Raw genomic sequence first — 70,480 nt, 5'->3', positions numbered from 1 at the left:
AAATATGACTCGTCAAGCATATCGGTATCTTTTTTTAAGTTTAGACCGTTTTTTTGTTCCTTTATATGAATCATTTCAGAAACATTTCTCTTCTGAAAATTAGATTCGGAATCTAAAATTTTTATGTCTTCCCAATTAAATGAGTGTTGGTAATTAAGAATATGTTCCGAGATGACCGAGTGCTTTGACGAATCTAACTTTATATTATTTACATGTTCTTTAACTCTCGTTTTAAGTTGTCTTTTGGTTTGGCTAACATATGTCGCATCGCAATCGTGACATGAGATCTTATAAATAACATTGGAATTAGTTGAAAATTGATTTTTATCTTTATGAACCTTGATAAAACGATTGAGTTTATTAAGACAACGATAACCTATGGTCATTTCTGTTTTTTTGATAGATGATGCGATTTTGTCAGAAATGCTATTCACATAAGGAATAACAAAGAAATTCTTTTTTTCATTATCTCCAGCTATTTCAGGAACCTTAGTAATATTATTGTCATTAGTCAAGATATTTAGTTTGGAAGTAATAAGATACTTAATTCTTTGATTAATAGTGGAGAAAATAAATTCTAAAGGGTAACCGTTGTTACGTAAAATAGTTATGATTGAATTTATATTCTTCTTATGAAATTCTGGATGTGAAAGAAGAAGAGCTCTATCTACTAAGTTATAAACGATGCCTTTTTTGGCAGAAAGGATGGTTAGAGTAATAGGAAAGAGTTCTTCCTGAAAATGTTTTTTTCTGAAACCAATCAACAAAAATGGTATTGTTAATTAATTTCAATGATACATCTAAGAAATTTAAACAACGGTTATCCTCATATTCCAATGTGAATTTGAGTCTGTCATGGTATTTGTTAAAAGAATCCACAATTAAATCAACCTTCTCCTCAGGAACTGTCATAATGATATCATCAACGTATCTATAATAAAATATTATCATTGTATTTACTAAGAAATAAATTAATTATGTGTTGACATTACATCTCTCACTAATTTAATATGCTCGTTATAGTTGGCCCTGTTCTTTCTAAATCTTAATTTTATAATATTACACGAGCCTTGTCTTTAAATATCTAATTGTATTCTTTATTAAATACTATTTTATTATTCTTATTTTATTAATTTATTTTACTTATATTTATTTTAATTTACTTTTTATATTTTAATTAATTTAGTAAACTATAAACATACAGTTTTATAACTAGAATGTAAATATAAAATCATTTTATAAAAAAAAGTTCTATGATAAAATGTATAATGTAAATATATAGTTTAGTCCATTAAATTTACTATTGTATATTCTTAGTGTAAAATTCATAAAATAATATATTATATTATATTTTGTCTTAAAATAAAAAATTGATATTTTGGAAATTTTAGGCATATTTTAAAGAGTTTATTAAAAATGCATTATTTTTAAAATAGCATTGTTTAATATAATTTTCAAAAGCTTATTACAAAATTTGTTGGTTCAATTTTAGATGGCCTTCTGCGAAAAAACTTTATGACAAGCAGTCTAAAGAATATGAGCAAAAGGAATCTGGAGAAAGCAAACAGAAAAAAAAGAAAATCTTTAATTTTGTGAAAACAGGCATGAATTGTGCGAGACAATTACGGAAAATTTTATCTTAATCATCGTTATAGTAATTTGATAGACAATTTTACAGATTTGCCAAGGATATATAATTTAAAACAATTTTTGTCTGTTCATGAGATACATAAACCTAAAAATTTAATAATCAACTTTTTATTACTTTTCTCCGATCAAACTGACATGAATTTTGATTATAAGTTGCATAATGATTCGACCATCGGTTCTAAAAATTTTATATTATGTTTTTTTTTTTTTTCAATGACGAGCTTAAATACTTGCTTAATGAACAATCTTCACGGTAAGATTTTCATTATAAATTATAAATTAAAGTGGTAATAAATTTTATAGATTAATAAACTTATTGCATAGTTAATATGTCAATTTTTCAAAGGAATTAGTTGCGATCTAAACGAAAAATATTGCAAAACAAAATTATTTCACTATATGAGGCAATCTTTGGTGAGGAGGAAATGGAGGATCTATAAAGGACGATCTCCTGAAGAACAGCTTTTTGAAAGGATTGCTACTATCATGGCACAATGGGCTCAACCTGAAAAGTATGTTTTTTACTCGGATGTACAAGCGTCATTAGATAGTATTGCACAAGATGTATTAAAGTGTCTCAGACAAAAATATCCCGATTATTCGATATTCTTGACGTCCACTGAAACTGTTTCCTTTTGGAAAAACAACAATATCGACGATAATTATTGGAACGAAACAGAAGGAACTCAGATTATAGATACACTCCAGGAATATATATGTAACAACTTAAACTTTCGATCATGTCCGTTAAATAAATATGACAATAAGTTGGAATACATGTGCATAGACTATGTGAGTTATTATATTATAATTATATTATTTTATTATTATATTATAATTATTTGATGTGAGTTAGAATTTATGATTTTATAATTAAGTTTTGTTTGCATTCCTTTAATCCAATTTAACAATGTTTTTTTAGTTTACTTGAAAAGGATCACAAGCAGTGATCGAAATGTTGTAACTTTTTCACGTAATAAAATAAGCCAGTTTTTGGTCAATAAATTAACTATTCATATAATTATTATCTCTATAAATCATATGAATAATCATATCACGTTTTTCTTGTTATTATCTCTATGTTTGTTATATCCTAAAAATGTACTCGCATCAAATAATTTCTGTATTATAATTTCCGACACAGGTCTTAAAAAATAAATATGGTCATGGATTAATTTTATTAATAATATATTACAGCGTTGCTAGGAGGCTTGGTCTACGTTGCAATATATTAAAAGTTATTAAGCCGTCTGGTATCTACGGTAAAACTATATGCTTATTTTGGAAATGGAACTAGTAAGTGCAACGTAACATGGTATTTTTGGTATTCTTATGATATACACACATAGATAATTTTTTATTGTTCACAGTGTCACGATTAGTTTAGAAAATGTAAAATGTTTTAACGAAATTCTTGAAAATTGGACAGAGCATCCTATAGAAGAACTGTTAATTAATGGGAACACTTTTAAAATAACAGCTAGTGAGGTTGACAATTATTCATATATTAATTTCTATTAATTTTTACATTAATTAATGTTTGTAAATATATGAGTCAATAAAACAGACTTTATATATAATTTTAAAGATTATACAATCTATTATTTTTTTATATTTTATTCTTTCTTTTTCAGATATGGAAAATGTTGATAAACATGTTTGACAATACGATATACCACATGATAAAGTTTCTAAATTTATTCCACGACACATTAATTGTGTATGGCCTAGGGAACAGGTATACCAGGAGTATATATATATATATATATATATATATGTATATACATATATGTGTTGCATATTAATATATAATGTTGTGCCTCTGGTGAGACACGAGGGATTTTTCGGGTCTCAACCGTTGAAAGGATGGGGACTCTAAGGATCGGCGGGCGTCTCCACTTTTGACGAACTCCAATTGTTTAGTTGAATAAATCTTTTGTTTCTCTTATTTCTCTTGAGTTGATTTAATCCTGAATTCAGCGAGTTGTACTTTCGGTTAGGTTCGAATTAGCGACTTGTCTCTCTGGATTTTTGTTAGCGACTGCTTTCATCGCCTCGCTCTCGTCGTATATCGTTGTGAGCGTACGAGTACTTTTAAGTCGCTTCGTAACCCTAATTGAAAATCCAATAACGCTTGTTTTTGGATCGTTTGTAAAATAGTGCGTTTCTCTGAGCTCGCATGGTTCTCTCCCTCTATCATTGAATCGTATAAATTTATCGCGAGCTGGTCGACGCGTTGCCCGAAACTTTGTGCTGTCTCATTATATTTCTGCTTTAGTGAATTAAATTCTAGTTGTAAGTGGGCAGTACTTTGCTTGCTTTGATATGCAGTTTCTAGTTGTTGTTTCAATTCTTCAAACGTTTGTATGTCTCGCGTTTCGAAATCTTGCATGGCTTTACCCTTTAATTTAGTAAATAGTATGCCTTGTATCAGAGACTCTTCGTCTCCGGGGTGTATGTTTTGCATGATATATGTGCATGCGTTCAGAAATTCTTGTAGACGGTGTCGCGATGTACCGTCGAATTCGGGTATCATCATTCGCGCTTCTTTTAGAGACATATATTGTCGTGCAGTACTCCGTCGATTTCGTACGTCGCGCTCAGTGCGTCCGTAAGTCATACGAGGCTCGTAATCGGACTCCCGTCGTTCGTCTGTATGTGTGTATGCCCGTGCGGCTTCTATCCTATCCGTACGTGTGTTTACTGTATGTAGCTCTGCATGTATAACTTGTATTATATTAAGCATTTGGGAAGTTTCCCTGGGCACTATGACGGAGGGTTGTTGTGACGCGGCGTCTAAATTCTGTCCCATTTGGGTAAGGGTTTGTCGGAGTATGCTTATTTCGGCATTTATCGCGGCTGACGGAATAATCACGTTCGCGTTTGTATTTTCTGCCATATTCATTTTGCTATAAATTTCTTCGGGGTCAAATATTTTGCTGTCGTATGACGTTAATGAAAATTCTCTCCGCGATGATACTCTACTCGGAGTTCGGCTGATATACGGTCGCAATCGACGCGGTTCGTCTTGATCGAGTTACTTGAACGGAGTCGCTCCAATTATGTGGGAATATACTCGCGTCAAAACTAGTAAACGGAAATTCTCGTTTGTTTATTACGTTCGGAGGTAACTCGGTATTATTTTCGTTTGACAAGTCGTTGTCTAAATTTCTACGAATGTTAACCTTATTGTTAACCGTACTATATTTATAACTATTGTTAACCGTACGGGTGTACTATGCAACCACTATTGGTTTTTAATCGCTTGTCGGGGTGTTTCGTCACCTTCCGACATTCACGCAATCAAATAAATTCGGACTTACAGTATTAGGGCTCGCATCGTTACGCTTTACACGGCTCGGCTGCGGCTGCTGTAACTCGATCACTCGTGGGCTGATAACAGCTGCTCCTTGTTGGTGCGCTGTCCGTGAGGTTGTCGTAGGTCAGCGTTGTCCTTGGGCGTTGGCGATTCCTTTCGGGCCTCAGTTGCTCATCGCTCGTAGTACTGCTTGTGTTGTCCGTTCTCTCTTTCTTGTCGTGGCTTCTGCTTGTTTCCGTCAGTGTTACTGACGTGCCCGTCTAACACTTTTTATAATTTTATGTGTTTTTACAGGTCTTCGCCGCTGTGGGGATTTTGGAGACGACGTCTATCCTTCGGTTGAGATCCCACCGCTGCCATCAATTGTTGTGCCTCTGGTGAGACACGAGAAAATTTTCGGGTCTCAGCCGTTGAAAGGATGGGGACTCTAAGGATCGGCGGGCGTCTCCACTTTTGACGAACTCCAATTGTTTAGTTGAATAAATCTTTTATTTCTCTTATTTCTCTTAAGTTGATTTAATCCTGGATTCAGCGAGTTGTACTTTTGATTAGGTTCGAATTAGCGACTTGTCTCTCTGGATTTTTGTTAGCGACTGCCTTCATCGCCTCGCTCTCCATTCGCGGAGGTCTCCTGTCTTTTCCACATCTTTTGGGGGAAGATGTAGAAAAGCTCTCTCATTGGCTAATTTATTCACGCGTTTTTTATCTAGGTGCAAGCGAAGCAGGTTAACTCTTTGCTTGCGATTCGCGGTTTCCGGCGTGTCGTTTATTTTCTGTCGCGTTTGCGTCTTCTCGCGATAAGCGCTTCGCGAGAGCGTGAGAACGTTTCTCAAACGATTATATAATGCCGACTTACTAATTTATTATTAATATGATATTTAATATAATATAGTTATAGTCATTCGGACTATAACAATAATATCTCTGAGATTTCTCTATGATAACGCACGTACAATTACTATTACATAAATTACATATTATAGTTAATTATTATTTTACAATTACGTATTGTAATTTAATGTATTAACGCTACTAAAAGAATCTATTAAGGAATCAATTTACAAGAATAATTATTTAATGTCTAAGTTTGCACTTTCCAGGTCCACATTTACCTTAAAAAACTAGAGCAGTTAAATATAAGTTGGGAGAATATAAAATTTGCGGTCGGAATGATCGTAGAACATAGTAATGATGAATTTCAAATTAATTATACCAGTGTGATAATTCAAAGTAGAACCTAATCCTGACACCAATTTTACACAATTTAACAATATAATGCCATTCATTTCCTGTCGTAATTATAAGTTCGCAAAGCAACAAATAAATTACATAATTCTTACTGAAAATAATGAAATATGTCTTGTGGAAGAAGGTATGAATTTCATCATTAAGACGCGTTTTTATTTAAAATGATATTTGTTTATTTTACGTGTCCATCTTTTTGTACACAATATAAATTAATATTTTATTAAGAGTTTAACTAGGCTCTGTAATATAAATATAAATTTAACATATATAAGATAGGCAATAAGAGCCAAATCGCGGATGACAGTGCGTTATTCTAAACGAAACTAAATTTTTTCGTTAGAATTAAATACCTGTGCACAAGGCACCAAATTTTTACTTGGACACTGCCAAGATATACAATTGGAATAATCTCTACAAGAGATTTTTAATTCCATGTATCCCCTATTCCCCCTAAAGAAATAAAGTGCGAGAGAAAAATATAGATCCGAAAGTCGCAGAATCGGGAATCGAACCCGAGACCTTTCGCTTGCCGGGCGACTGCTCTTCCAACTGAGCTATTCAGATCCTTTCGATTCTATACTTTTCTCTGTTATATATATTAATGTTGGTAAATAAACGCCTTTAAGCCAGCGTGTATAAATTAAGAGTTTAACTAGGCTCTGTAATATAAATATAAATTTAACATATATAAGATAGGCAATAAGAGCCAAATCGCGGATGACAGTGCGTTATTCTAAACGAAACTAAATTTTTTCGTTAGAATTAAATACCTGTGCACAAGGCACCAAATTTTTACTTGGACACTGCCAAGATATACAATTGGAATAATCTCTACAAGAGATTTTTAATTCCATGTATCCCCTATTCCCCCTAAAGAAATAAAGTGCGAGAGAAAAATATAGATCCGAAAGTCGCAGAATCGGGAATCGAACCCGAGACCTTTCGCTTGCCGGGCGACTGCTCTTCCAACTGAGCTATTCAGATCCTTTCGATTCTATACTTTTCTCTGTTATATATATTAATGTTGGTAAATAAACGCCTTTAAGCCAGCGTGTATAAATTAAGAGTTTAACTAGGCTCTGTAATATAAATATAAATTTAACATATATAAGATAGGCAATAAGAGCCAAATCGCGGATGACAGTGCGTTATTCTAAACGAAACTAAATTTTTTCGTTAGAATTAAATACCTGTGCACAAGGCACCAAATTTTTACTTGGACACTGCCAAGATATACAATTGGAATAATCTCTACAAGAGATTTTTAATTCCATGTATCCCCTATTCCCCCTAAAGAAATAAAGTGCGAGAGAAAAATATAGATCCGAAAGTCGCAGAATCGGGAATCGAACCCGAGACCTTTCGCTTGTCGGGCGACTGCTCTTCCAACTGAGCTATTCAGATCCTTTCGATTCTATACTTTTCTCTGTTATATATATTAATGTTGGTAAATAAACGCCTTTAAGCCAGCGTGTATAAATTAAAAGTTTAACTAGGCTCTTAATTTATACACGCTGGCTTAAAGGCGTTTATTTACCAACATTAATATATATAACAGAGAAAAGTATAGAATCGAAAGGATCTGAATAGCTCAGTTGGAAGAGCAGTCGCCCGGCAAGCGAAAGGTCTCGGGTTGGATTCCCGATTCTGCGACTTTCGGATCTATATTTTTCTCTCGCACTTTATTTCTTTAGGGGGAATAGGGGATACATGGAATTAAAAATCTCTTGTAGAGATTATTCCAATTGTATATCTTGGCAGTGTCCAAGTAAAAATTTGGTGCCTTGTGCACAGGTATTTAATTCTAACGAAAAAATTTAGTTTCGTTTAGAATAACGCACTGTCATCCGCGATTTGGCTCTTATTGCCTATCTTATATATGTAAAATTTATATTAATATTTTATTTTATTCTATATATTTGTTTATTTTATTATACATTGGTTATAATTTCATTATTATTTTATTTCGTTTCTTTTTTTTTTAATTTAGTTATTTTATTTGTTATATTTCTTATTTTATTATTTTTATTTTATATATTATTTTGTTTATCTTAGATATTATAGATTAATTTTTTATTTATATTTTTATTTTAGACACTATAAGTTTAACAACGCCGAAAAGGATCGATAATAGCGAAATCGGTCGTTACTTTTGTAAATTTGAAGGCACACATTACGTACCAACTGAAATGCTGGCAAAAGTTTACCCTCAGGATGCTGCTATAACTAAGTGTGTGTGTATGTATTTGTAAGGACTTTTCTCAAAAAATGCAACGCAAAATAAATAAATTTTCTTTTAAATTACATCTTGCAAATATATGTACGATTATTATTAATTTTATAATTACATTTTACTAGCACATAATCAGTGGGAAATAACTATAAAACATGAATTATATATATATTGATTCTTTTTATAACAATATTAATATAATTAGTTGTATAAATTAAAATTAATGTAATATCAATTTTTATAAAAACGTACAGTCGATAAAGAATAACACACTATAATGGAGATCGAGGCAAAAAATAAAAATATGTAAGTGTTTGCAATTTAACTAATATTAATTATATCTAATAAAATCCGTATAAAAATTTAACTGTACGCTATTGTTAACATAGATTGAACATTAATTATTTCCGAGCACCGAAATTAATACAAAGGACATGGACATATTAGTATATTTTACATTGCTAACAAGACAACTATAGCTTTAAGATTAAATATATAGACTGTTATTATATGTAATTATATTAAATTTAGCGATTGAGAAGTCACAAGTAAGTGACGAAACGTCTTGCACGAATTTATTGTAAATTTTATATTTAAATACAGTAATTTTACATAGTTATCCATAATTGCTCGTGTAAAAGTCTTTTCCTATTGTATTAATTTTTATTTGATACGAGCTTGATTATCATATTGTTTTAATTTATAAAAACATTTCTGTATACCATCAAGACACAGAGTGTTAAAAAAAAAGATAAAATATTTTAAAGGGATTCAATATGCCTAAAAACAAGTCGAAAAGTCTTAATAAACAACATGAGTCCGCAACTTAACCGCTTTTGAGTTATTTTTAATTTAATTATTTTTATATTTTTTTATCATTTTTATTTTTTGTTTAAAATGTTTATTTTTATTATAATTAGTATTTTACCTTATCTTAAAGAAGATGTTCAAAATGACTTCCTTCCATGTCTATGCAGACCCTGTATCAAAAAATTAAATTAAAAATATCTCAAAAACGGTTTATTTGTGGACTTATGTTTATCAAGACTTCGACTTGTTTTTAGGCATATTGACAGACTCTTGTAAAGACTTGTCGTTACCGGTGAATATACGTAATTAACGCCTCTCTTTATTTTAATTCCTGACTCGTACGTCTAATAATTCCTCGCGGCAGTTAAACTGCATTAATTTGCAAAATGTAATTAAAAGCATAAGTTAAATAAGGTTTATATAGCTATTTGTTGATAGTTATAAATTATCGAAATATGGCTTCCGGTTCCGGTGAGAGTGTGAGTGACAGGTGTGTGAAAGCGTGGCAGGTATTTGTGAGGAAAGAGTGAGAAAAGGGGTGAGGAGAATAGGAGATAGGAGGTGAGAGGGCGTAGGAAAAAGAGGAGGATAGATTGAAAGGATATGATATTATAAGGATTGTAAGGAGTTAGAAAATAGAAAGCAGGAAAAGGTGAGACACGTGGACACGTAGGGTGGAATTCATAGATGTTGCTTAAAATCTGTCTTAAGATAGTCTTCGCCAAGATGAACTTAGCGTCCAAAATTATCTTGAGAATGTCCTATATGCACAAACGAGTCTTGAAGAATCAGGTTAAAGCTTAAGACTGTCTTAGTAAAGTTCATTCTTAAGCATCCAACTTCGGAAATATTCGGAATTCCCTAAAATTTGACCAATGACATTTCAATATCTAAAAGTATACATAGAGAAACGTGTGTCTTCGCTGTCATCAGAAATACATTGTCGAGATTCTAATAATATTTTATAATATGTGACAAAGAAATGGAATTGGCAGATATAAAAATTAATCATGAAATCGAAATATGTAAACTTAAAAAAGAACGAGAACAGTTTATTAATAAAATGACGATTAAAAAGTTGTTCTTAGAAAAAAAAGAGTTACAAGAAAGAGCTAAATTAGCGAAATTTCGTGCTCAAAGAGAAATGTAAGTAATGACTTTTTCCCTTCAGTTATAAATAAAATTTTAATTTAAAAAGGTTTTTTAAATTCTAGGGGAGAACATTATATCTCAGATGATGAGTAGAAAAAAATTTCTAAAATATTCGCTGTGAATACTAAGTTATAAATAATGTTATTACATTAATTTTTATTATTACTAAATTATTGTTTATAATTACACTTATTTTATTTTATTACATTATATTTTTAATTTAAAAAGTTAAATAAGACTGAGAATACTAGTCAAAAGAAGTGAAATCTAGTTTTAAAAAATTATTATTTTTTTATATTATGTTATCAGCATTATATTGTGTTATGTTGTATTTTATTTTGAATTATGTTAAGAGTATTATATCATATGATTATCTTAGTATTATATATTATACATATTATTAACAAATATGTAATACAAAATAAAGTGTAATAAAATGACAAAATAAAATTAATGATTTACTCTTTGATTTCTAAAGAATTTTTTAAATACATTGAGGCTGCCAGAATTTACTTAAAAATTATAGATAACGGACCTCTAACTTTTCATTGACGCTATGATGATCATGACTAACATTATCAAAACATTTTGGAAAGTTTAATATAATAGAAAATGCAATCCAATATAAGATTTGAAATATATAGTTGGATTATAACGTAAAAAATGTATGAATGGAACATAAAATTAAAAATTAATATCATTACATTAAGGTTAACGAAATAAATCTCGAACTATGTTTTGCCTGACAATAAAACCATCTCCAGGTTGCTGAAGTTCATTGTAATAAAGCTCTTCATTATCTTCAATTATTACATCAACTTCTGGTTCTTCTGGAAGCACATCTTTAAAATATAGTGCTAAATTATGTAAAACTGCACACGCTGATACGACTCCAGTACATGTTACAAGTTTTAAAGACAATCCTCTTGATAAGCAAGGAAATCGTCTCTTCCATACTCCAAAAGTTCTTTCAACAACCATTCGTGTTCTTGATTGAATTTCATTATATCTTCGATAAAATTTTTATTATTAATATATGTATGTATATTAAAAAACCAGAAACTTCAAAATTTATTAAATTTCAATTTTTAATATCTAACTTTTGTTCCTCTTCATTTTGAGGATTTCTGAATGGTGTTAACAGAAATGTAAGAGCAGGATATCCAGAATCTCCAACTATCATTCCTGTTAATTCACGTTGTTGATACCGCATAAAAATTCTAGAATTTTGGAAAATTCTGCTATCGTGTTCCCTTCCTGGCCATTCTGGGACGAGATCTAAAAATTCCATGCGTGGTCCCACGATAGCCTTATACAATAAATAAAGAATAAGACAATAAAAAACAAATAAATATTAGTAAAATAGAAACATAATTTTTATTACTTTACCTGGACATTTAAAGAGAAATATCCTTTTCTATTTCTATACATTTCAGCCAGTCCCCCGAAATTATTACTTAATAATCTAATGTGTGTGCAGTCTATTGCCCCATCAATGTAAGGAAGTCCAATAGCTCCAAATCTCCCATATCCTAATTTTTTAAATAATCTGCGGTTTTCTTGTATAGCTCCTTCATGTGTCACAAATTTAACATGACTATTCAAATAAGATGCTAATATCATAGTTACTCTAAATATAATTCTACTAATTGTTGGTTGTGGTAATTTCATAAGATCTCCGTTTACTTTCTAAAACATAAAATATATAATACAATTATTTATGTCTCTTTTTAAAATTAATGATATGTAATATAGAGAATTTACTTGAAAACTGCTGGTAGCATAATATCTTAAACAAATAAGCAATTGAATAACTGGTTCAATAGGAAGACCTCGATTATCAGGCTTTGTTAAACCATTTATAACCAAAGGCAATAATCCATGCATAACAGAATTTTTTGAGAATCTATATCTTATATGAAATTCGTGTTCACGATAAGCTGTAAATGGATTAATTGCATCTCGCACATATCGTTTTTCACGTATTATGCCAATTTCTTCATTTTCGTCATTTTCTTCATCAGAAGAGGAATCAGAACTTTCAAACAAGTTAATGTCAAACTGGCCCAATATATTAAATTCCATAATACCTTTAATGTAAATATAAAACCTCAAAATAATAAATATTATGTAAATTTGTAATAAATGTATTATAAATAATTAATTAATATCGTATATAGGATTAAATGTTTATTTTTAAAATAATTTTAATATAATTGATACATAACTATTTTATTTTATATAACCTATACAGCACTTTATTTCACAACCGTCTTAAGTCTACAATTTACTGGACTTCATTAAGACCTGCTCAAGATATGGTTTGAGTCATGATTGTGCATCTAATAATTTTAAGTCGTACTTAAGATTTGACTATGAAACAGAATTTGCTTCATTAAGCATGATCTCAAGTTTCAGTTTGAAAATCGGTCTTTAGAAATGTTCATGAAACTATCACGATCTTAAGCACTAGCTTAAGGTTGTCTTGAAACTCAAGAAACATCTATGAATTCCGCCCGTAGACACGTGGAAGAAAGAGAGTAGGTGTAGAGAGCAGGTGCAGATAGAAAGATAGGGAATTCAATAGGGAATTCACTAGGGAATTCACTAGCGAGTTGGAGCGAATTAGAACATAGAGTAAGTGAATCAAAGAAAGAAAGCGATAAGAGAAAAATGAATAAGGAGAAAAAGAATGGTAGTGAAGAGAATAGTAGAGATAGGAGGATAGAGACTACTAGAGATAGGATGGTTGAGGAAGGGGGAAAGAAGGGAGATGAGGAGGAAGTAAAAAAGAAGGCAGGGAGGCCGAGAAGAGTAGATGAGTTCCCAGGGAGAAATGGCATGTTGAATAGACGTCGAATCGATGTCTTTTATATGCGTCTAAGTAAGATCTAATTTGACGTCTATATAGACGGACAAATCTTTGAATTTCGACACCATCTAGACGTTAATATAAACGTCTATAAAATGTCTAATAGACATCTAAATAATTGATGTAACGGCTGTATTCAGCAGAAAAAGTAGCGTTGCAAATGTTGTAAAATTGATGAATCTAATAATGGCGTATGCTTTTAGTTTTGACTAAACCTAAGCTCATACAATACTCAAATTCAATAATTTTACAACAGACACTTCTACTTTCTCTGCTGCGAACGCAGGCAATAAGTGCAGTATTACGTACACCATTCAGTGAACATTTTATTTTAATTCTAAGTATATTTTTATTGTAAAATATAGAATAATGTAATATTCTAATCAAAACAAATTGCTCAGTAAACATTCATTGAATTGTAATATTGGATGCATGCAAATATATTTTCTTTAGAAAATTTACATTACCTTTTTAATTTACGAATGAAAAAAATAGAACCAACACTAAAATTATTTGGATCTTGGTATTTAGATTGTTATACATATATTTATATAATTGAAACTGAAAGGATGGAAAAGACACTTTAGAAAATAATTTTATATGTATTATTAACCTTATATCTATTTTTTATTAATATGTATTGGACAATTTCAGTACAGGATAATCTTTGTTGACATACTGAAAACTCCAGTATATGCCATCTTATCGTGTCTTGATATATATATATATTATAAATATATATATTTTATATATGTATATATATATATATACATTCTTTATTAGTGTACATATATATTCTACATATACATACTTCAACTAAAAACTTTTATATGTAATAATTCAAATCAAATTTAAACCTGACAATGTCTTATCAGTTACATAAATAAAAAATAAGACAAATAATATTCAAAATAAAGCAGCAATATCAAAAATACAATAACAAAATAAAAATGACATAAGACTTCGCAAATTGCACATGAATAGAGATCATATTTCACATTCAAGAAAAAAAAATAATTAATTGCATTTTATGACGAATATTAAATGACCTCTTCCCTTTTAATGGGAAACCTCCCCCGTGCTAATTTGTATCGAGAAAAAGACCTTGTAAAGAGTCGTCTAAGAATAATAAGATATTACAACGCAATATTCTCGTATGCGAGCACTTTTTACCTCTGCTTTTCTTATACATTAGATTCTGTTAAAAATAAAAAAAATGAAATTGCACATTTCATTGCTTACGCCCAGCAGCGTTTCGTAGCCAATTTCTGACTGCATTTAAGGCATCTTCCAAATCACTGGTAGGAAATTTTAATAGCATAACTCCTAGAAAAAAAAGAAATATTTATGAATTTTTTCTACAATAAACTTAAGATGAAACAAAATATTGAAAAGAAGATAAAATACCTTGAAATAATTCCCATAGTTTCAGTTTCTTAAATGGCCTTTTATTAACTTTAGCCTTTTGAGGATTATGACCATCAAAGTTGAATTGTTTCGCTAAGGAATTAGTCATCAATTTGGTCATAAGTCTTGATGCTACAATTTTTTCATTATCACCTAACGGCAAACTCTTCAAATAGTAACACTGTAAAAAATATAAACACCGGGAAAAATCATTAGCACCTCTCTTTGTCAACGTTACACACACACACACACACATTTATTTATTTATCACTCATGTTAATAAATAAAAATATACTTGTATGATATATTTAAAAATATAAGAAGCATAGCACAAATAATGTTAAAGAATTATTATAATAACTATAATAAAAATTGTAATAAAAATATATTAGGTTATATAAGCATATAAAATATTACTTACCGCTGCCGACAGATTTACATCTTTAGATAAAAATTTGTCAAACTCTTCGAGATTTTTCATATCATTTAAAGGTAAAGGAGGTAGATTTGAAGGTCTAGTAATGATAGCCTGTTCCGGAATCAAACATTTATTTAAGTTCGCTTGGTTCATAATAATGACGTCAAGCTTGCTGCTCATGTCGTCTAAGTTCTTTTTCAATGTTATAAAATGTTGATCAAAATCTGAAAATATATATGTAAACATAAAATGACAAATTATTAAAATATACATATACACATTACATATATATATATATATATACCCAGACAACACAAAATGTTCTTTGAACATTCTTCGACCATTTTGTGCTGTCTGGGATATATATATACATTCACATACATATACACATGTGTATGAGCAAACAATCTAATATACCTGCACTAAGAACATTTGTCAAATTACGAACAGGTCGCTCTAATTTTTCTTTGGAAGAAAGTGGGCTGCTCTTTTCTTCTTGTGCGAGTAGTGTAGTATCTTGTGAAGTATCATCATTTACTGATGGTGATTGAGACAAAGAATTTATCGGATTATGTTCTCTTTTTAATTCCAAATTCAACAAAGAAGGAGATTTCTGTGGGTTTCTAAGCGGATCATCTGATTTCCTTGAAATATCGGACTCTGTCGAAGGACTCATATTAGATCTTTCAGAATAGTTGTTAGAAGGACCTGGTGTAATTTTTAAGGAAACTTCAGAAGCTGTAGAGGGTTTAGATTTTTTAACCTTTTCTTTGGTTTTTGTCTTAGTGTTATCAAACAATTCTCTGAGCTTATTAACTGCAGTCTTCTCTGGAGATTTCACAATTTTTGATGTAGAGGAAGTCTTCATGTTACGTTGACAAAGAAAGGTGTTAGATGTAGATTGCTTTCCTGATGATGGTTGTAAAACTTGTGAATGTGCAGCAAATAATGTAGTATTATTTTTCTCATTTTTTTTCATAGCCTTTTTTCTTTCATTGATAATCTTTTCAAGCAATCGTTCACGAGTATTTTCTGATCCTGTAGATTCACTTGAATCTTTTGCAACTTTCAGTTTTTTTATGCTTGAGGAATCTTCAATAATATGTCTTTTGTATTTAATATGACCAGAATTCTTATCAGTTGAGATAGAAGTTCCAGGAACATGGATTGTTGGTGGTGAAGGAATGCTACACTTTTTTTCCTTCAATTGATCTTTTACACACTGATCATTATCAGATTCCTCTGAAGACGTGAATGGTTTTACTTTTTTCTTCCTCTTTCCTCTTCCCATTTCTTTTCCAGTATCAGTCTCATAGGCTGAAGCATACTCTATTATTCCTGTTAATCCTTTTCGCGCTTGAAAATATGTATCTAGTGCAACAAACCATATTATTAATAACTTTTAAACAGGCAGAAAAAAGAAGATATAAGAGAAAATTGCTCACCATAGTATCTTTTAACTTCCACTGTATAAGTGGGCCAATTTGATTCCGCATTTGCTTGAGTTCGAACTAATGTCCCTGCTATAGATTTATCTTCTGGCCAGAATATATTTCCAATCCTATTTTCATCTAAATCTTCAAGCCATTTTGAAAGAGCCACCTCGTAACATTCATCATCAGTTTCTTCATCATCAGTAGATAAGAATTTCACAACCATAAACTGCAAAACACATAAAATTACAATAAGCATAAAATATAAAAACTTTTTTCTTGTCACTTTTTCATGTCACAAATTACACTTTCCACGTAATGACAAATGGTTTCATTTGAAAAAATTTGTAAACCTATACTAAGATTACTACTTATATTGCATACTTTAACAGAAAAAATCTCAAATATTATTGGAATAATATTGTATGGAGAAGAGGAACACATAAAAAACAATCATCGGAATAGGGCATTAACCAACATTTAGCATGAACATCATGCAATGGCACAATGAACCTTTCGTCATCTATTTGAGAAACTCTCACAATACCTAATCGAGAGGATGGAAAAGGATATGTATAAAAATCGCCTATATCCTGAAACTTGTTACAAACAAGCATCACTCTTCTCTCTTGCTTTACAATGTTCCTTAAAATGTAAACATTTCCATCTGTTGTGCAGAAGCAACAGTTCTTTATATCAATCCGTAATACCATACTATCAATAGAAAGACACCGAAAGTGTGTTCCTGGTAATTGTTCTTCTGCATCCTCATGTCTGTGAGAAAGGTGAATAATCTTCTCTTTAGCTTTTAATTTAATTTTTATTGCTCTGACTCGTTCTAAATCCCGTAATACAGCTTGTTGCAGTGGTTTATATCCAGATTTTAGGCTACTTTTGATTGATTTTAAGCGATTTTCAAACATAAAAGAACTAAAATTCTCCAGAGAACCATGCTCTGCACATTCTTGAGCTAAATGAGAAAGCGAATGAACATTATATACCACAAAACGTTTCCCGTACAATTCTATACAATGCTTAATAAATGCTCTAAGAAATTCATTAGCAAAGTCATTCAATACATTAACATGTAAAGGACTAGAGAGAATATACAGGGCAGCTTGAAGTAAGAGATAGTTTTTATAAACATTTTCTTGCAAATTATTTCGAAATATTAGGAGTCCATCATAAAGACATAATCGTCTCTCTTCTGTAGCTTTGTACATTTTCCAGTCATCAATTGATCTTGGTAGTCTGCAAAAATCACTTGGACAGAAATCCCTCAAAAAATTTAGATTGTTAGAAATATTTTTTCTGGAGAACTTGTTAAGTTTCCATGGCCCATTTCATTGCATCCATACCATCAATAATCGTTTGAAAACTCCATGCCAAACTAAATGAAATGAATCCAATCTAAATTGAGACACCATTCCTGTACCTACTCTCTCTAGAATAGAACGGCCTATATGATGAAGTGGATCTTCTTGAATAATAAATGAATGATCAGTTCGCAATGGAGCATTCAGATTTGTATAAACTATACGATCCGCAACATATTCACCAACACATGTGCATTTTTCACAAGCTCCATAACCTCCATGACTAACACAGCGTTTCACCAATGAGCGAGCTGGTGCATCAAGAACATAATTTCTTATTATGAATGGATATGTACAATTATCCCGAATATATCCATTTTCCAATAAATCTTCGAGCTCATTTACGAATTTGTGCAGATAAAAATGTATGTCAACAGGATTATGATCACCAAAGTACAAACCAATAATAAAAGGCTCATTTTCTGTATTTACTAAATAACCTAAAATTGGCCAAACTTTTAATTTAGAACTTTTAGACAATGGAAGGCCATCCATATTGATATCAATAATAACAGAATTGTAAATATTTAAATATTCATCAAGAAGCATGTTGTCAAGGTTTGTTCTTATACTCTTGTACCACATTTGAGATCCATCAGGTAATCGATCAATATCTAAATCTCGAGAAGTTTGGAGTAAGGTTTTGTAGCTTTTAGGTAAGATGGGAAACAATACTCTCAATCTACGAAGTAAATCATTTAACTTCTTCATAGATAACACACCTCCTTCAAGGGCCCACTCCCTCAATGTTTTTAAAACATAGCGTCCTCTCTGTTCGTCATTTTCAAATTCAATCATTAAATCATCATTTTCTTCATCGTTACTATATCTGTTAGCATCATTAATTTCAACACTTCCTTCGCTGTCATTATTCTCATCTTCAAAATGTAATTCACTGTCATTGTCATTATTATAATTATTGTTATCATCCATATTTTCATTTTCAAGTTGATCGATAGATGCATCAGATTCTGTTGATACTTCAGAATTTGTTTCTAATAAAGAAATATCTTCAATCCCTGGAATGGGCAGCATTTCATTATTCTCTTCATCGGATGAAACCTCTTCATTGGATGAAACCTCTTCATCGGATGAAACCTCTTTATCGGATAAAGCCTCTGTCTTGTAGACAGTAGTAATTCGATTTCTTAAATCGTCCAATTTTCTTTGATTCCTACATTGCCTAACTAATTCATTAATTATTTGCTTGTTCGTATTTCTACGACGATTCCTACTTTCCTATGATAGATGTAAAAATAATACAAGAACAACATCAGTACTAAAATATATTGCTTATACTGCATTCACAATAATGTTATGTAATAAATTTTGATAATAAACTTTAAATAAATAATAGCAAAAAAGAAGCAATAGTGACAATATTATTATTAATAATTCCGTATATGTTGAGGTTAGTTAAAGAGTGAGTTAAAGAAAAGTGTATATATAAGAGCATACAATATTTTTAATTAAATAAATCAAAATAATTTATTAATATATATATAAATTATGAACTATTTATATGAAAATTGTAATTTATTTATGAAACAATTATAACCTACAGACGACTTGAGGCACAAAAGTAAAAAGTAGATTATTAAGAAATTATAAATTATGAAGCATTTACCGGTGGACTTTCACTCATTTTTGTTGGTGATGACTTCTTTATTAGAATAGCAATCGATCCAGCAGACTTATTCTGTAACTTTTAACGCATGCGTTATAACTATAATTCATTTGTTAACCATGAATTCGTCGACGATACGACGACTAACGCATGCGTTACAGTTATAACGCATTTGTTAAAAGTTACAGAATAGGCCTCTAGAAGAACAAATATTATCACAAGCACAGTTCAACATTCAACGAACTTCAACGAATGATCATCGATCACGGAACAATAACAGAATGAGTTCGTTAACTCGTTGCGTTAAGTTGGTACTATATTTAGTCGCAAGGCGGTGTCGCAACTCGCAACTTATCTTTTATACGACAGTTAAATCAAAATAAGCGTTATCGAACCAATCATTTAAATAATTAAAGTTATATTTTCATATAAAGTTTCCTCATACATAATTAGTAAATATATATATAATAATTAATTTACCTTTATTTTTATAATTAATTAATATATTACACACACAAAGAGAAATTATACAACACAAATAAAAAAAAAATATATATATATATATATGGATCACATATATATTTTATATATAAATTTTAATATATGTTCTTTTACATGAAAAGTATTTTATTATGGATTAAAATGAAATGTTTATTGATGTCTGGCCTGATTGTTTTAGCAAATAATATCGACGTCTAGTCGACGTCTAATTTGAACTGAAAAAGTTATAGACGTTATTTACGTCTAATCGACGTCGATCCGATTTCTTGTTTCTCCCTGGGTTAGCGAAAGAGAGGAGGAGCAGTATGGGATGTATAGAGGATTTCTTGAAAAGGAAAAGGGAAGAAGGGGGAGAGGAGGATAAGGATGAAGAGGAAAGAAGTCTGAGAAGGAGCAAAAAAACAGAAAGGCTGAACAGAGAAGTAGGGGGGATAGAAAAGGAGGAGTTAAAGAGGATGATGGAGGAGATAGGAAAGAAGATTAGAGAGAAGTTGGGTGAGGAAATAAGAAAATTGAAGATTGAAATATGGAAAAAGGAGGGGGAATGGAGAGAAGAAAGAAAAGAAATGGGAAAAAAGATAGAAAGACTGGAGGAAAGGGTGATAGAGTTGGAGGCAAGAATAGAAAAGAGAAGTAAAAAGAAAGAAAGAGAAAGAGAGGGGGGAGAAGGAGGAAGTAAGGGGTTAGGTGAGTCAATAATGGGGAAAATGAGAGACATAGGAAAGAAGTTAGAGTGGAAAGAGAGAGAAGAAAGAAGGAATAACATCGTGATAAGAAGAATAGAAGAAGGGAAGGAAGATATAAAAGAAAGAGTGGAGAAAATAATGAAAGAAATAGGAGCGGAAACGGAAATAGAATGGATAAGAAGGTTGAAAGGAAAGGAGGGAAAGGAAGGAGAAATGGTGGTTGTAAGACTAGGCAGCAGAGAACAAAAGAGACAGGTAATGGAAAAAAAGAGTCTGTTAAGAGGAAAGAGGGTGAGGATAGAGGACGACCTAACATGGGAGGAAAGAAAGATGAAATGGAGAATAATGGAAATTGCGGAGGAAGAAAAGAGGAAAGGGAACAAGGTGTGGACAAGCTACGGTAGGATAAAAATCAATGATGTTTGGTGGAAATGGGAAGAGGAAGAAAGAGTGCTCAAGAACTGGAAAGGAGAAATTAGAGAAGGAATGGAGAAAATGGAGGTGGAAGAGGGGGGCATGAAGACAAGAATGGAGGAAAAAAAGGGATAGAAGAGGGGAGAAGAAGAAGGAAGGAAAGGAGAAGGGAAGAAGAGTAGTAAGAAGAGAAAGGAGGAGGGAGAAAGGGAGACGGAGATAGAAAGAAGAAAGGAGCAAGAGAGAAAGGAAAAAGGAGAAGTAAGAGAGGAATGGAAGATAAGTTTTTGGAATGTGGCAGGGTTGAAAAACAAGGAAGAAAAATTCTGGAAGGAAATAGAGGATTGGGAGGTAGTGGTGATGATGGAAACATGGATAGAGGAAAAGGGGTGGGAGGCGATTAAAAAGAGGTTACCGAAAGGATATAGATGGGAGAAGCAAGCAGCAAAGAAGAGAAAGAAGAAAGGAAGACCGATGGGGGGAATGATCATGGGGGTAAAGGAGGAGAGGGGAAGGATAAAAGTATCAGGAATGGGAGAAAAGGCGGAGGGAATAATGATGGCGGATTTAGAGGTAGGAAGAGAGAAGTGGAGGGTAATAGGTATATACATTAACGGGGACATGGAAAGGAAAATGGAGGAAATGAAGGAATGGATGGAAGAGAAAGAAGAAGACAAATGGACGATTTTAGGAGGAGATTTCAACGCAAGGACAGGTAGAAGGGGGGGAGTGATAGGAGGAGAGGAGGAAGAGGAAAGAAGATCGAAGGACAAGAAGGTAAATGAGGATGGGAGGAAGTTGATAAAAGAGCTAGAAGAAGTGGGATGGGGAATTTTTAACGGAGGGATTAGAGGGGATAGGGAGGGGGAGTACACATATACAGGAGGAAGAGGGGAATCGGTGATAGACTATGTGGTGGGAGAGGATAGAGTAAAGGAAAAGATAAAGAGAATGGAGGTGGGAGATAACATAGAGTCGGACCATCACCCTTTGATTGTAACTTTAGAAAGAAGAGGAGGTGCTGAAAAGGGGAAAAGGAAGGAAGGAAAAGGAATAAGAAAAAAGGGGAGATGGACGAAGAGGGGAGGAGAAAGAATAAGAGAGGAAATAGAATGGGGAGAGGGGTGGAAAGAGGGAATAGAAGAGGAGCTAGAGGAAAAAATAGGAAGGATAGAAGAGGAATTGAGAGAAGGAGAAAAAGAGAGTGGAGAAGGAAAAAAGAAAGGGTGGTGGGATGAGGAATGTGAGGAGAAGAGGAAAGAAGTGAGGAGAAAGCTAAGGGAATGGAGGAAGAAAGGAGGAGGAGGAGAAGGATACAGAAAAGAAAGGGCAGAATATAAGCTAATGTGTACAGGAAAAAGGGAGGAGGAGAGGATAAGATGGTACAAGGAAGCGATAGAGGCAAGAACGGAAGGAGAGGTATGGAAAATTATAAACAGGGAAAGGAAGAAGAGAGAAGGAGTGAATGAGGAGATAAAAGCGGAGGAGTGGAAGGAATATTTCATGGACCTATTGGGAGGGGTAGAGGTTAAAGTTGTAAGAGGAGGAAAAGAGAAAAGGGACAGGGATGAGGAGCAGGAGATAAGCAGGGGGGAAGTAAAGAGGATATTGGGAAAATTGAAGAAAGGAAAAGCAGCGGGGGAGGATGGGATACCGAGTGAGGTATGGAAATATGAAGGAGAGAGGGTAGAAGAGTGGGTATGGGAAATGTGCAACAGAGTCTGGAGAGGGGAAGGATGGCCGGAGAGGTGGAAAGAGGGGATAATAGTACCACTGTTAAAAAAGGGAACGGGGAATAGGGTGGAAAACTACAGAGGGGTGACTTTGATGCCAACGTTATATAAGGTGTATGTGGGGATTCTAACAGAAAGGTTAAAGGAGGAAATAGAGAGGGGGAATATGTTGCCGGAGAGTCAAACAGGCTTTAGGAAGGGAATGGGGGTGATTGACAGTATATATGTGCTAAACTACCTGATCAATAAAAAAGTGAAGAAGAAGGGAGGTAAGGTAGTAGCGACCTTCATAGATCTGAAGGCGGCGTTTGACTCAGTGGATAGGGAGGTGTTAATGGAGGCGATGAGGAAGAGGGGGGTAAGAGAAGGGTTAAGTAGCAGGATAGAAGAGGTATACAAGGAAACGAGGAGTAAAGTAAGAGCGGGGAAGGAGGAAGGAGAAAACTTCTGGACGGCAAGGGGTGTGAGGCAAGGTTGTCCAATGAGCCCACACTTGTTCAATTTGTTGATAGCGGATATAGAGGAAGTGCTGAAAAAAGGAGGCTGGGGAGGAGTAAAGTTGGGAGGGGAAAAAGTGCACTGCTTGGCATATGCGGATGACATGGTGTTGTTGGCGGAGGAGGAGGAGGGGATGATACATATGTTGGGGAAAATGGAAAATTACATGGATAAAAAAAGGCTAGAGGTAAATGTGGATAAGACAAAAATAATGAGGTTTAGAAAGGGGGGAGGAAGAATGAGGAAAATGGAGTGGAGATGGAAAGGGAAAAAATTAGAGGAAGTGAAAGAGTTCAAGTATCTAGGATATAAGTTACAAAGGAATGGAGGACAGGAGGCGCAGGTGAGGGACAGAGTGAGGAAAGCAGGAGCGGTGATGAGACAAGTATGGGGTATGGGAAAGAGAAGATTTGCAGGAGACTGGATGAAAAGAGTATGGTTAATGGAAAGGTTGGTGGGAACGGTGATGAAGTATGGGGCGGAAATATGGGGGTGGAAGGAGAGGAGAGAAGTAGAGGCAATGCAGGAAAGATGGATTAGGTGGACGTTAGGAGTAGATTGGTGTACGCCGGGGTATATGGTAAGAGAAGAGATAGGAAAGGATAAATTCAGGATAAGAGCAGGAAGAAGAGCGATAGGGTATGAGAGAAAATTAGAGGAGGGAATGGGAGGAAGTTTAGCGAGGAAATGCTATGAGGAGATGAAGGAGAGGGTAAAGGAAGGAAAGGAAAAAACGGTGTGGGAGGAAGAGAGGGCAAAATTTTTTGAAGGAAGGGGGATAGAAGAGAGGGAGATGGAGGAAAAAGGAGAAAGGGGGAAGGAAGTATATGAGGGATGGGAGCAGAAGGACAGAGAAAGGCGAAAGGAGGAAAGATGGGAGAAGATAAGAGAGTCGAGATACAATAGATGGTATGGAGAATGGAAGGAGGAGGGTTTACCGGAATACTTGAGAAAGGGATGGGGGGAAAGCAGATGGAGAAGGATAGTGAGGTATAGAATGAACAATGAAATGAGGGGGGCGAGATACTGGGAAGAGGAGGGGAAAAGAAGATGCAGACTATGTGGGATGGAAGATGAAACTTGGGAACATGTAATAGGAGAATGTGGGGGAGAGGGGAATAAGGGAAACTGGTGGGAAAAAATGAGGGAAATACTGCAAGAAGGAGGAGAGGGAGAAGGGTGGATGAGGGAATTAGAGAAAAAGAGGATGGAGGGGAGGGTGGAAGGGGAAGAGGAGGAAGGAGGTATGAGGAGAATGTGTGAAAGTATGAATGAGGTGTTGGGGAATGTATGGGGAACTGGAAGCCGAGGCGAAGCGAGGAATAGGTTAGGGACAGCTCTTTCTCTCTCTTAATTAGTAAATAGGTAGATTAAGTTAGAGATAAGATAATAGATGTAAGAGTAGAATGTAAGAGTAGTCTATAAGTTAAGATTGTAAGAATTTTGTAAGGTTTGGGTACGCTCCTCAAAAGCGCCTTTAATCCCTGAGGGGGCAAATAAAGTATTGAATGAAATTATCGAAATATACAGAAAATAAAGAAACTTTTTAAAATAAATCTAGCTACATTGAAATAAATGTCAGAAAAGTAAACTTTTATATATACATATACATATATACATACATATATGTGACCTTCGAATGACCTTGGATACAAAATCTGGTATAGCCATCTTATTCCCCCCTTCGAACCGTACAACTTTTGTCTCAAACGTTTTTCAATCCCACGTGTTTTTCTCAATTTATTTTAATGCGTCAATTAAAATTAAACACCCTGTATATATGTAAATGTATATATATATATATATATATATATATATATATATACATATATATAATTTCGAAAAATAATGATTTCTGAAAAATAAAGCAGTCACTTGCTTATTTTAAATAGTTATTAGTAATAGAAATATTATAGTAGTAATAAATAGTAGTTACAATAGTACAATAGTAGTAATAATAGTTATAAAGTTACAGTAGTAACAAAAAAAGATACTTTATGCCAAAGACGATCCATTCGTCTGCTAGTTGTTTCTAAAATATCTTCTCTCAGAACGATTTGCATGTGCGTTCTGGTTATTAAAAAAAGATATTTTATACCAGAAACGATATATTCGTCTGCTAGTTGCTTTTAAAAATATCTTCTCCCAGAACAATTTGCATGTGCGTCCTGGTTATTAAAAAAAGATATTTTATACCAGAGACGATATATTCGTCTGCTAGTTGCTTTTAAAAATATCCTCTCCCAGAACGATTTGCATGTGCGTTCTGGTTATTAAAGTTAGTATCCAATTGTTAGTACCTACGCAATGCCTGGAGTCAAATTCAAATACAGGTACGTGTAGTAAAAATGTCGAACTTTGCGAAAATAACAATCATTTTGTTATCTGGAGAATAGCTCTCTGAATATAAATCGTATCCAGGAAAGCATGCGCTCAAGGGCGTCGCATTGTCGATTCTTCTCATATGTGGAATGAACTTCAGAGATCATTCAATAATCATATGCAAGAAATAGGGTGCCAATTTAAAGATTGGAAACTCATAAAAACTAAAACCGAAGGCTAAGAGGAAAATGGCTCTAGGAATAGCACATATAAGAATACTAGCAATAAATCCATCAATTTTCAAAAATCGGTGGAATTATTCTCAGATACAATGGATTCTAAAGTTAGTATTCAAAAAGTGTCGTTTTTTCCTAAATAATAAAAATTTATCAAATCAATAATTTGTTATATTCCAATACATATCGTTGCAAAAAGACGCTTCAATGCAAATGTCTCGTTTGCTATAATCGGATAGACGAAAAAAAAAACATTTTGTAGCTGCGTTCTCATGGGAATGGGCGATGGAGGGGCCCATTTTATCCTCGATATTTAAAAAAATATTATATTATATAATATTTTTTCATTATCGAGTTACATATAATTATCAATATAATTACTTATCATTTACATGTGTGTGTATGAATATATTTATTGAGCGTTCACATGTGTGTATAAATATATTTGACCAGTGCCATTAATATTGTTTGACAAAAAAATTAATAGCAGGACGGCTCTTGGTGGAAATGGTAGATAATTTTGCACTGATTACGGGGAAAAAAATGCAATTCGATCAGATGTATTTTAGGGTGTTCTGGGGTGACTTTTAGGGGTGGCAAGCGGTTTTTTGTGATTTCCGCCAAAAGTTGACCTCGGATCAAAAAATGTTCTAAGAAAAAGTTGTAGATATTAAAACGATCTAAAACTTTTGTATACATCATTTTTCACATAACCTCAAAATTTTCGAGAAAAATTTAAAAAACTGTTTTTTGTATTTATTTTTTTTCTCGGACAAAAAAAAATTTTTTTTCACCAAATTTGGTGGAAACTTACCTTTTCATGACCCAAATAAGCTGTAATTTTTTGGAATAAAAATATTTATATTTTAAAGTTTTGTTGACGTAAAACCGAAAAATTACCCCTAACTTCAATCAAAAAATCTCGTGTTAAAATTTTAGATTTTAGATTTTTTTAGGGGGGGATTTTATTCGTTGAAATGTCTATTTTCAGATGGTTCAAAAAAATTAGACCTCACTTTGCACAAAATTGCCAGAAATTTGCGAAAAAACTGAAAAAACGTGTTTTCAAAAAGTAATATTTGCAGTTATTGCTTGAAATGTGATATTATTTATTAAAATTTTTAGTTGAAATGTATAAAAATGGTATCATTTAATGTTGATTTTAAAATATTATTTTAACACAAAAAATAAATTTCAGAAAATGCCCATGGAAATTATAAATAAATTGTTTTCATTAACCGACGCTAATAATAATTATAATTAAATTTATCAGGTGTCACACAAATTTTCTCTTTTTCGCTGGCAGTTCTTCGTCGTCAGATTGTATAAAACTTGCGGATTCGGTTGGACCTTCATTGATGTTATCATCTTCTTCAATTTCGATGTTCCGTAAGAACGATGTTTCTAAGAACTGGTTCATCGTCGATAGTTTCTTCTGAGTCGCTTATTTCCTGAATATTTTGTTATTCCATATTGCAGCATTTCTCGGAAGCGTGGCAGTTTAAACACAAATTTGTGCATTTCAATCCATGTTTACGACATCCACATTTTTTGCTGTTACATCCGGTTTCACAGTTGCAGCAAATAGTTTTCAGTAATATTTCTGGAATCAATTCTTGTTCTGTGAATATCGGCATAATTCCATCCTGAAATTTTTGCCAGCCCCAATCCGTTGCGGTTAGTGTGTTACCGAGCCAAGTCTGAAGTTGATATGTCGACTCTTCTCATATGTGGAATGAACTTCAGAGATCATTCAATAATCATATGCAAGAAATAGAGTGCCAATTTAAAGATTGGAAACTCATAAAAACTAAAACCGAAGGCCAAGAGGAAAATGGCTCTAGGAATAGCACATATAAGAATACTAGCAATAAATCCATCAATTTTCAAAAATTGGTGGAATTATTCTCAGATACAATGGATTCTAAAGTTAGTATTCAAAAAGTGTCGTTTTTTCCTAAATAATAAAAATTTATCAAATCAATAATTTGTTATATTCCAATACATATCGTTGCAAAAAGACGCTTCAATGCAAATGTCTCGTTTGCTATAATCGGATAGACGAAAAAAAAAACATTTTGTAGCTGCGTTCTCATGGGAATGGGCGATGGAGGGGCCCATTTTATCCTCGATATTTAAAAAAATATTATATTATATAATATTTTTTCATTATCGAGTTACATATAATTATCAATATAATTACTTATCATTTACATGTGTGTGTATGAATATATTTATTGAGCGTTCACATGTGTGTATAAATATATTTGACCAGTGCCATTAATATTGTTTGACAAAAAAATTAATAGCAGGACGGCTCTTGGTGGAAATGGTAGATAATTTTGCACTGATTACGGGGAAAAAAATGCAATTCGATCAGATGTATTTTAGGGTGTTCTGGGGTGACTTTTAGGGGTGGCAAGCGGTTTTTTGTGATTTCCGCCAAAAGTTGACCTCGGATCAAAAAATGTTCTAAGAAAAAGTTGTAGATATTAAAACGATCTAAAACTTTTGTATACATCATTTTTCACATAACCTCAAAATTTTCGAGAAAAATTTAAAAAACTGTTTTTTGTATTTATTTTTTTTCTCGGACAAAAAAAAATTTTTTTTCACCAAATTTGGTGGAAACTTACCTTTTCATGACCCAAATAAGCTGTAATTTTTTGGAATAAAAATATTTATATTTTAAAGTTTTGTTGACGTAAAACCGAAAAATTACCCCTAACTTCAATCAAAAAATCTCGTGTTAAAATTTTAGATTTTAGATTTTTTTAGGGGGGGATTTTATTCGTTGAAATGTCTATTTTCAGATGGTTCAAAAAAATTAGACCTCACTTTGCACAAAATTGCCAGAAATTTGCGAAAAACTGAAAAAACGTGTTTTCAAAAAGTAATATTTGCAGTTATTGCTTGAAATGTGATATTATTTATTAAAATTTTTAGTTGAAATGTATAAAAATGGTATCATTTAATGTTGATTTTAAAATATTATTTTAACACAAAAAATAAATTTCAGAAAATGCCCATGGAAATTATAAATAAATTGTTTTCATTAACCGACGCTAATAATAATTATAATTAAATTTATCAGGTGTCACACAAATTTTCTCTTTTTCGCTGGCAGTTCTTCGTCGTCAGATTGTATAAAACTTGCGGATTCGGTTGGACCTTCATTGATGTTATCATCTTCTTCAATTTCGATGTTCCGTAAGAACGATGTTTCTAAGAACTGGTTCATCGTCGATAGTTTCTTCTGAGTCGCTTATTTCCTGAATATTTTGTTATTCCATATTGCAGCATTTCTCGGAAGCGTGGCAGTTTAAACACAAATTTGTGCATTTCAATCCATGTTTACGACATCCACATTTTTTGCTGTTACATCCGGTTTCACAGTTGCAGCAAATAGTTTTCAGTAATATTTCTGGAATCAATTCTTGTTCTGTGAATATCGGCATAATTCCATCCTGAAATTTTTGCCAGCCCCAATCCGTTGCGGTTAGTGTGTTACCGAGCCAAGTCTGAAGTTGATAGTATGCCCGGTAACAATGTTGTTTCGCAGCGTCTTTACTTGGTGGAAGTTTTTCTAATTTAAATGATGACTCCACTGTTGCTGTTTGATAGTTGCGGAATCTCAATTGATTTAAAGTGGCATTTTCTTGTTTGCATTTATAAATTGCCTTGATTAGTTGTAAACCGTTTTCGGAGATGTCTTTTTTGTCTGCGTCTCTGTTATAAAAAATCCTGGCCAATGATGATAAATTTTGATCGGACAATAGTGATTTCACTGTTGTTTTTTTTCCTTTTCCAGCAAATGCAGAAGTTGTATCGCAACCAGAAAAACAATGTAAAAATGCAACAAGATTTGTTAATGATTTGTGTTTGAAACTGTTTGAGGTGTAAAAAGAATTTTTAACATTACCGGAACCTGGCTTGTGAAAATAAATGGTACTATTCTTTGAACTTAATTGATTTAGAAGAACAAGAAGATCAATATCTTGTCCCACAACTATGACGGTCTTCGCATTGTCCTTAGAAACTTGTATCAAGGTTCTAATTATGTCAGCATCAGCATCTTCTTTAGCTTGTTGGCAGAAAAATCCTTCCGATGTTAATTTTTCAAGTAAAGTTTTTATCATTTTATCCTTGTTTTTTTTATTTTTCTCTCTCTCATTACACGTATAGGAAAAATAATAATATATCTATTTTGGAGCAGATCAAAGATAACATTTTCGAATTTACCTTGCAATTTAGATTTCAAAAGTTCATTGCAAAGCAACAAATTTTTTACGTTCTATTTGTTATTGAAGAAGTTTTTGTCTTAAAACACTCAGCCACGTGTAAAAGATGCTGTTTACTGCTTTGCTCCTGGAATACTATAACTATGTAACGGTTCATAAGCTGCTCTGCGAGGTTGCCACATTAAAATCCAACAATCTGGCAACCACGCTATTATGATTCCGACGGATTTAACTTACTATAAATTACATATCTACATTTTCATATCTTTGAATAAAAATTAAGTTTGTTTAAAACAGTGAAATTTACTTGAATTCAATGGATTTAAAAATGATTTTGGCATTTTTTATGCATCCCATTCTTCAACAATTTGCAATTACTTTATTTATCAATGCAACATTAAATGATACCATTTTTATACATTTCAACTAAAAATTTTAATAAATAATATCACATTTCAAGCAATAACTGCAAATATTACTTTTTGAAAACACGTTTATTTAGTTTTTCACAATTTTTGGCAATTTTGTGCAAAGTGAGGTCTAATTTTTTTGAACCATCTGAAAATAGACATTTCAACGAATAAAATCCCTCCCTGAAAAAATTTAAAATCTAAAATTTTAACACAAGATTTTTCGATTAAAGTTAGGGGTAATTTTTCGGTTTTACGTCAACAAAATTTTGAAACATAAATATTTTTATTCCAAAAAATTACAGTTTATTTGGGTCATGAAAAGGTAAGTTTCCACCAAATTTGGTGAAAAAAAATTTTTTTTGTCCGAGAAAAAAAATAAATACAAAAAACAGTTTTTTAAATTTTTCTCGAAAATTTTGAGGTTATGTGAAAAATGATGTATACAAAAGTTTTAGATCGTTTTAATATCTACAACTTTTTCTTAGAACATTTTTTGATCCGAGGTCAACTTTTGGCGGAAATCACAAAAAACCGCTTACCACCCCTAAAAGTCACCCCAGAACACCCTAAAATACATCTGATAGAATTTCATTTTTTCCCCGTAAGCAGTGCAAAATTATCTACCAATTCCACCAAGAGCCGTCCTGCTATTAATTTTTTCCGTTTTTGGTCTTTGTAACACCTAATTGCATTGGTCTATAAATAAAACGTTACAATTTTTTATTTCTAAAAGTATAATTTTTAGAAAATAATGCTGCAAATAAAAGTTCCAGTATTTCAACGGAGATATACATATTTTGATGTTACAGAAATGTTTGTAAAAGGCAATTTTCAATATCATTAGTCAACTTGATCATTTTATATTGATTAGTCTAAGTATTTATGTAAATTTATTCCTTGTAACATATTCTGCATACAGGGTAAAAGTCAATAATTAAACGGTTTATGAGATATTTTACATAATCTAACATATTTTGATATAAAAAATAAAAAATATTTCGTAAATAAAATATTTAGTGTTTGATAATACTTTTATGTACAGAATAATTATAGACAAATAAAAAAAGATGCACAGCAAAAAAAATATATAATTTGCTACATGCAGCTATATATATATTTTTTCGTAAAAACAACATTGTTGTTTATACCAATTGTTTTGTCTAATTATTCTATACATAAAAACAAGACCATTGAAAACTAAATATTTTACGAGATATTTTGTATTTTATATCAAAATTATGTCAGATTATGTGAAATATCTCGGAATCTGTGTAATTCTTGGCTACATTTCCTTATATTTTTATGCAGAATATTACAAAAAATCTATTTACATAAACGCTTAGAATAATTCTATATAAAATAATTAAATTGACTATAAATAAGCTTGAAAATTGCCTCTTACAAACATTTCTATGACATCAACTATGCTTCCTTTGAGATACTAAAATTTTTATTTGAAACATTTTGTTCTACAAACATTTTTAGCGATAAAAATTTGTAACGCTTATTGAAACACCCGGTACATATTTATTACATCTCCTATATTCTTCCTATATATATATATATATATATATAATGTTAAATTATGTAAAATATCTCGTAAACCGTTCAATTATTGACTTTTACCCTGTATGCAGAATATGTTACAAGGAATCAATTTACATGCATAAATACTTATTATTAGACTAATCAATATCAAATAATCAAGTTGACTAATGATATTGAAAATTGCCTTCTACAAACATTTCTGTAACATCAAAGTATGTATATCTCTGTTGAAATACTGGAACTTTTATTTGCAGCATTATTTTCTAAAAATTATACTTTTAGAATTACAAAATTGTAACGTTTTATTTAGAACACTCAGTAAATATATTTAAACACACACATGTGAATGCTCAGTAAATATATTCATACACACACATGTAAATGATAAGTAATTATATTCATACATACACATGTGAATGATATATACATATATTATATATATAAGAATTGCATGTAAATATATAAGCAAAAAAACATATATATATATATATATATATATATAGTGTTCAAGCTATGTGATAAAGATAGACACAATTATGTATGTATGTTTTACTGTCATTGACACGCTTAGATAAAAACGCGTGTGCGAGATGATTCAACAGTAAAAATATATTATGTTGTCTAAAAAAATATATGTTGAACACAATAAAATTGTTTTTTTTTTTGACATGCATGTAAATTTTTAATATATGGAAACTGCCGATAATAGCAAAATTAAAATTGTCGGTAATTATCGACAATTTTAGTTCCGCTTAGATGAGGGCGCATAGAATCGAAAGGATCTGAATAGCTCAGTTGGAAGAGCAGTCGCCCGGCAAGCGAAAGGTCTCGGGTTCGATTCCCGATTCTGCGACTTTCGGATCTATATTTTTCTCTCGCACTTTATTTCTTTAGGGGGAATAGGGGATACATGGAATTAAAAATCTCTTGTAGAGATTATTCCAATTTTATATCTTGGCCGTGTCCAAGTAAAAATTTGGTGCCTTGTGCACAGGTATTTAATTCTAACGAAAAAATTTAGTTTCGTTTAGAATAACGCACTGTCATCCGCGATTTGGCTCTTATTGCCTATCTTATATATGTTAAATTTATATTTATATATTACAGAGCCTAGTTAAACTCTTAATTTATACACGCTGGCTTAAAGGCGTTTATTTACCAACATTAATATATATAACAGAGAAAAGTATAGAATCGAAAGGATCTGAATAGCTCAGTTGGAAGAGCAGTCGCCCGGCAAGCGAAAGGTCTCGGGTTCGATTCCCGATTCTGCGACTTTCGGATCTATATTTTTCTCTCGCACTTTATTTCTTTAGGGGGAATAGGGGATACATGGAATTAAAAATCTCTTGTAGAGATTATTCCAATTTTATATCTTGGCCGTGTCCAAGTAAAAATTTGGTGCCTTGTGCACAGGTATTTAATTCTAACGAAAAAATTTAGTTTCGTTTAGAATAACGCACTGTCATCCGCGATTTGGCTCTTATTGCCTATCTTATATATGTTAAATTTATATTTATATATTACAGAGCCTAGTTAAACTCTTAATTTATGTATATTAATATTTTTTATTTAATACATATACCACGTGTACAAAAATGTATATATATATATATATATATATATATATATATAAGATGTCCCGAATTTTGCGAATTAAAGTACCATAAAAAGAAAGTTTCTCGAAAAAGTAAATTAAAAAAATGTTTACCATTTTTCATTCCAAACAGTATTTTTTGAGGTAAAAAGATTTAAAATTGGCCAATTACAGAATACGATTAAACGGACGCCTATCCGTGAGTCGATTATGTTATATCCTAATAGCACAACATATCCGAAAGATATTCAGAGGATATCCAGAGGACATTCGAACATCCTCAGAATGTTCTCTGAACGTTTTTAGGATATGTGTGCTGTTTGGGTAGTGACCATGCACTTTACGCACTTCAAGTGTCCATTAAATCGTAATCTATAATTGGCCAATTTAAAATTTTTTTACCTCAAAAATTTTATTGTTTAGAATAAGAAATAGCTTAAACTTTTTAATTTATTTTAAAGAACTTTTTTGCTATACTATTTTGACTCGCGAATTTCAGAATCCTGTATATATCAGTTTTTTTTTGTAGGAAGGGAAAAATGCATTATGCATTTCCCATCGGCCGTCCGACGGGGGTATGTGGGACTCTCACCCACTAAAAAACCCTCCGCTCTAAAAAAAAGCTGTAATTAAAAGTATTCATTATTATAAAACATATATTTTGTGAAAAAAGATATTGTTAAATAATTTGTATTTAATCATATTTACTATGTTAACGTGGAACGTATGTTTAAAAAAATTAATAATATATTGTAATTAAAGATTTAGGTACATATGTGTATATGTATTTTAGTTGGCATTTAGATATGCATGACGTAAAGATTGCAATCACAGTTGAAATAATTACATAAATCGCTCAAACTAACAGGTCTTATCACGGGAAATCTACATATAATATAGATTTTCTATAACTAAAAGAATCAGTTATATATTTTGATGTCTTTTGTTATCTATTTCTGTTAAGGCGTCTTATTATTGTAAGTGATTTGTCAAAATCACTTACTGTATACTATATTATTAACGGTATTCATATGTATCTTCTATGATTATATTAGAATACCGTATGCCAACAAATACATATACGATAGATTTCATTTATTGTACCGTGTTACTGTACTTTCTTAAAATTTTATTATTATATATATCTCGTGTTATATGTCATTAGTAATCAGAAAATACATGATTTTACAATTTCTTAGCATGATTGCATAAAAATATTTTATTTAGTCCGTGATTAAACCTGCTAGTTAACGATTTATGTAATTTGTTTCAACTGTGATTGCAATCTTCTAAGAAATTGAAAAATTCATGCTTATTTTTCTCATTACAGGAAAATAATACTCATTACTAAATGTAACATGATTTGCAAACATATTTTAATGAATGTAATTTCATGATACACAGTATAAATATTTCTTTTCATTCATCACAGTCGATTTTTCTTCTATTTTAATTCGTCTGTGATTGGTCAATTTTTTATGTCTTACAGCTTACGACTCTATTGTAGAACAGGCCTAACGCATAGTATAAATTTTCAGCGGCCGGTGTGCATCCGCGTGATGTTCCCGAACGCAGCTTTACTTACCAATTGGACCTTCTGCGTGTGAAAATTGATTATTAAAATTTTCCTTTTCCTTTTCAATTTCTCTGTACGTATACTTATTCTTAGTAGCTCGGCCAATTTTTCCCGCATCATTGTCATTATGTCTCGAGACGATCGATGGCGTCAATGGTGGATCGATGGTGTCATACCAATTATGTGTCGAATTAATTCGATTTTTCCCTTTTATTATAGGGCTGTTATGCGAATATTCATTGTCTGACCGACCATGGGCATGTATCAAGCCATCTCGAGTTTTCTCTCTTGGAGCAATAATAGTACGCGGCATATGTTCCTCAGCATCTGTTTCACATGAAGCACCGAAATCATCTCCATTCCTATCTTCATTAATAGGCGAAGCTGTAGAGAACAAAATTGTATGTATTATTTTAAATATTGTATATAAAAGTTAAATATATATATACATATATATATATATATATGTAACTTTAATAATATTAATTATAAATATGAAATTTTATGTAATGTTGCGAATGCTCACCTTGTAAAAATGATGAATAGGAGCTCGAGTTTGTAATTTGCGATGATTGTGATTTTTCGGAAGAGCGTACATTGGATGTAGTTTTACATTGTATCCGAGATACATCTGAATCGTTGAGTCGTTGATCTGTGTCAAGATTTTAGTAATTAATTTTGATAGAATTTATATAGTCTGGATTTTATGAACTTCTCATTTCACTGTAACACTCTAAATTTTATTTCAAATTAAGAATACGATTTATCGTTAGCATTTTCCCAGATGCATCGGACCCACTCTAAATTTTATTTATTACAAAAGAAAAAATAAAAGTATCAACACGTCTTAACGGTCCAACGTTCGAAATTATACTGAATTTCGGTGATGATGTAACGTATTAGAATCGATGTAAGGTGACTTTGTGTTCGCCATAAATACTTTACCACGTGTTTTGAAAACTTTGATTCCAATACGCGACATCATCAAAGTGATTCAAGCTATAATATAAAGAAAAGTTAAAGAAATTTAAATCCTAAAAAAATCATAAAAATGAAAAGGTCAGGCCATGTTCAAAAGAAGGTACTCAAAAATTTAAACGATCTAATAATAAATTATCACGAAAAGTAACTGATATGTTATTCAAGGTGCCAGTTCAAAGTGAACATACGTAAAGTGTATATTATCTAAATTTAGTAATAATATATTACCATGAAAAGTAACTGTGATATTTTATTCAAGGTGCAAGTTCACATTGAATATACATACATATAAGTAAAACTGATTACAATTTGATTCTAGAAAATAAGTGCGATATGTTATTCTTAGTGCACAAAATATAATAGTCGTTTATAGAGATTTGATTTGAAATTCATACTAGCCCGTACAATGAAAAATAATTGCTCGTAATGCCAGAGTACCAATTTGTTAATGACTCAGAAAAATAACATGGCGGCCTGCTCTCAAAAAACTATGATGTTTCTCGATGTCCATTTAGAAATAATGTCAAAGCTCTTACAAAATAATTACTACAACATTTGAAATACGAAAAGTATTACATTAGAAGAAGATTAGATTAGAATAAAAATTCAACGTATTTTTAAAAGCTCTACACACACAACGAAGTGAATATACAAAACTATATACAAATACCATTTTCTTCTGTGTTTCTGAAGAAAATTGGAAGTCACATGAAACCTTGCACTTTGAGAACCATGTCACTTACTTTTCAGAGTCAAATTGATATATTTTTTTTGTATATTTTAATGATATTTATTTCTCACTTGTATCTTGAATAATTAATATGTAATTTTTTATTGTATATTACGACAAATAATTAGTAAACTTTTTAAGCGTATAGCTTTATTGTAGTTGACCTGAGAACTGTACATTTATAAATTTTACTTAATATACAACCGTTTCGAGCAACAAGGCAAAGTTTTCTGATCAATAACTTACTCCCTGAAAATACGGTATAACACAAATCGGAAGTTGATACAAAAATTCGAAATTTTACTAAAGAAAGATTGGAGGTTTTTAATTTATACAATTTTCACAACTCTTATTTCAATTATTTATTCTACCCATCGAAAGTTTTTTGAGAGCAGGCCGCCATGTTATTTTTCTGAGTCATTAACAAATTGGTACTCTGGCATTACGAGCAATTATTTTTCATTGTACGGGCTAGTATGAATTTCAAATCAAATCTCTATAAACGACTATTATATTTTGTGCACTAAGAATAACATATCGCACTTATTTTCTAGAATCAAATTGTAATCAGTTTTACTTATATGTATGTATATTCAATGTGAACTTGCACCTTGAATAAAATATCACAGTTACTTTTCATGGTAATATATTGTGACGACCCGTTTTGTCGTCACTAGAAGCCGCGCAAGCACGAGGCCGACCGTCCGCCCGCGCTCATATAAACGGCCCCTGTCGGGGCCACCACACATCGAACACGTGGGAATTTGCCTTTTCGCCCCACCCGACCGGACCGCCCCACCCCAAGCTAGTTGGAGGGGGCTGACCGACGGGTATATAAAGCGGCGCAGCCGAGACTTCGAGACCAGTCCCGTCCTGGTCTCTTGAGCGTACTCAAGGACCACTCCTCACCTCCTAACCATCCCGGGCGACGAGCGTTCTCGTCGCGTAAGCCGAGCGTCCTCGGTCACCGGATCCTCTCCGAACAGCACCCCGGTCGACGAGCGTTCTCGTCGGGCAGGCCGAGCATTCTCTCTCGGTCTCCGGATCCTCTCCGAACATCACCCCGGTCGACGAGCGTTCTCGTCGGGCAGGCCGAGCGTCCTCGGTCACCGGGTCCTCTCCGAACAGCACCCCGGTCGACGAGCGTTCTCGTCGGGCAGGCCGAGCATTCTCGGTCTCCGGATCCTCTCCGAACATCACCCCGGTCGACGAGCGTTCTCGTCGGGCAGGCCGAGCGTCCTCGGTCACCGGATCCTCTCCGAACATCACCCCGGCCGACGAGCGTTCTCGTCGGGAAGGCCGAGTTTCCTCGGTCGCCGGATCCTCCGAGAGCCACCGACATCTTGCGGAGCTCGCCCTTCTCAGGGCGCCCGAATCCAAGGCGGTTTACGGAGCTCGCCCTTTTCAGGGCGCTCGTATCCACGCCGCGTTGGGTAAATCTCGTCCGCCACGCTACTATCTTAGTTATAAGTCGTGTCCGCGTCCGTATGGTTTGGTCGCGTTCGTCGCGTTATCATTTGTAAACCTTAGTTATAAGTCGTGTCCGCGTCCGTATGATTTGGTCGCGTTTCGTCCGTCGCGTTATCATTTGTACACTCTAGTTATAAGTCGTGTCCGCGTCCGTATGATTTGGTCGCGTTTCGTCCGTCGCGTTATTATTTGTAAACCTTAGTTATAAGTCGTGCCCGCGTCCGTATGATTTGGTCGCGTTTCGTCCGTTGCATTACTTGTATTCCTTAGTTATAAATCGTGTCCGCGTCCGTATAAGTTGGTCGCGGTCCGCACTTCCTGCGATTCTCCTCTGTACGCGTAGACTAGATAATAAGCCCACTCTTGCAGGGCGGCTTCAATAAACTCTGTTTTTACCAGAACGATTGGCGTGGTTATTGCGAACCTGAGTCTCCCCCCCCCCTCTTCTCTTCCCGAATCCTGGCACCGACGAGCCGATCCGTGGCGTCGGGAAAGGAGCCCCAATTTGCACGAAATTAAAAATAATTTTACTTCGGATAATTCGGATAATAATGAATGTAGATCCAATTCGCACATAATTTTAAATAATTCCGCTTCGAGTAATGATAATGATGACTCTGGGAATGTTAATTTGAATAATACTCTTTTCGAAACACAAGAGGCAAATTTAACACAATCTAGTGAAACGAGAATCTCCGAATCTGATGTTTCTTTAAACAATGTATTGCCACACTTTATCAGAGAGGATAATAATTCAGAAAACGAAAACAATGATTTTGAAACATTTTTAGTACAATGGGCTATTACGCATCGTATTTCTCATGTAGCTTTATCACATTTATTGTCTGGTTTAAAAAAAGTGCATCCAATTTTTTCTAATTTGCCAAAATGTGCAAAGACATTATTACGTACACCACGATCTTCTAACGTTATTAATGAGATATTTCCTGGTCAATATTGTCATTTGGGTATGGAATATAGTATTTTGCAATTTTTATCTAAAAGTAATAATTCATCTTCTATTAAAATTCAAATCGGTATTGATGGTTTACCAATATCTCGATCCAATTCAAATCAATTATGGCCCATTTTAGGTCGTATTATGCCTCACGGGAAAGTATTTCTTATTGGTTGTTATTTCGGCAAAACCAAACCAGCGGATGCAAATCAATTCTTAGAACAATTTGTAAAAAATGTTACAGTTTTAATTAATGAAGGCATAACTTATAACGAAACAACATTCCCAGTGTCGATACATTCTATCATTTGTGATGATCCGGCTAAATCTTTTATTACGCTTACTAAAGGACATACTGGTTATTTTAGCTATTCGAAATGTACAATTGAAGGTGATTTTATCGCTAATAGAATTTGTTTTCCCGATTTTGATTGGCAAAAAAGAACAGACGCTAACTTTCGTAATCAAACCCAAGAAGAATACCATCTCGGTCGTCCTATTCTATTGAATATTCCAAATTTTGACATTGTGTCTCAAATTCCATTAGATTATATGCATTTGATATGTATCGGCGTTGTTAAGAAGCTAATAAAATTATGGATATGCGGTCCTCTTAATGCTAGATATTTATCCTCGCAACGAATACAAAATATTTCCAAATTTCTTCTCGATATCAGGCATTTTATTCCGAAAGAATTTGCGAGAAGACCGCGAGAAATTGAAGATTTTGCACAGTGGAAAGCAACCGAATTGAGACAATTTTTGTTATATACCGGTCCCGTTGTATTGCAAAAAGAATTAAAGTCTGATGTATTTTCCAACTTTCTCACTTTGCATGTTGCTGTTCGTATTTTATGTCAAAATAATAGTACGGCTAAATATATTGAATACGCGAGCAAATTATTGAGATATTTCGTTGAATGTTTTATTAAAATTTACGGGCCCGAATTTGTGTCTCATAATATTCACGGGCTTCTACACATTACTGATTGCGTAAAACAATTTGGGCCGTTAGATACTTTCAGTGCCTTTCCGTTTGAAAATTTTATGAAAGAATTAAAATCTATTTTAAGAAAATCTGAAAAACCATTGGAGCAAATTAGCAATCGCTATGCGGAAATGAGTTTTTGTAAAGTAAATTCTGACAATGTTAATATTTCAAAAATAAATGTAAAGAATCCACACGAGAGAGGACCGCTAATATCAGGTTGTTTTAATCCACAATTTTCGAAGATTGAATTTCCTCATTTTATTATTTCAGTCAAATCTCCTGATAATTGTTGTCTCATAGATAAAGATATCGTTTGTTTGGAAAATATCGCAACATCGAGTGAAGGCAATTATATTGCAGTAGGTCGTAAATTTAAGGTTGTCGAAGAACTTTATAATAATCCATGTAGTTCTGTTCATTTGGATATATTTAAAGTGAGTAAATTATCTGACATTCAAGTCTGGCCTTTACATAAAATTAGATCTAAATTTATAAAATTGCCATATAAAAATGAAAGATATTTCGCAGTAATACCGCTTATAAGCACCGCACATTTATAATATTTACATATTGCGCTCCGCTTTGTAATATCTTTTATAAATAAAAAATTAAAATAAATTGACAAAATTTAAATAAACTGACAAAATTGTGGTTGAGACAACAATTACATATACATAACAAATGCATATACATAACAATACACATATACACAAAACACATCTATATAAATTGATTTCTTTTTTTATTACAATATTACACGCAGAAGCTCTTTTTTAGAATCGCATTGGAAGATGTCGAATCAAGGCTTTGTCGTCGCAGAATTCCCGGATGGTATTCAAGTAATACCAAAAATTTGGTTGCAAAATAAAGATAAATGCAAATATCTCTCGCATTTTAAGACAGATATAAAAATCCGAAAAGCGGTAGAGAAACAGGAGATACCAAAGTTTGATTGGCCCGCATTAGAAGTTATAAGAATTTTTGGCGAATATTGTAAGTACTATATTTAAGTATAGGGTTTTACTGACTTTTATAAATATTTTACTTATTTATAATATTTAATGTTTATAATATTTTCAGCGTCCTTACAGAAGGCTTATGCGAAGGCAGAGAAAGCTTTATACACGTCAGATATGGACACGGAAAAGGAAGCAAAATATTACCGAAAACATAGAGCGAGAAAAATTTACTCTTCGTCGGAAAGCGAAGAAGAGTCTGGTGTAAATTTGCCACCTGCTCCATGTCCTCCTGCAAAACGTAACGTTATAAGCATTTTCATTGCGCGCGCCCGCGTGTGTGTGTATATATACATACACACACACGCATTCAATGGGTGCGTTCCGTTATGCACTGCAAGTACTGACAGTACTACCAATAGCGTTCCGATATAGATAGCAGTGCACTGCGAAAGTACTATCATGAGTATATGACGTCATTAATTTTGACGTTATTTCCTGTTGCGATTACTGCAACCGGCGAGGTAAAGCACTCGCAGTAATCAAGATGGCTACCTCCATGTGTACGATGGAACTAACTTTTAAATTCCATATCTGAATATAATGATACAATATTTTTAACGTAATTTTTACATTTTATTCTAGGTATTTTAATTTGTCGTCTCATTTCATTTATTAATTCCATTTCCAAATCGCTTTCACTTGATGACTCACTCGAATCATATATATTCTCGATTAAATTATATGTAATTAATGCAATAATGGTATTATCCATTTCACCAATTTTTCACTCGATGATTATTAGCGAAAAAGGTTAGTTAAAAGTCTGCTGAAAGCGTACTGTAGTGCGTTCCGTTTTACTATTTTGCAGTAGCTTCAAAGTGCACAAAATTAAAAAGGAACGCTGTCAACAGTACACTTGCATGACGTCATAGTGCCAGTACTTGCAGTGCATAACGGAACGCACCCAATGTATATATATTTTCTTCATTAAATATATGTATGTATATATATGTGTAAAACTCTCTTATATCTCTTATATTTAACATATTGTATTATATATTTTATACATATATTTACACATATATATTATACATATATTTTATTTTATACACACACATACACACGCACGCACGCACGCACGCAATATTCGTACAACGTCACCTTCGCATATGAAAATTTTTTATATGAGAATAAGCGTTCATGTTTGTCAGTATAATTACAATTAGCATTACTATACACATAATTGTATCTATAATATATATATATTGTTTTACCGACCTAATTTGTCTAATTATAAGACGTCCTCGCGTTACTCGGGTAAAATATATTAATATATGTATAATCTGGAAAGATTTTTTTCGTAGAAACCGAAAATGGAGCGAGAAAATTTTTCGTATGCGAAAATGATGCTGCGCGATCTCTCTGATTGGTATATATTTTTAACTGTGTAAAAGTATATACCAATCTCACATACACACATACACGCACGCACGCACACGCACACACACACACACACACACACACAACACACAACACACAATTTTCGTTCAGCGTCATCTTCGTATACGAAAATTTTTCATAAGAGAATAAGCGTTCATGTTTGTCATCATTACAATTATCATTACTATACAAATATTTGTATCTATATATTATTTTATCGACCTAATTTGTCTAATTATAAGATAATGTCCTCGCGTTACTCATCGGAAAAAAATATATATATGTATAATCTGGGAACATTGTTTTTGTATTGAGACCGAAAATCAAGCGAGAAAAGTCTTCCTTTTGTAAATTCGGTATGTTATCTTTCTTTGTCATTCTAGGAGTTATGTAATAAAGGTCGCAAAAAAATTTATATATATATTGAAAATACACTTGTAGTAATTTTATATTAACATATTGTATTATATAATTATACTTTTATTTATAAACGTTATCAATAAAAATATATATTCTATTATAAAAAAATTGTCTACGTTAATTTTCATTAATTATTAGGAGATATTTATTTATCGAATTAATTTCTAAATTGTTGAATGTTTTTTAATCATTATTTATTTATTTGCGTACTTGTAACAGTAATTTTATTAAAAACTAGCTAATGTATTTTTTGCAAGATTTAAAGTCATTTCAAATTCAATACTTTCTATTTTTAATTAAAAAATTAAAAATTTTTTATATTTAATAATAAATTTTATAAATATTACAGTTTAATCTAAAAAGTTTTGATTCATACAATTTGTTAATCTTGCTATTACTATTGTATTATTATGTAAGTATATTTTTAAAAACTGTTTTAATAAATGTTACGTATATATAAGTTGAAAATTGAATAATATATATATAATTACAAATTTTTCAATATTTTTTAAAACATTCTCAGAAATAAGAATTTTAAATAAAACTTAATTTTTGTTTTATTCAATGCAAGGATGTATAAATCTATCATATATCCATAATAGATGTCTAATGTACATCCATGATGAATTTGTAGACGATATCTATTGTGGAGATAGTATGGATATCTATTAGAAATCCATCTGTTGTCCACCGTGGAGGTAGAGGTCGCATGGAGGTATGGAGGTTATATGGACGTCCATTGGATGTTTTGTTCCGTGTGGGTTAGCACCAACACCAAAAAAAAAAGAAAATTAAAAAATGCGAAATTAAAGAAAACAGGACACTAACAAATAAACAACTAACACTAAAATAATCTTAATTAAAAAACTAATTATAGTTAAAATTAATATGAAAGAAACAAATATACTAAACACGCGTACACAACACGTAAAATTTATTTATTTCAAGGAAAAACAGCGTAAAGCGATCTCTATCGTATTATAACTCTGAGCGTATTATGCGATGCAATCTGTGGCACAGCGAGTGGACTGATTGTCGTATACAGATTGCAAGAAACATTTGAACTAAAAAAAATTGAATATCTAAATTATGTGTGTGGGCGTTTGCATTAATAATTAAATTCCTTGCAGAATTAAAAAATAATTTATTTTATATAAGATAGGCAATAAGAGCCAAATCGCGGATGACAGTGCGTTATTCTAAACGAAACTAAATTTTTTCGTTAGAATTAAATACCTGTGCACAAGGCACCAAATTTTTACTTGGACACGGCCAAGATATAAAATTGGAATAATCTCTACAAGAGATTTTTATTGGAAGAGCAGTCGCCCGGCAAGCGAAAGGTCTCGGGTTCGATTCCCGATTCTGCGACTTTCGGATCTATATTTTTCTCTCGCACTTTATTTCTTTAGGGGGAATAGGGGATACATGGAATTAAAAATCTCTTGTAGAGATTATTCCAATTTTATATCTTGGCCGTGTCCAAGTAAAAATTTGGTGCCTTGTGCACAGGTATTTAATTCTAACGAAAAAATTTAGTTTCGTTTAGAATAACGCACTGTCATCCGCGATTTGGCTCTTATTGCCTATCTTATATATGTTAAATTTATATTTATATATTACAGAGCCTAGTTAAACTCTTAATAATTTATTTTGTTCCATTACAAAAAAAATTATCAAATAATGATATATTGATTATTACACATTTATACACATAATAACTTATTTGAAAAAAGTGAAAAAAAAATCTGAAAAAGGCAGGGGTTTGAACTTGAAATGTCCACGATTTCAGCTCGTCATCTTAGTTGCTCGGCTACGCATGCTACTTGACGTTCTTTTATACCGGCATGATACATTAGGCATGGAAACTTTAAATAATTGTACATTATTGCACGTTGACATTGCACTTCATATTAATAGAAGCGGCGATAAATATTAAATATAATATAATATATATTAAAAATTACATTCCAAAATCCAGGTGGTCGAACAATTAATCGTTCTTTTTATTTTAATTAAAATAAGATTTATATATTTCATTACACATATACATATATATATATATATTTTAATAATTATATTTTAGTTTTTATACAAATTATATAAATACATATATATATATATATATATATATAAAGAGAAAAGATCGCACATATACAGAATGAATACGTGATACTGTGTTAACACGAAAATTATGGGCGTAGCACGGACTCGCACCAAATACAAACTTTATCGACCCTGCCAGAAAATGGGTGTGCAGTTAGTTCCGATATTAAAAACGGGTGCGAGGGGCGCTTCAAGCAGTCCCGTAAAAACGGTAACAGCCAAAACGCCGGCCTGGCCGCTCTCATCTTTCTCTCTGATACAAGCATTTTAATCAATAAATATAGTTAAATATTAATATTTTATAATTCCCCGTTCCGCTTTTCCGCTCAAAATGTGCTCCATGTAATATAAGGCAATCAAAACAGACGGAATGGAACGCGCGGAAATGCGGGACTCTAGTAAAGTTTAGTTACTTTCTCTTCCGCGTTTCCGCGTTTCCGCGCGTCCATGTAATCGCACCCTAAGGGTCAACAGGCGACATGGTGGAGACGCCTATCGGGCGGCCAGAATTACGGATTTGTTCATCCCATATATTAGCCAAAATACTTAATGAATCTTATTAAATTTACGATATTCTTAATCAGTAGGATTGTCCGCAGGTCGGCAAAGATTGATTGTTGTGTATGTATATTTATTTATATTGTGATAAAAAATTGTTACCAATTTATATATTTTTAATTTTATATGCTACAGAAATTTTTCTCTTTGTTGTCTACGTAGTGACGCAATTAAGAAGTAATAATTTTATGTGAAAACAATGTTTATTTTTTGTAAGTATATACATGCTTTTATATTTTGAAGGTCACCAAATTTTTGTGCTTACTACACATTCATTATTAATAATTATTATAATAAATAAAAAATTGTGATAAAAAATTGTTACCAATTTATATATTTTTAATTTTATATGCTACAGAAATTTTTCTTTTTGTTGTCTATGTAGTGACGCAATTAAGAAGTAATATTTTTATGTGAAAACAATGTTTATTTTTTGTAAGTATATACATGCTTTTATATTTTGAAGGTCACCAAATTTTTGTGCTTACTACTTACTACACATCCATCATTAATAATTATTATATATTTATAAAAATTATATATTTATATTTTATACATTATATTTTATACATTTAAATTTATATACATTATATATTTAAAAAAATGTTATTAAAATGTAACGTGATTATTAATAATTGTTAATATATGTTTCAGATAAAGGACAACATTATTAATAATAGATGTACAATTCATGATATTAGCAATGGATGTAATTGCCAATAACACAGTCAAGGCAGATATAAACCTTAATATTTTAAGGCAGATGGAAAAAGATCTTGATATGGATGAGAAGATCTCTATATTATTTTTAATAGCAGACGATTATGCAAATGCATTTACGGATATCTTTAATCTTTTTCAAAAAGCAAAGACGGAGGATTCATACATGATCATAGATTATGTGAGACAATATCCGAACAATTGGGAAGATAAAGTTTTAGAATCGTTATGCGTTCTAAATAATCAAGAAGTTATAAGGAAATTAAAACTGTCATTTGAGAATTTGGACCTGCAATATGCTCCAAATTTCACATTCTATTCAAAAAGTATAAACATAGTCGCAAAGTGCTTATACAGACTGTGCGAATCTTTGAACGAGAGTGAGCAAAAATTATTACTAAGTTATGTTAAATCTGATATTCCTAATTATAAATCGTTGCTAGATGATGTAGATTATCTTGAGTTGCATATGCTTTATTGGATGCAAATTAAATACATGACAATTTCAAAAGGTGTGTTTAATTTATTATGGGCAGTAATTTTAATAGACTAATTTTAATATTATAACTAATTGTGCATATGAATTTTATTATTATGATTTTTTTATATATTTCTCTTTTAGATCAAAATCATAATATGGAAAAATTATTAAAACATTTGGAAAAGTTTAAGGATTTAAAAATAATTTCTCTCAATTTGGAGAAATTTGAAAATCGATTGCATGTTGATATTCATGGGAAGACTGGAGCAAATGACAAAAACTATGTTCATTCAAATTTTCCGACAGAACCATCTCTCGCAGAAAATAATAAAGAGAAAATACAAATTATTAATAATGGATTATGTGTGATTATAAATCAGAAGTCTTTTGGAAGAGAGGTACTATATTAACATTTATTCTCAAAGAAATTATTTTTATTTGTATTTCTTTTTATTAATTACTTAATTTTTTTTTAGTATGAGACGCGACTTGGAACTGATGCGGATTGTATTAATTTATCTAAAACATTTAAAGCTTTTGGGTTCCAAGTTAAGATATATAAAAATCTAAAGAGGAAAGAAATGATAGAAACAATTAAAAATATTCCAAAAGACTATGGTAACAAGTATGATTGTTTATTGCTTTGCATCTTAAGTCATGGATATAAAGGTAAGAAAAGTAATTATGGCAAATATTTAATGTAGTAATATTTTTTTCTATCCCTCACAATATATTAAATATGTAAGTCTTATAAAATGATGAGAGTAACATATATATTATACTGCAAATGTATTATATTTCATGAAAAGATTCTAATATATATATAAATATAAAAATAAATACAAATAAATATAAAATAAATATAAAAATTCAAGTAGAAATTAATTGAGAGAATATTTTAAGAAAAATTGTTGTGTCTACTTTTTTTACACTTGATTCTTATTAGCACATTTTTTACCTGATGTATTACATTCACCTTTTTGTATCACATATTTATTTTCTACACTTTATTAAATATATTTAATAAATGGAGAATGACAAGTTTACATTATAGGAGGTGTAATTTCATCAGATGAAAAAGAAGTTTCACTGGAAGAAATTGAAGGAGCTGTTTGTTGTATGGAATTGAAAGATGTTATAAAAATTGTTGTTGTTCAAGCTTGTCAAGGAAAGACACGTGGTAAATAAAAAAAATTGCATAAGAGAAAAAATATACATTTAAAAAAATTAAATATTATATATTATAATAGAAAATTTCAAGATTTGATCAGAATTAGAATTTTGTAAGATACAAAAACTACTGAAAACTCTATTCTGTATGTAAAATATTTAAATTTTTTATATGCCTCAATGTTCAATATATTAATATCTTCTCTCTCTTAATAATTAAATATATATATAATAAAAGCATTTTATTTTCAGGAAGTATAAATAACTGTTTGACAACGGACGGTTTATCCGATTCTGTACTTCAATTAAAAGATGTACGTCAGTTTACAAAATTTTTATTATTTATATCGACAATACAAGGTTTTGTTTCAATACGTCATATGGAACAAGGTAAACAATGTGACGACTGGTACTTAACTATATTATTCATAATTAAATTTTTATATTCTTTATTGTTAATTAATATTCTATTTATTCCATTCAGGTTCATGGTTTATACAAGAATTTTGTGACGTTTTCAAAACTTATGGGAATCAGTTATCTTTCCTCGAGTGTGCGAGAAAAATAATTAAATCTATGCGAGAGAAAAGTGCAATAAAAGATGGGACTCAGATTGCACAATTGCCAGAGATACGCAATTATCGTTTAGACTCAGACTTTCAGTTAATGACTGCAACTGCCTCTGTACTTTAAGTATAGTAATTAGTAATGTATTTGAAATGTTTTTATTTTATATGGACATATTATGATAAGTAAAAAGATTATTGATTTGTCAAATTAATTTTTGAAAATGACATAAGATAAATACTCAGATATGAAAAATCAGAAAAGATAATATTAATTTAAAGAGTAATTATTTATTTTAATATTTGCAAAATTTATTTATACATTTTAAAATATGGTTGCTTTAAGAGTCTATTGAACACTTAAATTTATTACATATTTATCTTATGTATTTAATTATAATGAATGACAAATATTAAAAATGTGTTTACAACTATTTGTAAATGCAAGAAGCATTTTATATATGAAAAGTATAAACAAAAGGTTTTATTTAATGTTATTAAGATTTATGTGAATAATATAAGCATTTAGAACATTAATAATAATATAACAAAACGAAAAGGATATATATATAAGGTTTGATATATAAATACAAATTTATATAGAAAATGGCTTAATAAGAGTCAAACTTGTTTAATATTATATTGTGTATCAAGTGCGGAAAGTTGACAATTGTTCACTCATGTGGGGTGGTCGCACTCGCCTTCGGCTCGTGCGTCCATCCTCCGCACTCGTGATTAATTGTCAACTTTCCGCACTTGATACACAATATACTATTATTTAATTTTAACTTGTTTTAGTTTTTTCTTTGGATCTGCAGAGCAGATTAACGAAAAATTTTATTCATTTTGACATATGTTTATATATATATAAATTATAAGATTATGCATTGACAATTAGAATTATTGTGGCAATTGCTTCTGATGTTAATTATTTCTAATTAGAGTTTATTAGTATGTTATTGCACATTTCTGTGTTTTGTTGAATTGAAGTATGCCTCAATTATTGTGCGTATCACAAAGAAATATAGAAATTCAAAGATTGACATGAGGCTGAAACCAGCAAACAATCCGAGTAAACCGCCGAATGATGCTAAAAATTAACAGATATTTTTAACATTATTCGACTATTTTTATATAATGTTTTGTTTAAGTAAGCATGTTTCTTACCGAACAAATTACGCCAACTATAATTGACTGATTGTCGATATTGAAAGGCGACTAAATCATTGAAGAATACATGTATTATACTATGATTGCGCATGCTGGTGGCATTACTACAAAAATATAAGAATAATATATTATTAATATATATTATAAATATATTATCGAGATAAAAATGCATGAATATATTTAAATCTGTTCAGGTAGCAAAAATAATTATTTTGATCAAATTATTACCAAATAGCAAACTGACATCACTGAACGTCAAAATGATGTCATTTTGACGTTCAATGACGTCGTTAAAATTACGTATTTTTGCTACCTGGACAAATGAAGAATCTACATAGGTCGTACAAGAATTAACATTAATGTTAATTCAGGTACAACACATTTAAATTCTGAAAATATTTTAAGAATACTGTAAAAATGATTGCGTAACTTTTGGAACATTCAAAAGAGAGACGAGATACATATTACAAATAAGTATTAAGAATGCAACTACATATGTCTAAGTTTTTCTATTTTTCAATAATACTGAAAATATTTTTCTAGGATATAAGTATAATTTTTAGATTATATTTTGATATGTGTATATATATATTATTATTAGTATATATATATATATATATATATGTTTAAGATGTCATATATATATGTTTAAGATGTTTCTAAACTTTATCGAAAAGGCGCCTCCAAGATATCTTCGAGATTTTTTCAGAAAATATGTTTTTATGAAACATTTTTTGAAAAATATATAGCTGATTATATGTGTGTGTGTGTGTTTCTATTATCGTTTGTTTACAACATTTATTATAGTTATAGTTGTCTCTTGGACATACATTTTTTGGATAAGTGCCTTCTTATCTTAATCGTATATATAATGTTGCACAAGAAATTAAAAGACAAATTAGCAGTAATTGTTATATAACGTTGAAGATGTTGGGGCAGGTAAAGCATTATATAGTCTATCAAAGATTTATAAAAAATTAAAGATTTTTACAAGTTAAAGACTCTTCTCTCAATTCACATCTCACCCAATCCTATTTTCAAGTAAGATTTATTTTTTGGAATAGAAGTAGTCGGAACAAAAGAAATAGGAATTTCCTTATAAAGTAAGATAAAAGTTTGCGAAAATATATGTGAAAAAATATGTGTAACTTTTGTGTTTTGAGCGACTGAATTGATTTTTTACCGAGGGTTCTTTGAGAAACCTTCTTCATTAAAATAAAGAGTAGGATCAAGCGTTCCAAAGGAGCTTTCTACAGAATAATGATGCAGAGAGCAATCTGGTATGCATCCGCAAGGTCCTTTTTTAATACTGCTTAATTCTTGGAGAGATTTTGATAGATTTTGGTCATGTTGACTCATTGGCCATGAAGTATCGAAAATCGCTAAAAAATAAATGTAAACGTAAAAAACAAATATATGTAAAGCAAAAAAGCTTAAAGTAATGCTTTTTTAATCACTTTTATTTATTTTTATCTAATTAGGTGATTTATGGAGAAATAAAAGTAAAAAAAAAATGTTTTTAACAAAAGTTGTACAGTTTTCAAAAGAAGCAACGTGGCAATATTAGTCTGTTAGATAGATAGAATTGTCAAAATTAATTTTTTTAAATGTTATAGAAACCTTCAATTTTTATTACAATTTATATTGTTCTTAAAGCTGACATTTAGATATTTTTAAAATCCTACTAAAGTTTCTCGTAATTTTAAACTCTAACTATGAAATATCTGGATCATATATATATACTATATATAAAATAAGATTAGTAATAGGAATATTTTGAAAATATAATATAAAAATAAAATATACTATAAAAATATAAAATGTTTTGAAATCGCAACTATAAGGATATTAATAAAAATTGAAAGTTTCTAATAAAAAAAAACATATCTTTGACAATTCTATTTAAAAATAAATTTATATTGTCACATTCCTTTCTTCTAAGAATTTTACAATTTTTATTAAAAATGTTTTTTCAAAATCATTTAACTTTTATAATTTTTTATCTGTTTTTATATACATATCTTTTCTACGTAAAATGAGAATGCGATTATATGTTCTATAATTAGAGTTAAATATAAAGTATGCTGGTGTAAAATTGACTATTAAACATAATTTTTTTACAGATAACATTTAGAAGATATAGATAACATTTTATATTTGATAATTGAGTGATCAAATGTAAATGGATGTATTTACTTACGCACTTACACTTATATCTTTTTAAACATTGGACGTCTCTGAGATTACATATTCTGGTACCTGGAGTAAAATATATTTATTTTGTTTTACAATGTACAATGTATATTTTAAAGAAAACCAAACAATCGTAAAAATTCTTTTTATTATTTATGTATCTATTAAGATATGGATACATTTAATAAATATTTGATTGTATGGACATGGAAATTATTTTATACAATATGTTAATTCTCTTGGACATACATTTTTTGAATATGTGCCTTCTTATCTTAGTTGTATATACAAAGTTGCACAAGAAATTAAAGGATAAATTAGCAGTAGTTATTTATGTGTTCTTTTAGAAATGTCGATTAATATTTGCTAGTTATAAACAAATTGTAAAAAATTTGTGTACAATTTGTTTTAAAAGAAAAATTAATTTACTTTAAAACTTATTACAAGTGTCTGACTAACTCGGAGAATTAAAAAAAAATTTACAGATAAATTACAGAATTATTTTAAATAATATATTGAAATAAAATAATTAAAATAAATAAAATAATTAAAATAATTAAAATAAAATAATAAAAATAATAAAAATAAAATAATTCATTATTCATTTTAATAACATAGATGATTCAAAAACGGCACATAGGTATGATCAAATTTAACTTAAAGAAGTGAAAACATAGACTTTTATTTTATACACACGATAAAAAATATTCTAATTATTTTTTTCAATCAAAAATAATAGTTTTCGATAATAATAATTTTCTATTTTTTGTATACTTACGTGTTTTGTGTCTACTTACTATTTTGTGGAAAGTAATAAGGGATGCAACCGCACTTTATTTTTGTAAAAGTAACTCGACATTCTGCAATGCAGTTGTGATATGAATACGTCGCGAAAGTTAAATTTCTAGCTTTGACTTTTGAATATAATATTTTGTTTGCCTCATCGGTAAATATACATTTTCGTGTAGAAACCGCCAAATTCTTCACTTCGGGTTTTGAATACATTACCGAGGGGTTAATACTCACGAAATGTTCGCTATTTAATTGTACTAATTGCATTTCGGCATTAAAATCTGGATAATTGAACGGGTGGTGTACCATGACCTATGATAATATATATTTATTTATTAAATTTAGTGAATGACATTTTTAAAATAATGTAAAACTCTGATAGAATTTTACGAGTAATACTAATAATAATATATATTAATTATATAATAATTATATAATAATTAATAATAATAATAATAATATATAGAAAAACACTCTTGGATATATATATATATATATATATATATATATATATATACATGGATATATATATATATATATAAAAACAAAATTTAAAAAATTTTTAATATTTAATCTTTTGTCAATAAATTATTATTAACATATAAATTTAATATTAATTCCAGAACACTAAAAAATAAAAATGATGACAATTTTCATTAAACTTAGATATAAAAATATATATATAAAATGTAATGCAAAATTAATACCTAATCAAACCATCACATACCAATGCTCAAGCTCGTATGACAATAAAAACAATGATAAATTATTAAATTAAGGCCATGTGTAACGAGCAATACGATATTATTTTATTATTTAGAAGAAAATTCTTAATTTGAAATAATAATTACACAAACGTTTCGAGCTCTACTTGCTCCTCTTCAGTGCGCAAAAAAAATAGTGATAATAAATAACGATAATAAATAAATACATAAAATTCTAATAAAAAATCCGCAATACATAGTCAATATAAGTTATATAGTTAAGTCATAGTTAAAACGCAAAATATATTTACAATGAATTGAAACCATTAAAATAGTTCAACAAAGTAAGAACCCAATTAGAAGCAGAATGATTCGTCCGGTTATTCATAAAATATTTTAGAATTATTAATAAAAAAAAAAAAAAAAAAAACTCGGAGTGACACTTATACATTACTCCAAACGAACCACTTATCGTTATTTGACGAAAGTCCCTCGATCTGGCAATGATTATGTCCATCCTCTCCAAATTATTTGATTACCACAAAGCACCAAAGAATAAAATTGATAGTGTACTGAATAAGTTTAATAGTTACAATCAACGACTACAATTTACGATTGAATACAAAATTAATAGAAGCATAAATTTTCTAGATTTAAACATTAAAATAATAGATAACGTCATACACTTAGATTGGTTTCAAAAAAAGACATGTTCAGGTAGAGTACTAACTTTTTTATCGAGTCACCCTATGTGCCATAAAATAGGAGTAATTTATAATCTTATTAATAGGGCATTGTTATTATCTCATCCCATATATCATAAGACAAATTTAGAACTGTGTATTAAAATATTATTGGACAACGGTTACCCTATTCATTTAATCTTTAAAGAAATAAATAAGAGAATAAGAGTTTTAAACAATGGACAGTTTAACAACAATAGAAAAAAAGAAATTGCAGAAGATAATAGCAAGAAAAAATTTTTCGTCATTCCATACATTAATAACATTTCTGAGACAATAGCATCGACAATAAAAAAATCAGATTTCAGAGTAGGATACCGTTGTCTAAATAATCTTAACAAATTAATTAAAGTCCACAAGGACAAAAACGTGCATAACAATAATAATAATGTTGTCTACAAAATTAATTGTAAGGATTGTGAAGCTTCGTATGTTGGGCAAACCAAAAGAAAATTACGCACTAGACTAAAAGAGCATATGAATAATATTAAATTTGATTCCTCCAAGCATTCTGTGGTCTCTGAACATATTATAGATAAAAAACATGCTTTTGATTGGGATAACGTTAAAATACTTGATATTGAATCTAATTATTATAAAAGACTTATCTCGGAAATGATACACATCAAGGAACAAAGGCATGGTATAAATAATAACACAGACACCGAATTGCTTAACAACGCGTATTTCGACATTCTAGAAGAAATATCGAATTTTTAGACTTATGTAAATGTTTATTTTGTGAGATCTGACACCTATTTATTCGACTTTTTAAAAGACTAGACAACAGTCAAGTACTAACAATAAGGCCAACAACAATTAGAAGCATCGTCATCTCAAGTTATTCGGAACAATTTGTAAGCATAAAGGTTCAATATTTTAGTATTTAGTTTAATTTGTAATTTTTAATCTTTTTTTTACATACACATTAGTGGAATCCTATTTTACAATTGAAGAAATTCTCTAAATTCAGTTAACAAATATCAAATAATTTGGAGAGGATGGACATAATCATTCCCAGATCGAGGGACTTTCGTCAAATAACGATAAGTGGTTCGTTTGGAGTAATGTATAAGTGTCACTCCGAGTTTTTTTTTTTTTTTTTTTTTTTATTAATAATTCTAAAATATTTTATGAATAACCGGACGAATCATTCTGCTTCTAATTGGGTTCTTACTTTGTTGAACTATTTTAATGGTTTCAATTCATTGTAAATATATTTTGCGTTTTAACTATGACTTAACTATATAACTTATATTGACTATGTATTGCGGATTTTTTATTAGAATTTTATGTATTTATTTATTATCGTTATTTATTATCACTATTTTTTTTGTGCACTGAAGAGGAGCAAGTAGAGCTCGAAACGTTTGTGTAATTATTATTTCAAATTAAGAATTTTCTTCTAAATAATAAAATAATATCGTATTGCTCGTTACACATGGCCTTAATTTAATAATTTATCATTGTTTATATAAAATGTAATTATTAATTATTGTTTTCAATTTTATTTTAGAAAAAATTGTTTTCTAAATAAAATAAAAAAATTTTAATATTTAAATTTGACAAACACTAGAAAATAAAAACGATTATAGTTTTATTATACAAATTTCTTTACATTGTGATAATTATTGTTTCTAATGATGTGAGAAATTTTATTTCAGAAAAAAGTTTTTATAAATGACTTAAAAAAGAAGAAAATTGACAATATTACCTTTATTCCATATGCTCCGAGAATAGTGGCGTGATAATCATCAGGGTTACCATTTATTATCATAGACATTCCAGTCTCGAACCCGCAGGAAGCACTTCGCTGCATTCTTTGCAACAAGAAAAAACTTAGTAAATGTTAATCAAAAAATATATAATATTCCATGTGATAATTGTATGTAAATACACTAAACGTAAAACTGGATTTTAAAATGTCCGTGAGTTTTATATTTTTTTATTCTTATTTATTATTATATGTTAATCCAGATAGCAAACATACGTCATTTTGACGTCGAATGACGTCATTAAACGTCAAAATGATGTCAATTTGCTACTTGAGAAATAATAGATAAAAACGACGTTTTTTCCCCAACAACTATGTTTTTCCACATATCTAATTTTACTTATACATATTAATTTTTTATATAAGAGTTTTAACAAGGCTCTGTAATATAAATATAAATTTAACGTATAAGACGGGCAACAAGAGCCAAATCGCGGATGACAATGCTTTATCCTAACGAAACTAAATAATTTTCCGTTAGAATTAAATACCGGTGCACAAGGCACCAAATTTTACTTGGACACGGCCAAGATTTTTAAAATATGAAATAATCTCATATTTGAGATTTAATTTCAATACCCCCTTTAACCCCCCTACGGAAAATAAATAAATGAATGCAAGAGAAAAATATAGATCCGAAAATCGCTGAATCGGGAATCGAACCCGAGACCTTTCGCTTGCCGGGCGACTGCTCTTCCAGCTGAGCTATTCAGATCCTTTCGATTCTATACTTTTCTCTGTTATATATATTAATGTTGGTAAACAAACGCATTTTTAAGCCAGCGTGTATCAATATAAGAGTTTTAACAAGGCTCTGTAATATAAATATAAATTTAACGTATAAGACGGGCAACAAGAGCCAAATCGCGGATGACAATGCTTTATCCTAACGAAACTAAATAATTTTCCGTTAGAATTAAATACCGGTGCACAAGGCACCAAATTTTACTTGGACACGGCCAAGATTTTTAAAATATGAAATAATCTCATATTTGAGATTTAATTTCAATACCCCCTTTAACCCCCCTACGGAAAATAAATAAATGAATGCAAGAGAAAAATATAGATCCGAAAATCGCTGAATCGGGAATCGAACCCGAGACCTTTCGCTTGCCGGGCGACTGCTCTTCCAGCTGAGCTATTCAGATCCTTTCGATTCTATACTTTTCTCTGTTATATATATTAATGTTGGTAAACAAACGCATTTTTAAGCCAGCGTGTATCAATATAAGAGTTTTAACAAGGCTCTGTAATATAAATATAAATTTAACGTATAAGACGGGCAACAAGAGCCAAATCGCGGATGACAATGCTTTATCCTAACGAAACTAAATAATTTTCCGTTAGAATTAAATACCGGTGCACAAGGCACCAAATTTTACTTGGACACGGCCAAGATTTTTAAAATATGAAATAATCTCATATTTGAGATTTAATTTCAATACCCCTTTTAACCCCCCTACGGAAAATAAATAAATGAATGCAAGAGAAAAATATAGATCCGAAAATCGCTGAATCGGGAATCGAACCCGAGACCTTTCGCTCGCCCGGCAAGCGAACGAAAGGTCTCGGGTTCGATTCCCGATTCAGCGATTTTCGGATCTATATTTTTCTCTTGCATTCATTTATTTATTTTCCGTAGGGGGGTTAAAGGGGGTATTGAAATTAAATCTCAAATATGAGATTATTTCATATTTTAAAAATCTTGGCCGTGTCCAAGTAAAATTTGGTGCCTTGTGCACCGGTATTTAATTCTAACGGAAAATTATTTAGTTTCGTTAGGATAAAGCATTGTCATCCGCGATTTGGCTCTTGTTGCCCGTCTTATACGTTAAATTTATATTTATATTACAGAGCCTTGTTAAAACTCTTATATTGATACACGCTGGCTTAAAAATGCGTTTGTTTACCAACATTAATATATATAACAGAGAAAAGTATAGAATCGAAAGGATCTGAATAGCTCAGCTGGAAGAGCAGTCGCCCGGCAAGCGAAAGGTCTCGGGTTCGATTCCCGATTCAGCGATTTTCGGATCTATATTTTTCTCTTGCATTCATTTATTTATTTTCCGTAGGGGGGTTAAAGGGGGTATTGAAACTAAATCTCAAATATGAGATTATTTCATATTTTAAAAATCTTGGCCGTGTCCAAGTAAAATTTGGTGCCTTGTGCACCGGTATTTAATTCTAACGGAAAATTATTTAGTTTCGTTAGGATAAAGCATTGTCATCCGCGATTTGGCTCTTGTTGCCCGTCTTATACGTTAAATTTATATTTATATTACAGAGCCTTGTTAAAACTCTTATATTGATACACGCTGGCTTAAAAATGCGTTTGTTTACCAACATTAATATATATAACAGAGAAAAGTATAGAATCGAAAGGATCTGAATAGCTCAGCTGGAAGAGCAGTCGCCCGGCAAGCGAAAGGTCTCGGGTTCGATTCCCGATTCAGCGAATTTCGGATCTATATTTTTCTCTTGCATTCATTTATTTATTTTCCGTAGGGGGGTTAAAGGGGGTATTGAAATTAAATCTCAAATATGAGATTATTTCATATTTTAAAAATCTTGGCCGTATCCAAGTAAAATTTGGTGCCTTGTGCACCGGTATTTAATTCTAACGGAAAATTATTTAGTTTCGTTAGGATAAAGCATTGTCATCCGCGATTTGGCTCTTGTTGCCCGTCTTATACGTTAAATTTATATTAATTTTTTATGTTTTTATTTTTTTTATCTTTTGTTTTAAGTCTTGTTAGGAATGTAAAATATAGTGATGCATCTACTTATTAAATAAAACATTTAGATTAGTTGAGTGATTTTTATAGCAAACTACTTAATATTTTCTCCTAAAATTATGCAAGAGCATTCTAATAGATCTTAAATTTTACAAATTTTCAGTATTATGCCTATAACGCAAAATTTCTTTGTAAAAAAGGTGTTCATACTTTTCTTCTGTTATTTCTGGAAAAATGTAATAATTAAAACTGCAGCACATGCCATCCCGTGAAAAGCTTTGCTTGAAGAATCTGTCACATCGATCAAGCGTGCCTTTCCATCTGCATAATCTCAATAGAGTGCTGCAATTTTGCGAAATCTGAAAAAAGGTAACAATAATTAATTTTTCTTAGAGTAGCAATGCTGAAAAATAAGATGTAATGTAGGGGGGAATTAAAGTGTCTTAACAGAGCTCTCTAGTCTTATATAATTTATAATAATTTTATAAAATCATTAATTTAGTAAATTAAATAAATTATTAAATTTAATAAATTATTAAATTTACACACTAAAGTAATTATTTTATTAGAACTTAGACATTTTTTTAATACTCTATCAATAAAATCTTTTAATTTTTTTTAAATTAATATTAAAAATAGAATATTTTAATATTAAAATATTTTATTTATAAAATGTATGAGAACATAATTTAATAATTTAATAGAATAAAAATTCAGTTTAGATTAATGAATAAATTGGATCATATAATTTATTCATTTTCAGCATGTTTAAAAAATTTATGTTGATTTTTAACAATATTAATCGGAATTGTAAACAAACGGAATTCTCTTAAAGATTTATGTTTGATGTAAAACAAGAAAGCAAAAAATATATATCTTAGAATTTTATAACATATTGTATACAAGAAATATGTTTTTAATACATACCAATTTTACTACATCAAGAATGGACATTCGGTTATCATCTATAATATATTGTAAACGAGTAAGATTCTTCTGGACATCATGTCCGAATGTTCCAGGTATTAACAATTCGTTTATTAATCGCATTTCTTGAATAAGAAATTCTTTTGACATATTAGGTGGTGTTTTCCTACAAAAATGCAGCATAACAAAATAAAAATCTTTATAACAATATTATAAATATAAGTAATAACAAGAATTCTTTCTCTCTCTCCTGAAAAAACTATTCTATTGAAATTATAATAAATTTATTATAATTATATATATTATTACAATAATAATAATAAATTTAATTAATTATAATTATATACATTATATTATTATTTTAATTATATACATATATTATCAAGGATATTGTATAAAAAACGATCAACTGACTAGCGATGGCTTTTATATATGTTATTATTTTATATTTTACGTAGTCTGAAGAGGACTCAATTTGGGGTCAAAACGTTGCTGATTAAATAAAGAACTAATCCATCACTAGCTAGTTGGTCGTTTTTTATACAATATCCTTGATTTTAAGTTTACTGACGCTTAATTGATTTTCTTTGACCTTTGATATATATATATATATATATATATATATATATATATAATATTAAAATTATATATAATGAATTTATTATAATAATTATGATTATATAATTTAATTTTGAACATGCAAATGAAAATGATTACATAATTACTATATCTATTTTTAATATAAATTAAAATTTTTACTATAAAATATAATTAATGAAGTACTGTGCGTTTTGAGGAAAATTAATGAATACTTTTGAAAATTAATGATACAAAATTGCGACATATTTTCTTTTAAAATTAAGTTATTAATGCAATTATTGCATAATCTGTCTAAAATTGAACTATAAAAGATATATTGAAATATCTTAAATTATAATGAATTTGTAATATATTATACTAATAATTTGCTAATTTTTCAATTTTTTAATTTACAAAGAAATAGAAAAAATAGTAAATATTAAAATAATATATTATAAATAAACTTATTTGAGATTTTCTTTTAATAGGTTTTTAATGTGATCAAATAAATAATAAAAAATGAATTTTAGTACAATTGATGATTTCATTATATATATAATTTCCGTAAAATATTTCTATCAGAGATGCCTAAGTAATTTTTGTTTTACCAAAATTTTTGTATAATATAGACATAACAGGGTACTCACAAATTTTTGACAAACTCCTTAGTCAAGTTGTAAGATATGCGATTAATATTGCATACTGTTATTGCAGGAAATGGATAATTCCATATTCCATAATGCGTCGATTCAATGACTGTCAGCGTAGGACGACTGGCATAATAATTCCAAGACATATTCATTAAAACTATAGCACAGCATAATGACGAAAGTACCGTTATCGCCCAAATAATCCTATAAATAATGGTAAATTTGATTTTATATACCCATTTTATTTTAGGTGTACATATACATGGAAAGAACATTTCACTTATTTCATAATTTCCTACATTACACAGTTTTTATAATAATAGCATCTCTATTTTGAGAAATAATTAATGATATCGCACTTTTGACATTTATTTCATTGACATTTAATTTTGTCAATACATTCTTATTGACATTTCTTATTAACACTATTGCTATTTAAATTTTATGATACCCCAAGTAGCAAACTGACGTCATCCGACGTCAAAATGACGTATGCTTGCTATCTAGGACATTTGCAAGCTTCTTTGAAATTGAAATGTATAACTTGTGTATTTATTTATTTATTTATTTATATGTGCATATAGATATTCTTTTTATTTATTTTAATTAGAACCTAACAGAGTTATTAACATATTTTTCATCAAAGTCAAAGTGTATTTAATGCTGAAGAGCAAAATGTGAAATTTATTAAATCGACTAACATAATAAAGTCTCTTCTGATATTAAAATATATTAAATATATTAAAATATATAAATATATTAAATATATAAATATATTAAATATATTAAATATATAAATATATTAAATATATTAAAATATATAAATATATTAAATATATTAAAATATATAAATATATTAAATATAAAATATATAAATATATTAAATATATTAAAATATATTAAAATGTTATAAAAATATATTTTAAATATTTTTATTAAATAAAAAATATATCGAAGGATTTTCTCTTAGATAGGACAGATTAGTCTGTATTTACGATAAAAAAATAAAAATTAAGAAATCTGTACATACCTTTCCGCTTTGGGACGTTCAGTTTGGCTGATGTACTTGTAACCATGTAATCCGGTGTTGGAGCAAAATTCAGCCGCTTGTTTTTTTAGGATACTCCAACATCCTACTTTTGAATACGACGATGCATCTGATCGAATTTGTATCCTGACCTTCTTCATATCCAACCGATGGATCCAGTTCAATAATAGAAGTCCAAGGAGTCTCACAATTTGCGGATGAAGAATTATCAATCGCGACGAGTCATAAATAATATATATGGTTCAAAAGGAAATGGAAAACTATAAGGAACTCTTTTCACGTACACGTCGACGCGTTGACTACTGCATTATCGAATAAATATTGTAGCAAAAGCGCACAGAATGCGATATATAAAGGCACATATAATACAATACTAATGTGCGAGTTCGCGACGTGGCGCATAAAAAATTCATTCGATCTTCCATCGATTGCGCGATAATTTCATTTTTTTCCTTCCTCGTCGCGATTTTTATCCGCGCGTAATTAATTATTAATCTATGGGAATATTAAAGCACCGACTTAATGCGAACATTGTACATTTTTCGTGCCCTTTGTAATTATATACTTTTTTCATATCGTAACGTTCCGTTTGCATTTCGTGCCGACAAAATGTTTTTATATCTATTGTATGAATATCTGTGATAACGATAATGTACTTAGAAAAGGTAGAATAAAAATACCGCCTCTCTTTATTATGCAAATGTAAGTTTTATATGATATTTATTAATGATATTTAGCTTATAACAGGCTTTTTACATAGTTTATTTTTTTTCTAGAAAGTTAATTTTTTTTTATTACAGAGTGAACTAGTTTAATCTTTCCAGTAATTATTCTAAAAACTCATAGCTACAAAAAGTATCTTTAGAATCAAAGTTATTCTGTTTTAAAAAAGTATAGTCAGTATAACTTATTTGTTTCAAATAAAAAAATTATTTACGAGATTTGAAGATCTTTTGTATTAATATAATCGCGTCTTTATTTTTCTGAACTTATATAAAAGTCAGAATTTAATAAATAGCTGTATAATATTTATTAAAGCTTATTTAATATTAAAAATAGGAAAATCGATTTTTTCGAAGGTTAAATATGTACATATATTTGACTGCAAGTATTATTAGAGAAATTATTAAAATACAATAATTATTAATTATCTAAAATAATTATTAGAGAAATAAAAAGTTATATACTTTAAAACAATAAAGAGCAGTCGAAAATATATCTTATTTTTTGCTTGATTTTTCAATCGAAATTCTCTTAATTTTAATTTTCAAGTCAATTCTTTTTAAGAATTAAAAATTCCAACATATATTTTATTTTAATTGAATAAAATTTATACTGCAATAATAGTATACGATATTTTAAAAAGAATATTTTCAAAGTTTAACCAAAGTTCTCACAATTGTAAAATAATAAAAAATAAATTGTAGAGATCAAAACTGTTATATAGTAAAACATAAAAAAATATAATGAGAAATTATTACTATTATTATTTCTTAAATAATGTTTAATTACAAAATCGCTCTCTCGTATTTTATTATCGCTTTGCATTTTTTGAAATAAGAGTAAACTTATAAACAAAACACATCATTTGCAAGAAACAATCGTTATTCAAGCAACAATGTATGTTTGTCCGTGTGACGTGTCGTTTTAATGAGCGAATAGTCCGAAGTCACTAGTTGAAGTCAATTCAATAGCAGTTAACAAATTGTTGGCGAAGAGAAGGGTGAATAGGGAGAGTTTGCGGTTAATGCGAGGGGGTTGACAGGGAAATGTATAATACGTTGTTACCCCATCTACCCCAGATTCATCCCTTCCATGAGCAGTAATTTTCTCTCGAAACCCCGATATTGGGATGAACTATCTCATAATTAAAATTACCCTACTGGCGACCAACTCAATCTAAATGCACTTGAATCTATATCTTTAGTATTGTTCATTTATTTCTTTTTTTTAACAATTAAGGGTCTTTTATATATGAAATCAAAATAAATTATTTTTAAACTTATTGTATTGTTATTTAGGAAGTAGATTTTCTCTGTTAAAAATATAAGGAAATATTAAAAGTTATAATTTTGATTAAAATAATATTAATTATATAAATAATATAATGGTAAAAAAATATTAATTACGATAACGAGTTTTATCCTTTTTCTTGAGAGACTTTGATTTTTAATTTTAATTTTTGTACACGAAATAATTCTAAATATTTTTTATATTAATTTTTTAAGTTAACATTTGTATATTATTACATTTTATATCGCTAGAAATAAATGAGCAGTATTAGAATAAATAAAAAGATTATATATTAGAAATATTTTGATAATTTACGTGTAAATAAATTTATAATGATTAAATAATTCAAAGCCTTAACAATTAGAATTAAGAAGCATTAATATTAAATAAAGAGAGAATACTTATTTTTGAAATTACACACATTTGTACTAAAGAAATAAAATTAAAATTTGCGTTATTTAAATCCTTATGGAAGTCATTGAAAATAAAATCGCACTCGATTCACTAACTACGATATTGAGAACAAAAGGGCCAATATTGATACTAATATTGATACAAACGTACTACATATGACAAGAGGCTGTGTAGCCAATAGTAGAAGTTCGCGGTAAAAGCGACTCTTCAGTCGCGTGGATATTAAACTTTGAAGATGTCACTCGTCGACCATATCTCACGGGGATGCCTGACTCAGCTATTATCACTCTACTACTTAATAACTTTGGAGGGAACAGATAAAATGCTGCTAAACACCATGGATATGTCGTGTGCGAACACGTTACATCATTACTAGCGATGGGATTAAGTTACATCATTACTAGCAATGGGATTAAATAATTAAGTAACCTATTTACAAGTTGGTTCGAATTTGTTTGCATGATTTTCACATAAAAACTCTATATAATTATTTAAAAAAAAGAACAAGTACTTTCAAGACTCGAATCTGGATAAATTATAAATAATAATTATTAATAAAAAAAAATATATATATATATATATATTTTTTTTTATTTTGACGTCAAAATAATGTACACTTGCTACTTGGGATAATTAATATTTATATTAATATTAATAATTAAAAAATATTTATATTTTTATTAATATTTATATTATATAAAATTATATAAATTAATAAATATAAATTAACAAAAGATTTATAATTTATAATTATAGATAAAGATTTAAAATAGATTATAGTATTATAAATAGATTTTATCTTTGAGTTTGCATACTTGTAAAAGATTTTTTACAATATAAAGTATTTATATTAAATATATACTATTTCGAAAAGTGTAGGTATTCAATCTAAAATTTGAATATAATTGTTCCAGATTCGATTACTTTACAATGCAATATATATTAAATATTTTTTATGAGTATTATTTGAATCTTTTTTAAAAAAATTCGATTCGGATTTTTAAGTACATATTGAATTTGATTCTAATCATTACCTTAGCTAATCAAAAATTAGATAAAGAAAATCCTGATGTATCGCTCACGATGAATGGGATGTTTTGATTGTATAGTAAAATGTACCACAAAATAGCGAAAAATCTCCAATCTGAAATTTTTAATAAGTAATATATAAAAATGTTTGAAATAAAAAAAATATATACATATATATACATATAAATTATATACAATCAAATATATATATATATAAATTTAAATGTCTGCTTATTATTTTTATAAACTTTGTCAAATATTTAGAGTGTATTAAATATATTATATATACCATTTAAAGAAATATTTTATCCAATAATTTAAATTTTCCTAAATATTTCTTCTTTTGTATCATTCATTTTTTTTTAATTATTAAAGAATGAATTGATGAAAAATATTTTCATCGATTTTTGTATAAGTCCTATAACGTTTTTTTGAAATAAAAAAACTGTTATAGGACTCTGAAGTTTTTTTTTACTTTGAAATTTTTTTGACGTTTGGCACTATTTATGAATCGCTTTAAGTTATGAACGAGAATCATTTTTTATTATAAAAATTTTATGACTATTATTATAAATTTTTTTTATAAGTCTTATAACATTTTTTTATTTAAAAAAATCTATTTTTTATTTAAAAAATGACCTTTGTCCCGAAAAATAGTTTGATGTCACGGCTCTGACTCGTCCCGCCAAAAGATTGCGTGACGTCATGGCTCCGACTCGAGCCACCGAAAATTTGCAAAAATTCCGAAATTCCGAAAATTCCGGAAAAAGGAATTCGGAATAAAATCGAAATGTGAGTCGAATTATTTGTTTTATTATTTATTGATGCAGCGATAAAGAATTTAATATCGCACGTTTACATATATTGTGTATATATTCTTGTGCGTAAAACACGAATCTGTCAATTAAAATTCGAGAAAGATTTTTGATATAAATCGTATAAAAGTTTCTATTTAATAAATAATTTTTTTTAGAATTTAAAAAATTATTCTTTATTTAATGTATCTACTTATTATTATATGCATCGAACATAAAATTCGGCGCGTATAATAATATTTTTTTTGCATAATAATAAATTTGTGTAATAAATATTTTTTTAAAATATTAATTATTTTAGCGGCTTGTAATGTCGATTTTTTATTTCAATCTTACAGATGATGCAACTTTAACAATTTCGCTGTTATATTCATCGGTGTCGGTGAGTGATATTTAATTAATTTTCGTTCAACAAAAAGTACCAGATTGAAAAAACGGATTCTTAACGAACATATAAAATAGGTAATTTCTTTATTCTAAAAATTTGTGCGAAAGTTCCTAGCTTAAGTGAAATAAAAGGAATCTTTATATCGTATCACCATATATTCTTGAATGGCGATATACTCGATCGCGTAGCAGAGGGGTTGGGCAACGAATTGTTTAAAACTACCCCGAGACACACTTTTACATCGGTGCAGTTTTAGATCTGGTAGTTTAAAAAGAAGAACGGTTATAGATATGGAGAGAATCTCTCCCCGGGGATTTGTATCCATCTATGTGGCATCTGTATTATGACGAAGGTGGAGAAGGGTGACGCATTTCGCGGCACATTGAGTCCACAGACTTTAAAATAGCCCCGAAACCGAATCTCCGAGTCGTATATATCTGAAAAAAATCCGATACTCATATGACCCTTCTGTCAGATGCTCTTATACCATGTAATAGATGCATTAACATCGTAAATTCAATAATCGATATATTCAATATATGTTGAAAAAATATATATTATCAGATATTACGTCGGCATGGTTGATAAATAAATTTTTTAAATTGATCAGGAAATATTGTTTTTATTTTTTTGTTATATATTTTAATTGCTTTTTCTACAGCTTAGTTACAAAAAAGTCTTATACTTTTTAGTAGGTATGTCATAACTCAATGAATCAATCTTAATATTTTTATTTAAAAATTTCGATTATTCTTCTCTGAGTATATTATTAAAATTAAAATTGTAAATAACACTTTATTTTATGAAATTTAAAAAATAATCTGTAAAAAAGATTCGTGAAAATAATGTGATTATCTTTGTCATTTTAATTTTAGTCAGTATAGAGATATGGCAAGATTTGCGAGAGATATAAGTTCATTTAATTTTTTTTATTAGTTTAATTTTCAATTTAACATATTTTTATACAAAATTAAGAAAAGAATTTATTATGACTAAAACAGTTAAAATACTTTATTATATCCTTCACAAATCTTGCAATATACTGACGAAAATTAAAATGACAAAGATGATCACATTATTTTCATGAATCTTTTTTACAGATTATTTTCTATCATAAAATTCAGTATTTTATTATTCATGATCTTTTTATCATAAAATAATGTTTTTATTATTCAAGATTATTTTAATTTTTTTAATCATTAATAAATTCTTTTCTTAATTTTGCGATTAACATATTTTTATATACAAAGTTTTATGTAAAAATATGTTAAATATGTAAAATTTTTATATAAAAATATGTTAAACTCCAAATTAAGAAAAGAATTTATTAATAATTAAAAAAATTAAAATAATTGTGAATAATAAAATATTTTAACATATTTTATACAAAATATGTTAAACTCATAATTAAGAGAATTTATTAATGACTAAAAAAATTAAAAAATTTTTAGTGTTATAAAAAAAGAGAAAATTTTACAAAATCATATTTTATGATATTAGAATAAAAAATTTTTATATGCATAAACAATTCTGATATATCTGGAAAAAATGATTTGAGAAGAAGTTGATGTTCCTAGAAATAAACCCTGATATCCGTGTAGGCAAATGAATATCACGTGTTGACGTCCTCGAAATTAAGTCTTGAAAGAAAGAAATGCGTTCCATCCCGACATGGATTGCTCCGTCTTAATCGAACGTTCTCACTCGATGTGACATTCGCGCAGACGAGGCCCCCTTCGATTGCGTATACCTCGACGATAAAACCTCCTTTGCGTGGATTAGTTCGCTCAATCAGGAAATATACTCAGGGGCCCCCATAAAGTCTCTTCTCCCAGCGCGTGCAACCCCTATATGTATATACATATATAGTTGCTATATACCGCTCCGTCCTTCTTTCCATATATACCTCCCTTTTTTCGTTTATCGAAACTACATAACTAGAACACATGCCCATAACGTTTTCACATGATAATCATTTTAACATTTTAATTCAATATACCCAAATATACCCTTATATTTAAAAATTAAGAATTAAAAAATTGTTCTTAAATTAAAACTTATAATTTAAAGATTTCTTAAAATTATAATGAAAATAAAATAAATGATTGAAAAGAAATTTGCATATGACGGAAATAAATTTCTTTTCAATAATTCATTTCATTATTATAAATTTAGGAAATCTTTAAATTATTAGTTTTAATTTAAGAACAATTTTTTAATTCTTAATTTTAAAATATTTGAGTATAATAAAGTTGAAGATGAATATTGAATTAAAAATAAGAAATTACATAGCGAAAATATTAATGAGTCGCAGCCATTTCTCGCGGAATAAACATTTTTTTATATTTCTACATATGTATATAAATATATTTTATTTAACAAATATTTTCAATATTTATTATATATATTTTATTTTCACATATAATTATTATTAATATTTTTTAATAAGATATAATTATATATATATGTATAAATAAAGAATTTTTTATTCCCCAATAAAAGAGTAATGCTAAAAGGATTTGAGTAACTAAAAATTAGAATTAAATGATTAAACAATGATAAATTATTAAATTAAGGCCATGTGTAACGAGCAATACGAAATTATTTTATTATTTAGAAGAAAATTCTTAATTTGACATAATAATTACACAAACGTTTCGAGCTCTACTTGCTCCTCTTCAGTGCGCAAAAAAATAATGATAATAAATACCCATAATAAATAAATACATACATAAAGTTCTAATAAAAAATCCGCAATACATAGTCAATATAAGTTATATAGTTAAGTCATAGTTAAAACGCAAAATATATTTACAATGAATTGAAACCATTAAAATAGTTCAACAAAGTAAGAACCCAATTAGAAGCAGAATGATTCGTCCGGTTATTCATAAAATATTTTAGAATTATTAATAAAAACTCGGAGTGACACTTATACATTGCTCCAAACGAACCACTTATCGTTATTTGACGAAAGTCCCTCGATCTGGCAATGATTATGTCCATCCTCTCCAAATTATTTGATATTTGTTAACTGAATTTAGAGAATTTCTTCAATTGTAAAATAGGATTCCACTAATGTGTATGTAAAAAAAGATTAAAAATTACAAATTAAACTAAATACTAAAATATTGAACCTTTATGCTTACAAATTGTTCCGAATAACTTGAGATGACGATGCTTCTAATTGTTGTTGGCCTTATTGTTAGTACTTGACTGTTGTCTAGTCTTTTAAAAAGTCGAATAAATAGGTGTCAGATCTCACAAAATAAACATTTACATAAGTCTAAAAATTCGATATTTCTTCTAGAATGTCGAAATACGCGTTGTTAAGCAATTCGGTGTCTGTGTTATTATTTATACCATGCCTTTGTTCCTTGATGTGTATCATTTCCGAGATAAGTCTTTTATAATAATTAGATTCACAATAATTCCTACCAATGTCACTAATCTATTACAATTTGGAAGTAAATTCGGCCTGCCGTTTAAGAATGACAAAAAGTTGGCCATACACGAGTTTATCAAAGATATAGAAGGGAATTCCACTAGTTCTAACATGAAAAATTTAAATACATTACGTAACAATCTGGTTCCACAACTTTCCTATTTTTTACACGGCAAAACTAGGTTTAATTCAACTCAT

The 70,480-nt window shown here is 29.9% G+C and overlaps 5 protein-coding genes and 1 long non-coding RNA gene across 13 annotated transcripts; 3 read left to right on the top strand and 3 right to left on the bottom strand.

Annotated features, from left to right (window-relative positions):
• The first annotated feature begins 1,385 nt into the window (after window positions 1–1,385).
• Window positions 1,386–5,469, top strand: LOC114942571 (uncharacterized). The gene is made up of 5 exons (XM_085487444.1): window positions 1,386–2,442; window positions 2,848–2,946; window positions 3,021–3,138; window positions 3,285–3,388; window positions 5,264–5,469. The coding sequence occupies exons 1-2, from the start codon at window positions 2,050–2,052 to the stop codon at window positions 2,854–2,856; spliced, it is 402 nt and encodes a 133-aa protein (XP_085343570.1). The 5' UTR covers window positions 1,386–2,049; the 3' UTR covers window positions 2,857–2,946; window positions 3,021–3,138; window positions 3,285–3,388; window positions 5,264–5,469.
• Window positions 5,470–13,889: 8,420 nt separating this feature from the next.
• LOC114942572 (uncharacterized) lies at window positions 13,890–19,856 on the bottom strand. Of its 3 annotated transcripts, none has more exons than XM_085487447.1 (6): window positions 19,546–19,856; window positions 16,555–16,771; window positions 15,527–16,480; window positions 15,113–15,333; window positions 14,692–14,872; window positions 13,890–14,610 (listed from the first exon to the last, which is right to left on the bottom strand). In XM_085487447.1, the coding sequence occupies exons 1-6, from the start codon at window positions 19,561–19,563 to the stop codon at window positions 14,516–14,518; spliced, it is 1,686 nt and encodes a 561-aa protein (XP_085343573.1). In that variant the 5' UTR covers window positions 19,564–19,856; the 3' UTR covers window positions 13,890–14,515. The 3 variants fall into 3 exon arrangements, with proteins under 3 accessions (XP_085343573.1, XP_085343574.1, XP_085343572.1); XM_085487448.1 differs by lacking the exon at window positions 19,546–19,856 and adding an exon at window positions 18,641–18,706; XM_085487446.1 differs by lacking the exon at window positions 19,546–19,856 and having other exon boundaries at window positions 16,555–17,874.
• A 19,142-nt stretch (window positions 19,857–38,998) lies between these two features.
• Window positions 38,999–42,119, top strand: LOC114930399 (uncharacterized). The gene is made up of 2 exons (XM_085487449.1): window positions 38,999–41,433; window positions 41,521–42,119. Exon 1 carries the CDS (start codon window positions 39,462–39,464, stop codon window positions 40,998–41,000), a length of 1,539 nt encoding a protein of 512 aa, XP_085343575.1. The 5' UTR covers window positions 38,999–39,461; the 3' UTR covers window positions 41,001–41,433; window positions 41,521–42,119.
• Window positions 42,120–45,629: 3,510 nt separating this feature from the next.
• Window positions 45,630–51,029, top strand: Dredd (Caspase-8 Dredd). 6 transcript variants are annotated; one of them, XM_085487420.1, is made up of 9 exons: window positions 45,631–45,986; window positions 46,086–46,135; window positions 46,309–46,358; window positions 46,578–47,155; window positions 47,266–47,522; window positions 47,601–47,793; window positions 48,167–48,304; window positions 48,547–48,684; window positions 48,779–51,029. In XM_085487420.1, the coding sequence occupies exons 4-9, from the start codon at window positions 46,615–46,617 to the stop codon at window positions 48,985–48,987; spliced, it is 1,476 nt and encodes a 491-aa protein (XP_085343546.1). In that variant the 5' UTR covers window positions 45,631–45,986; window positions 46,086–46,135; window positions 46,309–46,358; window positions 46,578–46,614; the 3' UTR covers window positions 48,988–51,029. The 6 variants fall into 6 exon arrangements, with proteins under 6 accessions (XP_085343547.1, XP_085343546.1, XP_085343544.1 ...); XM_085487418.1 differs by having other exon boundaries at window positions 46,059–46,135; XM_085487419.1 differs by having other exon boundaries at window positions 46,059–46,135; window positions 46,282–46,358.
• Window positions 49,717–62,465, bottom strand: LOC114934684 (sodium channel protein Nach). The gene is made up of 10 exons (XM_085487424.1): window positions 62,161–62,465; window positions 61,128–61,334; window positions 59,902–60,067; window positions 59,185–59,333; window positions 56,177–56,282; window positions 53,021–53,327; window positions 52,239–52,289; window positions 51,214–51,412; window positions 50,028–50,134; window positions 49,717–49,950 (listed from the first exon to the last, which is right to left on the bottom strand). Exons 1-10 carry the CDS (start codon window positions 62,316–62,318, stop codon window positions 49,817–49,819), a joined length of 1,584 nt encoding a protein of 527 aa, XP_085343550.1. The 5' UTR covers window positions 62,319–62,465; the 3' UTR covers window positions 49,717–49,816.
• A 6,956-nt stretch (window positions 62,466–69,421) lies between these two features.
• On the bottom strand, window positions 69,422–70,246 carry LOC146721100 (uncharacterized). The gene is made up of 2 exons (XR_014925796.1): window positions 69,987–70,246; window positions 69,422–69,871 (listed from the first exon to the last, which is right to left on the bottom strand). It is a non-coding gene; the product is annotated as an uncharacterized LOC146721100 (long non-coding RNA).
• Between the last annotated feature and the right edge of the window lie 234 nt (window positions 70,247–70,480).

Source organism: Nylanderia fulva, unplaced genomic scaffold (genome assembly GCF_048542155.1).
Source record: "Nylanderia fulva isolate GAGA-0341 unplaced genomic scaffold, ASM4854215v1 Scaffold55, whole genome shotgun sequence".
Lineage (NCBI taxonomy): Eukaryota > Metazoa > Arthropoda > Insecta > Hymenoptera > Formicidae > Nylanderia > Nylanderia fulva.
The sequence above is the reverse complement of the archived record's forward strand: the minus strand, read 5'-3'. Positions and strand labels throughout refer to the sequence as shown.

Coding starts and splice junctions, on each gene's coding strand:
- LOC114942571 (XM_085487444.1), top strand. CDS start 2,050: ATGAGGCAATCTTTGGTGAGGAGGAAATGGAGGATCTATAAAGGACGA.
- LOC114942572 (XM_085487446.1), bottom strand. CDS start 16,801: ATGCTTATTGTAATTTTATGTGTTTTGCAGTTTATGGTTGTGAAATTC. Junction 16,481..16,554: donor GGAAGTTAAAAGATACTATG/GTGAGCAATTTT, acceptor TTGTTGCACTAG/ATACATATTTTCAAGCGCGA. Junction 15,334..15,526: donor GACAAATGTTCTTAGTGCAG/GTATATTAGATT, acceptor ATATATTTTCAG/ATTTTGATCAACATTTTATA.
- LOC114930399 (XM_085487449.1), top strand. CDS start 39,462: ATGGAATATAGTATTTTGCAATTTTTATCTAAAAGTAATAATTCATCT.
- Dredd (XM_085487421.1), top strand. CDS start 46,615: ATGATATTAGCAATGGATGTAATTGCCAATAACACAGTCAAGGCAGAT. Junction 47,794..48,166: donor CTTAAGTCATGGATATAAAG/GTAAGAAAAGTA, acceptor GAGAATGACAAG/TTTACATTATAGGAGGTGTA. Junction 48,305..48,546: donor TTGTCAAGGAAAGACACGTG/GTAAATAAAAAA, acceptor TTTTATTTTCAG/GAAGTATAAATAACTGTTTG.
- LOC114934684 (XM_085487424.1), bottom strand. CDS start 62,318: ATGAAGAAGGTCAGGATACAAATTCGATCAGATGCATCGTCGTATTCA. Junction 60,068..61,127: donor AAGGAGTTTGTCAAAAATTT/GTGAGTACCCTG, acceptor GCATTTTTGTAG/GAAAACACCACCTAATATGT. Junction 49,951..50,027: donor TAGTTGGCGTAATTTGTTCG/GTAAGAAACATG, acceptor GTTAATTTTTAG/CATCATTCGGCGGTTTACTC.